We start from the raw sequence: 70,324 nt of genomic DNA, 5'->3' as shown, positions 1-70,324 counted from the left end.
ATCGTGCTGCCGCTGCGGCGTTCTGCAGCCGGTCCTCCCTGCTGCACCAGCCTTGCACCAATAGGTGGAGCTGTGTACACAAAGCACATGGAGACGAGGGGACACGGGATGGAGGACACCGTCCAGGGCATTAAAAACGTTCTTTAACGACATTAAAATGGTTAAGATGAGATGATAAGATTTCGTAGGTTTCTACGTCAGTAGGGATCAATATAAACAAGACCGGAACGTCAGGATTTTTCTCGCTTTCTTTTCTGTTCCCTCTTGTTCAGAGACTAAAGAGAGGTGACCGGCGCCGGATCCCATTTCCTGCTGCACGGTTAACGCCGCGGTGCCCTTGGAAGTTTCCTAGTAAATGGGCCATTTAGGTGTTTCTAATCAGCGGGAGCGGAAAGGCCGACGTGCACAAATGAGCCGGGGAGCCAATTTACGCCGGCCGGTTGCCGGGGGAGAAGGCCGGTGTAAAAAGTGCCCCGGGGTGAGCGAGAGAAGGACAAAATCTCCGGATCACTGGATGTTGGGGGGGGGGGGGGCTGTCCAAAATGGGCTGTGTTTTACCGTAATGTGTTGGCCCGTTATGTAATTAAATACAATGCGGTTCTTTCATCATCGTTCCGCGTTCGAGCCACTGTTAGAAGATGGAAGGCGGGTTCGTAACCAGCCCAGGTGTGTCGAGATATGCGTCCTCCACCCAAAATGTACTTTTGGGGTCCAATTACAGATGAAAGGCGTGAGTCAGTGGGACGGGCCCTGCGCCTGGGGCGGCGCTGCGTGGGAACCTGCTTCGTCTGGGGGGTGGGGTCCTGGTGTGTCCTGACGAGGTGGCGAAGACACGAACGTACCTGTTCCATCACGGAGACCTCACAGGACGATTGTTCCGGAACAGTCTCTACCGCGCCGCGGTATCTACAGATCGGGTCCAATCGAACTAAACGAGGCTTTTCAATGATGGACATTTGAAGCACTTATGTAAGTTGCTCTGGATAAGAGCGTCTGCCAAGTGCTGTAAATGTGAATGTTCTAGAAGATTCCTCTGATTTCCAAGGACGCGCCCACACATGCTGTCTGCAAGCACACACACACACACACACACACACACCGCAGGCCGGCGTTCAGACACGTTTACATCAGCAAAAGCAGCGAGTCGATGGAAAGGGCCCTGGACTCGTCCCAGGAGGGACATTCATCGTGCTGCTGACTGGCAGGCCTGTCGATGGCAGCCGGTGTGGCACTGCTCTGGCATTAGAGGACAGAAGCCTGATCAACCTGATCAGCCTGCCTTCTGAACAATACATTCGGGCGGAATTCCATCCATTCCGGGTGCGTCCTCCTCGAGTTTTACCACAGTAATGTTTGTGTGTGTGTGTGTGTCTGTGTGTGTGTGCTGCACATGTATCCTGTACATAGCTTCAGAATGAAAGCGCTGAATGTACAGTACGTACGGCCGGGCTGTCAGGGGCACTACATCATGCAGGTATAATTTCCCCGGTGCACAGTCAGTGGTAGTGGGGAGGGGCCGCGTCCCGTATGGATCCGTATCCCCGCGACTTTGCCGCTCGCGCCCGCTCGTCCCAGGGTCAGCGTACCAGAGCCGACGCCGGCCGGCCATCGATTCTCGCCTCGACTCCCGGTCCTCCCAATTACCCGCAGTCAGGCCCGTTACTCCCCGCGCTGTCATGCGGGTGCAGGCCTCGCCGCGCCGTTTGTTTACTCTGCTAATTGCTCCTGTTGTTTCCTTTCATTAGTCGAGGTTGAGCTATAGGGCTCCCGCCTCCTGGCACTAATGGATTACATGCACACCGATGTAAACCCTACACACAGCGACCAAATAAACAGGTATTATGTTAAACGGGCACAAAAAGTCGAATGAATCGATATTGCAAAGTGTACAATGCCAAATATAAAGAGTCTAAAGAGATTTTATGTTTGCGTGACGTGGCATTTCAGGCAAATTTAGCCAACATGCATATTTTGATCGTATTGCTTTAGTTTTGTGCAACTCTGTTGTGTTCCAGTCAGTCCAACTGTTTGCAGTGTGTGTGTGTGTGTGTGTGTTTGTTAGAGGGTTGTGTATCGAGGCGAGACTCTACATCTGCAGTCCCCCCCCCCAGCGTGCCGCTTCCTGCACAGAGGAGAAGAGGGAAGGGAACGGAGCACCAGCCGCGGCTCCTTAATGACTTCCATCCCTCTCTGTGCCACGTTATTAATTAGCCCAATGATCCTTACCAACGGGAGCGGCGCTGCGGATTAGAGCCCCTCTGGCACCAGCGCCGCCCGCCCCCCTTCACCCATCCCTGGGAAGGTGGTGGGGGACCCCGGGGAGGTGGTCAGCGTCCCCGCGGGCGCGACTGCGGCGTGACCAGGGTGCCGTCGTGGACCCTCCCCTCGCTCTTCCTCCACGTTCTCACTGTCCGTCCCCAAGGGACTCGGACAGTTTATCAGAGACCCAAGCACCGTGGCGAGAGAATTTACATGAATACGGCGGCCCTGAGAAACGGGGGGAAATGGCTCCTCCAGATGCTTGACAGTGGCGGCGCAAAAAATAAACATAAATGTGACTGTCACCGGGAGAGAGATGAAGAAAAAGCGCGGCAGCTGTGCGGCTGTCTGAGGACAACAAGACATGATTTTCATATGAAAGAGGTGAATCAAGGAGACCGAGCGAGCGAGAGAGTGTGTGTGTGTGTGTGTGTTTGTAATGGCCTCCAGGTGCGCAGTGAACCCTGAACACCGGGTAGACACCGCCGTGCCACGCCCCGCGAGCCGCTCCTCAGGTCAAACGCTTCCGGCGGGTCAAGGAGAGACACCACGGGTACAGTCATCGACTCGGCCGCCAACTCATCGGTCATCGGTCGTTCTACATCTAACTGGAACTCGCACACACACACACACACAAACACACACACACTATACTGAATACATGGGCGGACCAAAATTAGTCCGGAGTTGATGCGACTCCCGAGGCCAGAAGATAAAAGTTTGCAGGCCGACCCCATTCCACCGCGCTGCGGCGAGGTGATGCTCCGCCGATCGCCACGTCTTAGCATGTCGGCAGCTCCACGGTGACCGAGGTGCGGCGTGTGCACGTGTGTGACTATTGACTGGGTGACCTCGCGGTGACCCCGGCAGCGTGCGAGCAAAGGGCGCGGAGTTAGTGTACGCCGCACCGGCCGTCTCGCGCATCGACGCCGTGATGAATGGGAGCGCTGGTTATTAACGCGGAATTAGAGTTGGTGGGGGGGATAAATGATGGCGCAAATGGCTCTGCAGTGGAGGACCAGGCAGCCGGATGGCACAGCGCCGGCGTCATCAGTCTTTATTATCCTCCGGGGAGAGGAGAGGGTGAGCGAACGCGAGCGAGGGCGAGGCGGAGAGATCAGAGTCCCGCTCCTCTCCACCGCGCCTCGCCCGGCTCTGCCCGCTTCCTCCTCATCTCCTCTCCTCCGACTGTTTTTCTCCCCCTCCATTTCTTCCGCACAGAGGGAGGGGATGAGCCCCCCTGCCTCCATTAATCATGCTGAAGCCTCAGAGCCCAGCGGTGTGTGTGTGTGTGTGTGTGTGTGTGAGTGTGTGTCTGTACACACATACACATGCTCGCAGAGTGATGAGGAAGCTGAGGGTTCACAGAGCAGTCACTGAGTGGAGGGAAGGCGGGCGATTGGTGGAGTGGCCGCGGCTGGCCCCGCCCCCAGCAGGCACGCTGGCTCTCTGCAGATCGGCGAGGAACGATGCCACCATTGGTATTCCGCCTGCGTCCCGCGCCAGAGCCGCAGTCCCTTTTTTTTCTAATTAGCACTTTATTTATTGATATCGCAGTTAATGTCGTCTAATTTTGGGCCTTGGCCGCCGCTGCCGCACCACTGGGTTTTATGCGGCATCGCATCAGCACGTCACGGCCTAAAAAAAACTGCCCCCCCGCCCTGCTGGCCCGTGGTGCAGCCGACTGCTCTCCGCTCGGAAAGACAACACCCGTTCCGGCCAATCAGATGGATGCAGATCCTGCAAATACCAGGACTCATTACACAACCGTCTCATTATTTCTGAGGGTCAGAGAGTCTGGGCTTTCGGTGTCAAATCCAGTTTCCTGCTCCTGGTAAAAAGGTCAAACTTTCTTGAGAAATGAGACCCATTCATGTCAAGGTGCCCACTCAGGGTGATGGGTTAAATGCAGAGGACAAATTTCACTGTGTGCACCATGTGCTGCAGTGTATCACAATGACAATGGTGGTAGTAGCCTAGTGTGTGTGTAACACACTCGCATATGAACCAGAAGACCCAGGTTCAAATCCCACTTACTACCATTGTGTCCCTGAGCAAGACACTTAACCCTGAGTGTCTCCAGTAGGGGACTGTCCCTGTAACTACTGATTGTAAGTCGCTCTGGATAAGGGCGTCTGGTAAATGTAAATGACAATCACGTCACTCCACTTCACTTTTTAGTGTAAAGAGTATGCCAGGCCAGTAGGTGGCAACACATTTACCCCCATTCAACAGAAGACCTGCACACACACACTTTCTTCTCCGGCACCCTGTAATTGGATGTAATTAATGCGCCGCCGCCGATCATTGCGCAAACAGCAGAGTTCCACATTTAGCTGCAGGAGGGGGAATAAAGCGAGCAGAGACTGCAGCACGAGATCAGCTCGGGTCTTCCCTTTACCAGTGAGTAACCAATACATGTAACCGTGTTACATAAAACAAGATCGGGCCAATCAGAATGTGGTTACATCGGTGGAAACCAGAAGATATCTCCATTCAGAAAAAAATGCAAAAATGTATGGTCAGACCAAGAGGGGTTTAACTACACCAGCAGAATCCATTTCAGGGATCATTTTACATTCAAAAAACCATCACCCTGAGTGAGCAGTGGGCACCATGACAGGCGCCCGGGGAGCAGTGTGTGGGGACGGTGCTTTGCTCAGTGGCTCCTCAGTGGCACCTTGGCAGATCGGGATTCGAACCGGCAACCTTCTGATTACGGGGCCGCTTCCTTAACCACTAGGCCACCACTGCCCCTCAGAAGGCAAAGGTAGGAATAAAAAGTGCTTTTCGGGTCCAAGGAATTGGGTCCAATAAGGTGAGTTTGATTTGGGGTTGAATTGTCAAGCTAACAGCATTCTAGCTGAATTGATACCCTAGAGGGGTCAACATAAATACCGCAATGCTGCAATGGGAGTTATGCACACCGGACGTGATGGACACTGTGTTCATGCATCAAAGATCTCATATTGCATGTAATATTTGACATATGAACATATGTGGCCACTATCCGTTACATTAACTCATCACAGTGAATAATGCTGCTCGTTAGGCATTAATACGCGTGTTCTAGCGTACGTACAGTAACAAGCCTCGTTTCCATTGACCCGTAACTTCCATTGTGACTCTTGCATTCATGTTGTGGCTTAAACGTGAAAGTGATTAGTGTTCACGTGTGACACACAGTGAAATGTGTCCTCTGCATTGAACCCAATTCCTGAGGGAGCAGTGGGGAAACCATTACATTTGTGCCCGGGGACCAGTGTGTGGGGATGGTGCTTTGCTCAGTGGCACCTTGGCGAAGCGGGATTTGAACCGGCAACCACTGCTCCCCGGGCTCCTGTCATGGCTGCCCACAGCTCACTCAGGGTGATGGGTTAAATGCAGAGGACAAATTTCACTGTGTGTACCGTGTGCTGTGCTGCTGTGTATCACAATCACTTCACTTTCACTTTCACCTTAGGTGTGGCTATTCCGAAGTACTTACGCTACTTTACTTAGAATACTGACTTTGAGTAGTATTCTGGAATCTGTAATGCTCCATACATGCCTTACACTCCCAACCGGAGCCCTGTTTAGGCTGCTGTCATGTGAACTGTACTGCTCATCCCACGGCACAGACGAGATTTTAAATCAGGAGGCAGCAGCATCGCGCTAATTTAGCGGCACTAGTGGTCGCATTAAGAGACGATCATCCAAATGGGTCAAATGAGCCCTGGTACACGAGGCGGTGGCACCAAACGGGTTAACTAATTACAGCATTAACGCCTCTGCCTCTCGGGGTGATCCGTCAGTGCCGCGTTGCACCCCAAGGCCCACGCCGCAGCCGCTATCTCCTGTGAACACCTGCAGCCCGACGAGTAGCGCCACGCCCCTCCTCCCCCGGCGGGCGAAAGGCCTGCCCGTCACTTCAGACCGCCGCCGTCATACTTCATATTTATGTACAGGAGAGCCAGACGGATGGTAGCGCTAAAAATAAAAACGCCGGGGTTTATGGGCCGGGCATTAAATGGACATAATCCGGCGACGCGGCAGTTATTTACGAGGCTCGGCGAGGGAGGACCGAGTTATGTGTGACCAACGCCTGGCAGCACAGCGCTGCATTACACAGGCCGACGCTGCCGCACGTTTGTACGCCTTTACAGCGCTGTGCATATTCGGACGCCGCACACGGGCCTCAGGAGCGAGAGCGAACGAGCACGGCCCGACGAGTCTTACTAAGCCTACACGATAAAAAAAGTGAAGTGATTGTCACATGTGATACACAGCAGCACAGCACACGGTGCACACAATGAAATTTGTCCTCTGCATTTAACCCATCACCCTGAGTGAGCAGTGGGCGGCCATGACATGCGCCTTTGCTCAGTGGCACCTCAGTGGCACCTTGGCGGATCGGGATTCGAACCGGCAACCTTCTGATTGCGGGGCCGTTCCTGCGTACGGTGAGCTTACGGCGCCCTTGACGGTTGCAGCTGGGTGAACGACGGCACAGTTGTCAGCGTGAGGCAGCTTATTCCTAATTAAAAAGAGAACAGATCGATCGAGGCTGAGATCATTAACGAGCATTCACGAGCAGAAATCGATCAATAACGTCAATCAGATTCACAAGTTTTACCGCTTTTGGGACAGGTCTCGTATTTGTAGGCGAGGTGGCGGCCTTACGAATATTGGTAGCCAACCCAATGAGGGACGGACGGGTGATCTGGGACAAATCAATTGTTTGAAATATTGGGGGATCTATCTATTCTAATTAATATTGTACTTAAGGGCCATGTTGGGTCGATCGGCGTGCACGCGACTGCGGAATTCCTTATTAAAGGAGCTTCCAGAATTCCATCGACTGACTGCATTTACGCCTCCAGTCTCCCTGTAAGGTGAAGGTCTGATTTCATTTGGGATTTTTTTGGACTCGTCGCAGTGTTATTCTAATTACTGCAGATAGGTGAAAACAACCAGGGGTCGTCGGGGGTTAATTACGTCCATTAACTGACGCGTCCTGCTTTCGGGGGGGGGACGAGACGCCACAGCCAGCGTTCGGTTTCATCGTCACGTCCACGTCCGCCACGGCCCGCTGAGTGGGTGCAGATGTTCCATCCAGACTGCATCTGCAGCGGAAAACGAAGTACCTGTTACGAAAGGCCAGAAATGAGCTGTTTAAAATTCTGCTCGCGACCCTCGACCTTTGGCACATCCAACACAAAGCAAAGTAAACGGTTGTTCCGGGAATGGTGTCGGTGTTTGGGTATCCGGTTATTTTCGGTGCCGGACAGTGACGGTTAGTCCCCCGGGCGGGACGCTGGCTTCGGTTTATCCGGCATCGGCGTGAAATACTGCCCAGAACGGGCAGTAACGGACGTGAACGCGGGAAATCCGGCACGTCCGAATCCTAAGTCACTCGGAGGTAATCACTGCGCGAAGGCTCACAACCCCCGTAATAAAAACCCAGACGTCTCTCATCCTCTAAAAAACAGTCGCCCCTCTCTTGTCACCTGCACCCCCGTGGCACTCACTCTTTCCCGAACACACACACACACACACACGCACACACACACACGCCTTTCCCTGCAGTAAACCAGGTCGACAAACAAAAAGCAATTATGTTGGGCAGCTGCCGCCTGGGAGCAGGTAATTACAGTGCAGCGCGGACAGCTTCATTCTAAACAGGTACTAAAAGCGCCATTAATCATCCCGGTTCTGACGCCGGCCGGTCACGTGACTCTCCGCCGGAGAGGAAGGGGAGGGGGAACGCGCCATTGGCTGCCGGCCGGAGCCCTGGGCCGGGGTGACCCGCCGGTGACCTTGTACCACTTGACCCCCGGGGGCCTGGAGGGCCGAGAGGAGAGAAAGGGGGCCGAGCGAGGAGATGAATGGCGGCGGAGAAGAAAGGCCCGGCTGGCGTAAGAGTGGCTAAAGCAAACGTCGGGGAGGTAACGTGAAAGGGGGTCAAGATGAGAAATAATCTGCCGGGTGGGCGGGGCGATTGAGCGTCCAATGAGAATGGGCGTTACCATTTCGTTTGGTTCCCGCCCACCAAGCTCAGCTCAGGCCTGAGACATTTTCACCGGCTCCACCATCACCATTTCCCTGCGTATGGGGTCGGCTGATTCAGAATTTCCCTCCAGACCCTGTTAAACGACGGGGACTGAACCTTCGGCCGCCGGGCCGCGGCGCCAGTTCATGAATCAAGGTTTCCGCCGGAGCCAGGGGCGCTGACTGACAGATGGGGAAACGGCGTCCTCCGAATTCTTCTCCTCTCCTCTCCTCTCCTCCATATGTCTAAGAGGCTGTCACTATGGCAACCTTACCCAGGGCAGCCGCGGAGAGGGCGTGGCTTCGACTCTACCAGCCTAATTTATTCCTTTTCGGGGGGAAAACGTAACAATGAGCGCCGTGCAAGTGACTCGGAACTGCCGCTCTTCTGCATCTGTCATATTGCTGATTTCCGAATAAAAACCATGATATAAAAATAAAGAGGTCTGCTTGTGCTCGCCTGCAACATCTCGACGGGCCGCCCGGACCCGGGCCGAGGCTCAGCTGGCCGGGCGGGCGGTGGCGGCGGACCACGACGCCGCAGAATTCGAATGGGGGGGACAGTGGAAATGTGACCTTGACACAGTTTCACCTCCGCAGGCTTCATCCCCCCTTCACTGCTGCACGGCACGACTCCCATTTCTCTTTCTCTCTCCCATGTTGTATGTACGTGTGTGTGTGTGTGTGTGTGTGTGTGCATGCCCCTCCCCCCCCCCCCTTTCCACACGAGCATATTTCCCTCCGCAGCCAGAACTGCTGAGTGCTGCTGTTTGCTCCTCTGCACGCAGGAATTCGCTGAGGCTGTAAGCTGTCCCCAAACATCTGTTCTCAGGAGAAGAGGAAGAAGGGTGTGTGTGTGTGTGTGTGTGTGTGTGTGTGTGTGCATCTTTATCTCTCGGCTTTTGTGTGCCTCGGCGTCTACCTGCTACCTTCTCCAGCGCTCGGCTGTCAGGCGAACAAACGAGCATCAATTCCTCACGCCGCTCCCGCCCGGGCTTTGTTGGGAGCGGCCGAAAGCGGATTTGAATGTCGGTGGGAGAGGAGAAAGGGACCGAGGGGGCGAGGGGAGAAGAATGAGGGCGGCTCTCAATGCGCCCCCATTATTTACCTTGAAAACGATCCGCCCATTCTTCAGCCCTCCTCTCGTACCACCGGTGGGATGGATTTCCCATCCCGCTTTTCCAATCTCGCTATGTGTACTTATTAAAAAAAAGTGTCCAAGTTCTCTGGGGGCGGAGCACCTGCGCCGCATTCATCAGCGCCGGCCATTATCGATATTAATTGTTATCAGGCTGCTAATTGGTCCTCCTGCCTCGGCGCCGGTGTTTGTGTGTAATCGTGAGGACGAATGCCCCTCTGCCCCTCGGGCCCATGGGTGACGTGCATGCGTGGTCCCGCCGAAGGACTTTGTCACTGCGCCACATCGGCAGGTGGGACGAGGCGAGGTCGGTTATCTGATGGGTGGCACTGCGGTGACGGTCGGCCTGACAGCAGCAGTGCGGAGGCAACAAAGGAAAACGCCACTTCCACCATTTAAAGGATTTCAGGCGCAACACACACATTTACACACACTGCACGAGCAACAGCCCACTTCCTGTCACTTCACAGCTTCCTGGCTTACTGAGATTCCTAAATTACGGCCGGAAAAAGGATAAGATGAAAACTGGGAAACTTTTTTTTATCAAGATAACCAAATTCACCAGAACACAAAGTAAAAATTCACACTCGTAAAGCAATTTTATACATTTTTATTCATGAGTTATCATACAGTAAACAAAGCAGCACGTCCGTGTTTCCTCATCAGGTTCTGACTGAAGTGCTTCAGTTTCATGGTGAAGAAATATTTTTTGCAGCCCCATAATCTGCTGTGGACATAATTTACGAGCTGCAGGGGAGTTTGATTTTGATATGATTTTTCTTATTTTATTTTACAGTTTACAGAACGCCGTGAAATTCGGTTGGTCACAGGAATTACACGTATTTTAATATAAATATATGATATACATTTTCATATAAATCCCTAGCATGTACCAACAATCCCAATCCGAAATATTTGCTTGAACAGAATACATATATTTTTGGAAACGTCGTGATCTATATGATCACTATATGAAGCAGAATCATAATGCATTTAATACTCCGGTTATAATATGAATTTTTAGTTCTTAGGCTGTCTGTTTGGCCTGCGTTAAAATGAGAATTATTGGCCTTTAATATCCAGTAATGTTTTATACCAGACGGCGGTTTCTCTTTAACGAAATAAAGAAATTCGCTCAGGTCTGAAGCCGCATTTTATTCCCCTTGGTCCATTTATTTGTCGGAGCAATATTCTAATTTACACCTATTCACTTTATTTGTCATGTTTAATGTTTCATTTATTTTTATGTGTTGCATTATCCCTTTAATGTGATAGAGAATTTTTCATTGCAATATACTTACTTCCTCTACTGGAATTCGATTATTTAACAAAATTGCATTAAGCAAAAACAAAGCAAATAAAAGTAGGAAAATATTGTGGGAAATTATAATTATTATTTTATAGCGGAAGCCCATAAATTAACTTCTGCGCAACTTTCAACAGATTTTTTTTCAGTTTTCACGACGTATTTTTACGATGAACAGAACGGGTGAAAAAAAGAAACGAGAGAAGTGCAGGCTGCGTGAAAAAATTAATAATGTATTTTTATAGCCACTGACCGGGTCACTGCTGTCCCGAGGCGGCAGAGGGGTCAAGAGGTGAAAGGTGAACTCTGGTGTAAGCGCATACATTAGCAGGCTTGTCGGCAGAAACGCGAGAAATCCATTCAGATTTTACTTAATTTTTTTTTTGCCCAAAAATGCTTCTATAAATTTCTTCGGATGTTTTATTAAAACTTTAAAATAATTTTCACGCCATCCAGTCCGACTTGGAGACCATTTACTGCCGTCTATATATTTTAAAATGGTCTATTTATATTATACCTTTTTATGTCGTATATTACATTAAATGTCATTTTATTTTCTGTAGAAAAATGGCTGATTTATGAAGCACAAAAGCTCTGCTTCTTTGCGCTCGTCCGGCGCGGTTTATTGAATATCAATATTTCGGGGACAGGCGTTAGATTTAGCGCGGGAAATGATGCAGGTGCTGCGAAGTTTACTGAAATTATTATTCATTCTAACGAGACCGATCAATTTCAACCAATAGCCAAAAGCCGCCCGTCGATACGCGGCTGCAATTCCTGCGCGTCCCAAAAGACGCAGAATGGAAATAAAACGTTTAACACGCAGCGATGCCGCGTTTTACTTCCAGCATCAAATAATAATTCTGCAGAGTATTAGATTATGAGCAGGATCTCCCGTCTTGAGAAATAGGTGTCAGTAGAACACGCCGTCGTTTGCTGCCGAGTTGTGGGGTCTCCGTGGGGACCCCGTATTCTTCTCCGGCGCCATCCGCCGGTTCTGGAACCGGATCGCGTCCTGGGCCTCGCGCATGCGCAGACCGCCGGCGACGGCTCGGGTACCTGTTGGTTCCGGCCCGCCTCGCACCCGGGATCCGCGGCTGGCTTCACTCATAAGTCACCACGTCCGAATGGAATCACGGAAATGGAGAAGCACAACTTGGATGGTGTTATCAGAGCAGTCTGAGCAGATATTACATCTTACAGAAGTGTGTGTGTGTGTGTGTGTGTGTGTGAGGGTGGGTTGTTGGGGGGGGTGGACAGTATGAAGGGGTGAGAACCATTTCACCCAAACCAAAAATCCCTTTAGTTAAAAACAGAAAAGAAAGACGAATCTGGACTTATTACATCAGTGTAATAAGTGGTGAGTAACGTTATTATAAAGATGGAAGGTGGTAAAGATTACGGGCTCAAGGTCAAGGCCTCACAATAATCAGACGAAGCGAATATGGCAGAAATGTGGGAGAAAATTCCTCGTTTTGGAACGAGCAGACTTCCTCGCTGATGAATGGCGCCGGCGATAATAGAGGTTACAGTCGCCGAAAGGCAAGGAAAGGGCAATCAAACGGAATATTTGAGGGATGAGTGGCTCTCTGGGAGGGAGGGGGGGGTTCTGACGGGCCCGGTTTAGCCGAGGCGAGGGAGGGGGGATCGATACGCGCCGCCTCGCTCGTCTGGAGACCCGGCCGCAGTAATTCGGGCGCTGTCGGGCCCTGATTGCGGCGGGAACGCGGAACGTGGGTTCCGGGGCGAGAGGAGCGGTGGCGCCGGGCCGGGAATTCCTGTGCTAGAATCCAGTGACCTCCTGCTCACCTCCGGCCAGGGCGTCCAAACCAGCAGAAAAACCTGCAGGCCCACAGCAGACCTCCAACGTCCACAAATCGTGCTGGGAAGAAGGGGGGGTCGGAAAGATGCCAACAGTGATGTCTTTCTGGGGACGTTTGGGGGGACCTCAGGCTGAGCTGGACAGCATCCCTGAAATGCTGTATTTCTCGGGGAGAAGCACGTCATAAATCCGCGACTCACCGGCGTGGCCCCGGGTTCCTCGTCACTCTCATCCTGTCCGGGGCTCCCGCGGTCCGGTCTCGGGGTGCAGGGTGGGGTCCAGGAACTCGTCCTCCCGCCATCGGCGTCGCGCTTCTGGATCGCGGCTGAACCCTCCAGGAAGGCTGGACGCGTGATTGATGGGGATGACGTGCCCCCTCGGTCCTGGCCAATAGCCGGACTTCTGCAGCGGGTTCTCCTCCCTGGAATAAATATACAACACACACACACACACACACACACGCACACACACACGCTGACCATCGCCGGTTTAATAATCGATAATTCGATAATCCCAGAATGTGCGTGGAGCAGTGCTGAAGTTGCGTGTTTTACATCCGGGTATCAAATCTAATAAAAGTCGGTCCGGGCGCTCCTGACAGCTGCTGCGGGTTCACCGGCGGGTCAAACCCCGAAACAGAGAGTCAGTGTGTTTGTGTGTGTGTGTGTGTGTGTGTGTGTGAAGCTCCGCTGTGAAAAAGGAAACTTTCCCATCGTGGCGATAAAATAAAAACAACCAAAAAAAAGTGTTTTTAATCGTTCAGAATCATAATTTATAGTTCTAGCCGTAATTTTAGAGAAATTTCTTTCCAACTTCGAATCGGAATACTTTTTTCAGCGGAAATTAAAAGTGTGTTTCGCAGATCTATCGGCATAATTCAGAGTAATTGCATGATGTAAATACGTGTGCGTTTTTATTTTTATTTTTTTCATTTTAAAACGCGGCCCGGACGGGGGCATGACGGGATTCTACAGGCGGCGCTGGGCGCACGATTTGCATCTCGGCCCGATCCATCTTGGTGTCAGGATCCGGGGTGACTCGGGGTTCACTCCTCCCCGCTCGATAAATAAAACCCCTGCAAGCTCCCCGCTCGCCGCCCGAATGTAAATTTGTTTGCAGTCGATGTGTGACTGTGGGGAGGGAGGAGGGAACTTGGTCCGAAATCTCATCTCCAGAATAAAAATGAAAAAGAATCCATTTTAACAGCACCGCAGGATCCCTGCAGTTCACCTCGGGGGACTCGAACTTTAATTAGTGAACTGATGCTGCCCTTATTAAGTGTCAGATTAATTCAAACGTAATGTAAATATAATATTGAGGATCTTTTACGATTTTTTTGTTTTTTTTTTAACCCTTTGCTTACACAGTATTGACCTTTTCAGAAATTTGATGTCTCTTTTTTTCTTTGAATGATCCATCAGCTATCAAACAAAAAAAATGAACGTTTTGAGCATATATGATACTTATATAATGTGATGAATGGAGACGTGTCATATTCAAGTTCTTCAAAGTGCTGAACTTCAACTTATTCCAGCTACCCAGGATGTTCAAGTGCTGAAAAGTAAGCGCTTGTCTCCGGGCGTAATTCATATTATCCGGGATAAATGGTCCCTCCATTCCGTCTGGAGGAGGCGGAGTCGGCGCTGTCGGCTTTTCTCCGCCTCCTCCTCCTCACCCTCTCGCCCGTGTTCGGAAGGCCGTGTGTGATGGTTGTCTGCAGGTCTGGTCGGTGTGTGCATGTTTGCGTTGACCCCTGACCTCTGCGGCAGATCTCTGAAACGAGGCTCCCAGTGATGACATGTGGCCCTTGTTAAACCTTCTTTAAGTGGCTGTCGGGCCTCATAATTCACCGTGGGGCCTGACCGGCAGTGACCGGCAGTGACGCCACGCCGACAGATGACGGCGAAGACGCGAAGACCTCTCGGCAAGCTCCGCCTCCCCTGTCCAGATAAAACAGGGGAAAAAAACTGTTTGTCTTGGCCCTCGCCACCACGTCACCAGCCTGCTCCGCCAACACCGGCGCTGGGCTCAGCGGGCGCCGTCCCCAACACGGTGACAATGTGCCATCTGTCATGTGCCCACGAGTGGCGCCGAACACTTGCTGGCACACGGGACTTCCTTACTGCGGGAAATTAGCGGGGTTAAAAGTGCCGCAGGACGAAGTGCACTGCCAGGAGCGCGGAACGCGGTTCTACTCCTGTCTCCTTCTGGACCGGCGCTGGTGTCCTGCTGTCACCTCCTGGGACGTCGCCGATCGTGATGAAGAGCTGCTGGACGTCCAGGCGGGTGAAGCCTCTCAGGTGACACACGATCCGTCCAGCTGAGTGACGCTAATGCCGCGCTCCACGCGACCAGCATGACAAATGCCACGCCGGGAGGACTGAGGTTCTGGTGGTGCTGGAGACCAACGTTCTCGGTTCAGCAGCCATTTCAAGATTCAAGATTAACGATTGGTTTATTGTCAAAACTATAACGTGTATTGTAATAATGTTCCACACAGACCCCCCCATAGTGAAATCATAAAAGTAAAATATACACGTATATACACACTAAACTAAACTATACTAACGAAATCTAAAACGTAAATACTCTACAGGTTTCTATACAGGAGAAAAGTAGAACTTTTCTGTACAACGAACAGGACATAACTGGACAACATCATGTAGGACGCTCGTAACTGGACACGTTGGATATTTCGAACAGGACACACAAGACAAGACAAACAGGTGCCAAACGTGCAGGAATGTGCAATGTTCCAAATGTCCTAAATGTTCCAAAGCTCTGGGTTTAGCTACGCCAGCCTGGACATTGTTTCCGTGTCGCCTGAGGCATCCTGGAGAAGAAGGACTCCGTTCTGCTCCACGTCTGAATGGGCTGAAGAGACCAGAAGAAACTCTGGGAGACAGTGGGTTGGAACGAGGGCGTGGCCCTGATTTTACTCTACTTTACTTTACTTTACTTGCCTGTAGAGCTTCGTGAAGACGCTGCGGATTCTCAACAACAACAACAGTACATAGAACTCCAATACAGTCCAGCACGTTCACGTTCGGACACTCTGGACTCTTTGCACAAAATCCCTTTTTCCCGCTTTTTCAATCTTTATACATTGACTTTCACTCATTTGCACACCTTCACCCTACCAGTTACACATATTTTATGTTAAAGATATAAAAGTGTAATATTTGGTTATCTTTGCATTATTTGCATATTGGTTCACTGTATCCTTGCAACATTTGCAATAATGTGGTCTGTACAGTCGCTAAAAGCATTTCACTGCATGTCGTACCGTGTACAAATAAAATTAGAATTAGAATTTGATTGGTGCAGGGTGTGAATCTCCACCCTCGTCCGATTACCAGCCCACTTCCTTTTCAATTCCCAGGTCCTTTTTCAGGAGACCCAGCCTCTGGTGCGCGGGTGGCGTTCCGCTTGGCTCCGGTTCCACTTCCAGTTCGCTGTAACTGGTCATGTGCTGATTTTTATTTAAAAAATTATCCACATTTTGGGGACACGACGTACGCTTCAGTACAATCGTCATACAGACAATAAGCAGTTGGAGGTTAAATCGGCCGCGGGTTTTCGCGCCATGAGGACCCGCAGGTCACCCTCTAAAATTAGCCGCTTTTTTTTTGCTGTGGGCCGCTGGCATCTCTGATCTTTGGCCGGGTCTCACGTAATGTCCCTTAATGGGCTCATAAATCACGGCGGCCGGCCAGGGAGCGCGGGAACGTAAAGAATCCACGCAGACATCTGCAGCAATGCAGAGAATCCGGCACCCTGGCATCCGGACCGGGCCTTTTTCAGACCTGCTCACAGTTAATGGGCCCGGCACCCGTGGGGTCATTTCCCGCGGCACGTGGCACCGGCGCTAATGAACGCCGCCTCGAACTTTGGGCGAAATGCATTAAACGTGAGGCCAGAATTCCGCTCTGTCCGCTTAAAAATGTTAATATCCAGCAGGAATCTGCATTTGTGCGGCGCGGCGGGGCCACCGGGAGGGCAGCTCCTGCTTTGCATGAGGGACGAGGCGCCATGATGGATGACGGGAGGCTGAATACAGCAGTGAACCGGTGACCACAACAGCCGGCGAGAAAAATGAGGGCGGCCTGTCGTCCGATCACAGGCTACCTGGACCCGACACACACACACACACAAACACACACACACACACTTCTCTCTTCCCCGTTAACTGGATCAGGGAGCTTTACAACAGGATCCAGTTGTAGGATCGTGCACCACAAACTGGCCTTTACATGCAGTCAGAAGTGATCTCAGAAACGTACCGTTTCTGTGAATTGGAGCTCTCAGGAACGCCTGCCCTACAATCGCACACAGTAATCAATAGCGATTAGTCCTCGTTTAATTGGCCGGTGACCTCCTCTCCGTACACATCATTAATTAATTAGATAGTTTAAATGAATAGGAATTTCAAAGTTTTCAAAGGGGGTGGGGGGGGGGGGGGGGCTTTCTCTTGACGGTTTGACGGGTTAATTAAAGAGAATTAATCTGAATTAATCATTGCCAGAGAACGACCCTCGGATCCCCCAGGTCCAGATTTGCGTCCTGGTTCTGCATATTGGGTAGGATTTTATCCATTTTGCTCCTTTATTTCAGCCACTTAACAAAAATCAAGGCAGAATTAAAAAAAAAAAAGCCATTCCCGACCCACGGATCCGGGTCCGGGTCTTCCAGGTCGCCATCTTCTAATTAACAACTTGCAGGGAATTCTGAACCCCCCCCCAAAAAAATGTAAGAGGTGCGCAGAAGCAGTGGGAAGGGAGGCCTGGCAGGGAGAGAGGAGAGAGGAGAGAGGAGGAGGAGGAGGAGGAGAAGCTGCGACTGTCCTGTCCTGATGATTAATGTAATGTGTGAAGTGCGGAGGGGGGCGGGCGGGAGGCGCGTGTTCCTGGAATCCGAAATTCCAGCCGACCAGCAGCAATATTTCAAATACAATGAAGTGGAACGACGACGGTTACTGGGGGTTAAAAAGCCTTTATTGTACAATCTGCTCGTCCTTCAAGAATATTTGAGACAATAAATAAAAAAAAAAACGACAGTGACAACAATGCGGCTTCTTCCAATAAAGAAATAAAACGAAGTAAAAGCAACGCTGCGGGGTTCATTTTTACAGAACACGTTCACTCTGCTTTTCATAAGACGTGACAAAATACGCTCTCTCTCTCTCTCTCTCTCTCTCTCTCTCTCTCGGACGCATGAGGCCACGCCCACAGCCGGCGGGCGCCTGCAGTTCCCGGCGCGGCCTGCAGGGGCAGAAGACGACGTCCCCCAGACCCCGAGCTCCTGAACTTCTGAAGAGGTCACCCTCCCCTCGGGCCTGGCTCAGTGTGGCCTGCAGGTTCCATTGGTCAGCCGTCAATCCCAGGTCCTGCTGCAGGTGGTCCAGCGGCCAGGTCCGTCTCTGGGGGACAGGTGACCGCCATCCGGAAGGAAGTGGGGGGGCTCCGCCCCGTCGATCTGCGGGGGTTCGGCTGGGACGCGACCGGGGTCCCTTGCCGTCACCCTCTTGTGCTTCATGCGTCGGTTCTGGAACCAGATCTTGACCTGGCGGTCGGTGAGCTTCAGCAGCGAGGCCATCTCCAGGCGCCGAGGGCGGCGCAGGTAGGCGCTGAAGTGGAACTCCTTCTCCAGCTCCAGCAGCTGGGTGCTGGTGAACGTGGTGCGTCCGCGTCTGCCGTCCGACCCGCCACCTGCTTCACCTGCGGAACGAGGAGACAGAACATCAGAACCCTGGAGACCCTCCCAGCTCTGGAACGGGATGCTTCCAGATGTGAATGGTGTAAACGCCGCGGCTCCACTAATCAAAGTCCGTCCCTGTGCAGGGGACGATTTGTTCAGCATCATTTTAATTATTCCGGGGGTCCGCGGGTCGCGCATCTCCCGGGCTTCCCCACCAACTTCATCTCACGCTAATTGCTCTTTAATTCCTACAGATATATCACGGAGCCACCGAGTGGGGTTTGGTGGCGTGGACCTGGTCCGACTGCGGCGTGTCCTCCGTGTCCGGCTGTCATCCAGGGGAAGAGCTGCGGCTCGGCGGCCCACCGGGCGTGGATCTGGCCCGGCGGCTCCGGGCCGCGGGGCTGTTGCGGGGGGGCGGAGTGGAGAGGCTGGCGAAGCTGGGGCTCCATCGGAAGTTGGCGTCGCCGGGAAAAAGTCGCCGCCTTTCGACGCTTAAATCCGCCCGACGGGGCCACGGCGGGTCACGTGGTCGCCTCCTCCAATGGCGGCGGGACGCGGCGGCTCCGTGCGCGCTGCCGAGCCGTAACCTGCAGACACATGAAGAAGATGAGAGGAGGCGTGAGGAGCGAGACGGAGGAGGAGGATGAGGAAGATGGCGCGTAATTCCGTCAACCGCGCTAGTCCGCAGCTTTTATAGGTTCCGTTATTATTATTATTACTATTATTCTCCTTATTAATAATGTTGATTATTGGAGTCAATTTATAATATTCATTATAATATTGATTAGAGTTCGGAGAGCGGGAAGTTTGAAAAGTGTCCCGTCCGCGGTACCGTGGTACCGAAATATTCCCCGAATAATAAAATGATAACTTCACAAATCGTCAAATGTCATTTCAGAATAAATCATCGTGGCAGTTTGAATTTTCCGAGTAGCTTCTGTGATTTAAAAGCGCGTTTCTTAATTCAACTTTTCCCCCATTAGAACGCGTCGTGCGTCGGCCGCTTTGTTTGTTCCCTGTCACCCCCCGAATATTGAAATGAATAAAATCATCTTTAAAACACGCACGGAGTGGAAACGCGTGTCATTTCCCGGCGACGCGACGCGACGCGCCGTGACGCGCGGGTGGGAGGTGTCGCTCCATTTCACCTGGAGGGACCCGACTCGGTTGGGAGGGGGTCGAACAAAGGGGCGTTTGGCGATCGTCGCCACACAAAGGCGGCCGCCGCGTCCGCGTCGCGCCCCGGACCCCCCCAAAACAATTCGCGCCGCTCGCCGCGCACCCCGAAATCTCGCGGCGTGCCAAGGGTTCCCGACGCGAATCGTCGAATCGCGACGAGTAGAACAATGGCCGGACGAACAAAGACGGGGGACTGTAGTACAGGGCGGCCCTACGTCACTATTTCATACAGAAACTTGTTGCCTTCGGCGCGCCGAGGACGATTTGCTCGCTTTTTACGTTCCAATTCGCTGCGGCCTCTTTTACGTCGCGAACTTGGTGACCACGATGTCCCGCCGACCACCGTCACACCGCCCAGAATAATAATTAAAAAAAAAAAAAAACACGCCGCGGCAGCGATGGGTGCTGCCCGGGAGCGCGCACGCCGATGACGCACGGTGCCGCGCGGCGCGCGCCCGTTCTCCGGGACCCGATTCACGTAACGACACGGGGGACACCGAACCAAACCCCCACACCGTCGTCAAATGTGGATTTAATACGAAGCGTTTATTACAGGACGGCCTTCTTTTCATCACGACACTGGTCTCCATCTGCAGACCTTCTAGAACATCTCCTACATTCCAACGCCGATATTATTCACACCCACAGTTTCACTTTACACATTTATACGGTCCCTTCCTGAACAACTAATACGTTGGAAAGATTCGTTTCCCTACAGTATTCTATGTAAATGATGATGATTAATAATACTAGTAATAATAATAGTCATCCCGTATATCTCTACCACCTCTACTCCTGCGAGCAGGAGACCCTTCTGTGTGTGGAGCTGAACATGACATCATCTCCGCGTCCAGGTTGGACCTTCATAAGCCGGACGTTTGGCCATTTTTTTTACCGTGACGTGACGTGAATGTCCCGCTTTCAGGGTATTTATGGCTCGTCTGTGTATTTAATATACAGAATTACGCGACGTTCTCTGCTGCGGGAACAGAGTCGATTTATTTCGGGGTAGAGGACGAAGTGATTATTTCAGGTCCGGTGTCGGCCGGTCATAACCGGAGGAGTATTGTTGGGGGTCAAATGTTTATTTATTTGCATTGCACCAATCTGCCTAGTATTAAAAATTAATATATCAGACACACGTATAGTCTTTTTTCTGATAAAGCAAACATTTACACTAGCGTGCGAGGAAGCGGACCCGTCAACGGAAGGTTGTGGGTTCGAACCCCGAACCGCCGAGGTCCCCACACACTGCTCCCCGGGCGCCTGTCATGGTGCCCACTGCTCACCAAGGGTGATGGTTAAATACAGTGTGTGCACCGTGTGACAATCACGTCACCTTCGAATGTTTTAGTCAGTAATGAAACGAATAAAACGCTTTTAATTCTTCCCAACAAGAGACAGTGGAGGAAGGGACGATCTAAAAGTGTAATTACAGAGTGAAAGTGCGAATAATATCGGTGTTGATATATTCTATAAATGTTCTAGAAGAACTCTGCAAAATAGTGGAATGTGACTGTAATACAGATGGAGAAACGTCTCTTTCTCTACACACGTCACGTTGCTTCTTCTGTCCTGTAATAATCGGCAAATCCAGGTTTGGTGCATGGTGGGCTTGTTACGTGAATACTGTTCTTTACTGTTCTTTACTGTTCTTTACACAGTTCTGAATTTCCGGACGTGCCGCATGCGCCTAATCAGCAAGACTGGTCTTTATAGTTATTTTGGTAAACATCTGAAATATGAAAATATTAACTGTAAATGGTGCTAAAGATTCCTACAGAAACCCATTGTGATTACGAAAAGATCCAAAGAGTCAAAAATTTGTCCGTCGTGACTATCAAACAAATTTTTAATCATCATATTTATTAAAATTCGCTCCCAAATTACTGCAAAATAATTGACAGACAGATATGATGTATATGAGCAGATAACAGACCCGAGTACATAATAAAGCCCCGGAGCTGGGGTGTTTTAGGACCCGTTTTGCGTTGTTTTGATATTTGCTGATATCGATCCACTGCGCAGAATCGGAGCCGCGCGCCACGCCCCGATTCTCCCTGAACTCTGTTTGAACCGCGTTCGCGGCAATAAATCACCCCTTCCTGCAGCTCGCTTTTATATTCCCTCCTCACCTCCTGCGTGTCGATAAAGCTCCTGCCCGCCTAGGTTCCTGCCTGCCTGCCTGCCTGTCTGCCTTCCTTCCTGCCCACCTGTCTGTCTGTCTGCCCACCTGCCTGCCTTCCTGCCCGCCTGCCTGCCTTCCTGCCCACCTGTCTGTCTGTCTGCCCACCTGCCTGCCTTCCTGCCCACCTGTCTGTCTGTCTGCCCACCTGCCTGCCCGCCTGCCTTCCTGCCTCTCTGCCCACCTGCCTGCCTTCCTGCCCACCTGTCTGTCTGTCTGCCCACCTGCCTGCCTTCCTGCCCGCCTGCCTTCCTGCCTGCCTGCCTCTCTGCCCACCTGTCTGTCTGTCTGCCCACCTGCCTGCCTTCCTGCCAGCCTGCCTTCCTGCCTGCCCGCCTCTCTGCCCACCTGCCTGCCTTCCTGCCCGCCTGCCTGCCTGCCTCTCTGCCCACCTGTCTGTCTGTCTGCCTTCCTGCCCACCTTCCTTCCTGCGCTCTGGAACCCGGGACCGGGGGGGCGGGGTCACGAAGCCGGAACCAGAGCCTTCGAGCGGCCTGGATACCGGTGACCGCGCGGTCCCGGGCCCGTCCAGTCAATCAGGACGCGCAGACAAACAGGACATGTGGACACGTGGCGTCACCGACGTCAGCAGGCGAGCCGGATAGCGGGAGCTAATGGAGAGGAGACGTTGTCGCCTGTGAAGATGCGTACAAATGGGACTGTCGCGCAGGGGCGGCGCGGAGATTTATGGCGGCGGCGGCCGGTATCGCTGTAAACAACGCGGAGTTAAACAGAAATAAATAAATACTAATTATTACAGCAAAAAAAAACCGAGTTTTCACCAGGGCGCGTCGCACGTCGCCCACGTCCCACATCCACACGCACACGATTATTCCCCAATTAATAACCAATCCAATAAATCGAAAACCGGGAACCGAATTACAACAATGCAACTCATTTATTAAATCGTATACTGTAAAAATGTGTTCGATTTATACTATTGAAAATTAGGAAAAGGCGGCGCGATTTAACGGCAAATGTTATTTTATTTATGTATGTATTTATTTATTTATTATTTATTCATGCGATTTTCTTTTATAGTTGTTTGTTTTTTGTTATTTTATTTTCATATATTAACACACCCGTATGATACGAAAAAAAAAGCCATTTGAAGTGAATAAGAAAATATCGGACGAACACATCAAACAATCACGATTTTTTTTAAATATAAAAGGGTTTGTTTCAATGAAGTGTCAGAAGTTCACATTATTCCCGTCTTTACGCGGCAGTGCAGAGTTGAATTAAAGTGTTTTGTTGGAGCATCAGGCTTTGTGACCTCTGCGTGACCTCGCATTGGCTCAGACGCCATGGAGGAGAAGAAGAATGCCATTTATCTGGGTTTATCCCCTCTTTCTTCCAGGTGGGATCTGCTCTGCATGGCAGCACGCTGGCCAGATGGAAGACCTGATGAAGTCCTCCGCTTGCTGGGGGGGACGGGGATCTGAACCCTATTTACTCCGGAGCCGCGGGATTATTTTGTCCAGATGAGCCGAAAAATACAAATAAAACGGGAGGATGCTGGGATGGAAGGAACCTAAAGCCGTCCAGCAGTTCCACACGGCCAAACTGCATGCTGGGAGGTGTGAAGGACCTGCTCAGGACCTGGGGCTGGGTCTCAGACCAGAGCGAAATAAATACACAAAGTAAAAAGCGGGAGTTGAGCCCCTAATGAGTGTCTCTCAATGACGGTTTTCACTAAAAAGGGGAAAAAGAATAAATGTATGAATATAATCATAGAGAATAAAGCACAGTGGCTGGGAATCAGCGTGATTTACTCGAGGCGAAGCAGGATTAATAAATACGAGATTCGGAAGTCCTCACCGCTGCTCTTCTTAAAACCGATTTGTACAAAATAACGTGCAAATTGGACGAGTCCTGAGAAACGTGGCGTGCAGGAGGCCCTGGGGACGAGGGTCCTACCGTCCAGGGGACATTTGTCACCCATCGTTCCCACCTAGGGCCCTATTCAGCTGTCGCCAAGGAGACGGTGCGGCGTGGACGGTGGGGTCAGTCCAAGTGTAAGGGTGACGGGGTGACATCGAGAACAAAAGCTATGGAGATGGGGCGAGCGAGTGTTTCCCTCGAGTTCCACCATGTTGACACTTTCACACACACGTACGTACGTTTACATGCTAACACACACGATCAGGTGACGTGGAGATGGAACATCTGCCGCTGCAGGTTTACTGGGCATCGCTGGGAGCGGTGACCCCTGCTTCAACTCCGCAGTTCACACAACACGCTTCTATATGCAGAAATATGACAAGGGAAACTTCACTCTCCTGGTGACCATAAATCAGGAGCTTTTTCCCCCGGAACGAGACTGGGAAAAAAATTCAGTAGAAAAACAAACCAAAAAAAAAAAAACGTACAATATTCACCGTTGTTTTTATGTCGAATTTTTCTGATATTTTCATCCTGGGGGTTGAAATGACGTTCCTGATGCTTCTCAGCAGTTTCTGCACGTTTTCTGACGCCTTCGTATTTTCATACAATTTTCACTTCCAAGGCGCCAAGAAAAGGAAATATTGCATTTTGGCTGAAGATGTGAAAAAAAATTTCATGGCGGCTTTAATATTTTCATAGAAATTCGGATTCCGACCAATCAAAACCAAGACAGATAAACTCAGATTTTATATATATATATAAACCTAACTGTATAAGCATGCGTTCTGTTTTTTGTATAAACACGTATAAATTGTGTTGTTTTTTTTTTAGATTATGGCCGATCGTAAATTAAATCAAGCTGTGAGAGAGAGAGAGAAACACGTAACTTTATCTCCATCCCAGTAAAAAAAGCTGATCTTCAGGTTCTGTGTTTCGCGCCACGTTATTACCCGCCACAACCAGCAATATTAATAACATGCGCGGCATTGCAAGAACGAACCACTTCTGTTTTTTTTTTTTTTATTATTAAATTCTTTTAAAGCCGCTTTAATGAACAACGAGTCTGTTTTAAATTGAATTTAAACGGGAGGATTAAGGAGCTTCGAGAATATTCATTTTGGCAGAAATAGTTCTGAGGAAGCGGCGTTTAAATCACAAACTTAAATGTCTACAACCCCAAAAAATAAATATGATTTATACAATAAACGCATTCTTATGATTCTTCTCTCCGAGATTTGTTTACTTTAAAGGCAGCTGTCAATCATTTGGCTTTTTTATATTTATAAAGAACCCGAACATTTTTACCCAATAAATAATGTTCAATTGGAGCATTTAAAAGGTGAAGGCGGATAAAAGCGTCACGACGTTGGTAGAACCGGGCGGACCGGGCTGGTACTCACGTGCTGGGCCCGAGGGCCGCGCAGCGGGGTCACGGGGTGTCAAAGGTCGCCCGTCCTGGTTGGAACGGGCCCTAATGGGACAGAACACGTGGCCCCGCGGTGAACTCGGCCCAAACTCGCCACGAAGCGACACGGAGGCGCCCAACGTCACGGCCACGTCGGGCCCGAACCGGGCTCTGTGCTGGAGACCAGGTCCGGTCCGGGCGCGGCGTGGCGTGGCGTGGCGTGGCGTGGCGCGGCGCGGCGCGGCGTGATGGATGGCGCGGAATATCTGCGGCCTTTGTGCGCCGCAGCCCCCCACCTCGTCGGCCGTTGTATCATCGTCATTCAAGTCACCCCGATTTTCGATTCATCACCCCGCTTTTGTTCGTTTGCTGTAGCTGCGTCTTCAGGTCACGGCGCGGCCATTTTGGACTTTTTTTTTTTATTTTTATTTTGTTTTATATAAAACACTTCGGGCCGAGGGAGGGAACGGATCTTTATCTCGACGTGGGGGTGCAGAGGTCCGCGTTTCCATGTGCGCCATCATCCAGCCTTTCTTTGTGGGCCGCGCCACCCTATGGGTGCTGTAGAGGCGGTGACGTCACATCGTAACATTACTGAGCGCCACTTTTTAAAAGAGAGACCTTCATTGTCTCCTGCCTGCCACAAACGAGCAGCAGCGCGGGAATAAATCGATAAGAAGCGCGCGGAAATTCGGAGTTTTTTTAAATATATATTATGTGAAGGGAGGGTTCCACAGAAATAATAATCCTCATCATCCTCATCATCATAATCGGCACTTTGCATACGGCTGCCCTGAAAGTCCGCTCGTCGTCCGACACTCTTCACAACGTGTGACCTTGGCCAAAGGCGACAACAAGGCGACGATTATTTTATCGATTATTTTTCGCTCTGGCCGAAAAGAAAGCCTGACGGAGGCGCGGGCAGATTTTATTCACCAGGGATTTAATATTATATTCCATTTATGAAAGTCGTAGTGATGTGCAGGGAAGGAATTCTCCGAATTCCAAGCATCAGAAATATTCATAAAATGCAATAATAATAATAACAATAATAATAATGAAGATGATAAACCGCCGGTGCTGAAGAGCGGATCGCGGTCCCGAATGAAGTCAAACATGGTGTAAACCAAAAGACACGCACATTTTTATTCACCAATATGATTATCACAAATACACTAAACTGGATTTATTGCATCTCACAACGAACTGCTTCGAACAGGCTAAAAACACAACGTCATCACAGAAAAGCAGAAGAAAAAAATAACCCTGCAGCCTCCTTCACACGCCGATTTATATATCTTTTTTTTCCAGTTTCGACGTCAGCGCCCCGAAATTTACCCCGAAGTCCCGAAATACAAAACGTTCGTGTATTTTTTTTTTTTTTTACACCGACCCTGCATGGCGAGAAATAAATAGAAGAATTGTGCACTCCGCCTCGGCTCGTAGGCCAATAAATAAAAACCCTGTTGTGTGTCGCGGCGAAACGAGCCAGCGGTCCCGCAGAATTCCATGCTGCACGACATGCGTCTTCTAGAACTGTGGACGGAACGGAAAACCATTTTTTACGCACAAGAGAACTACGGGACGGGGGGAGGCGGGGAATTAAAATATATTATATTCTATAAATAACCAGTCTGTTGTTCTCCTCGGCGAAACAGTCTTTTGTGTGTGTGTGTGTGTGTGTGTGTTTTATAAGCGGGTTATATCCTCGCCGCGATCGGCCCCGGACAGTTCCTCCGACGCGGAGCCCGCGGTCGATCCGCCGCCGCCGCCCGCCGTCGCCGACCGGACCTTGGTGTTGGGCAGCCGGTGGTCCTTCTTCCACTTCATCCTGCGGTTCTGGAACCAGATCTTGATCTGGCGCTCGGACAGCACCAGCGAGTGCGCGATCTCGATGCGCCGCCGCCGCGTCAGGTAGCGGTTGTAGTGGAACTCCTTCTCCAGCTCCAGCACCTGCTGGCGGGTGTACGCGGTCCGGGACCGCTTGGGCTCCGCGCCGCTGTAGCTCGAGTTCACTGGAAGGGAGGAAGGGAGGGAGGAAGCGGCGTGAATTATTGAAGAAGCGGCTTTTGACGTCGCGGTCCCCCGCTCCTCCGAGCTATAAAAATTTATGGCGGGGCGTAATTACCGGCGCCGCGTCGTAAATCCGCCATCTCGGAGGCGGAGAGGATGAGGAAGAGGGCGCGCGCTCACCTGTGCTGACGTGGATCTTCTTCATCCACGGATACACCACGGGCGGCTGCTGCTGCTGCTGATGCTGCTGCTGATGCTGCTGCTGCTGCTTGGACGACGCGCTGCTGCTCGGGTGCTCCGGCGTGGCCGCCGGCGGCGTGGCGGGGGACACGGGCAGCTGGGGGGTCTCGCAGGCGGCGGCCTGGCCCTTCCCCGCCAGCAGGTGCCCGGAGTGGGCCAGTCCATGGCCCGGGTGCGGCTCGGGCTCGGGGATGCCGCCGGGGCAGTTATACTGGCGCTCCTGGTAGGCGGCCGGTACCCGGGGAGGGTACAGGTCCTGGTGGTGGTGCTGCTGGTAGCCGGCGTCCCTGGCGCGGCTGTAGAACTCGGGGCTGTGCTCGGGGATGTAACTGTTCTGCGAGTATTCCTCGCATGGAGGAAATTTCGGATCGATGTAGTTAGAGTCCATCAAATACGAGCTCATGATCATTAATTTCTGGAGTGGAAAATAAATTTTCTAGCTTTGTCGTTTTTCTGCTCCATAAAGCCCTCCTACTAGCGAGCAGCCCTGTAAAGTTTCCCGCACCACGTGACGCGGCGGCCCAATCGCGGGGTGAGAGGGAGTCCCCGGATAAGGAACCCAACGCTGATTCCGTCCCTGCATCCGAGTGTCGCCATTGTGGGCGCGCGTCCTCTCCCTCCCTCCCTCCCTCCCTCTCCCAGTGTGTGTGTGTGTGTTTTGGACCTTTTCTCTCTTGAACCTCCAACTCAGGCCTCCAGATGCTCCCAAGATCTTTCAAACGCACCATGCTTCCCTTATAACGTGTAACAAGCCCACGTGTGTGTGCTAGTGTGTGTGTGTGTGTTAGTGTAATTGCGTGAGTGTGTGTTAGTGTGTGTGTGTGTGTGTGTGTGTGTGTGTGTGTGTGTGTTAATGTAATTGTGTGTTAGTGTGAGTGTATTCGTGTGTGTTAGTGTTATTGTCTGTGTGTTATTGTGAGTGTGTTCATGTGTGTTAGTGTAATTGTGTGTATTAGTGTAATTGTGTGTGTTAGTGTAATTGTGTGTGTGTGTTCGTGTGTATTAATGTAATTGTGTGTGTTAGTGTAATTGTGTGTGTGTGTTCGTGTGTATTAATGTAATTGTGTGTGTTAGTGTAATTGTGTGTACTTGTGTGTGTTAGATTGTGTGTGTTAGTGTGTGTATGCTAGTGTAATTGTGTGTGAGTGTGTGTTAGTGTGTGTATGTTAGTGTAATTGTGCGTGTGTGTTAGTGTAATTGTGTGTAAGTGTGAGTGTGTTTTAGTGTGTGTATGTTAGTGTAATTGTGTGTGAGTATGTGTTAGTGTGTGTGTATTAGTGTAATTGTGTCTAAGTGTGTGAATGTTAGTGTAATTGTGTGTGTTAGTGTAATTGTGTGTGTGTTAGTGTAATTGTGTTAGTGTGTGTTCGAGTGTGTATGTTAGTGTAGTTGTGTGTGTTAGTGTAATTGTGTGTGTGTTTTAGTGTGTGTATGTTAGTGTAATTGTGTGTGAGTATGTGTTAGTGTGTGTGTATTAGTGTAATTGTGTCTAAGTGTGTGAATGTTAGTGTAATTGTGTGTGTGTTAGTGTAATTATGTTAGTGTGAGTGTGTTCGAGTGTGTATGTTAGTGTAATTGTGTGTGTTAGTGTAGTTGTGTATGTTAGTGTAATTGTGTGTGTGTGTGTGTTAGTGTGGGTATGTTAGTGTAATTGTGTGTGAGTGTGTGTTAGTGTGTGTATGTTAGTGTAATTGTGTGTTCGTGTGTGTATGTTAGTGTAATTGTGTGTTCGTGTGTGTATGTTAGTGTAATTGTGTGTGAGTGTGTTAGTGTGTGTACTCGCGGAGCTGTTCGGTTCTGAAGTGGAGATAATAAACTCGGCGCCGTGTTCATATTTCAGCGCGTTGTTGTAAAAGCGATGTGTTCCATGAACGTTTATAGTTTGTTTATGACCCTGACGGACCTGCTCGAGCTGCCAGGAGGATTCTGGGAATTTTATTGGCCCATAAAAGTGAAAATAAAACATGAATCAGGCGCGTTTAATCCGATATCAAGATCCTTGTTCAGGGTTTCCAGAACCTCCCAGAACCAACAGCACGAATGTGAGAAAGTTATGAAGATACCTGGTACGTGAGGAGGATTCTGCTCTTCATCTACCAGGATCTGCTGGACATGTCTCACGCGAATAAAAACGAATAAACGCCGCAGTGGGATTTATAATCCAGAGAGCTGTTTTATATAAAAAAAGACAGACAGAGAGACACAGACAGAGAGACAGACAGAGAGAGACATACAGAGAGAGAGAGAGAGAGAGAGAGAGAGAGAGAGAGGCAGACAGAGAGAGAGAGAGAGAGAGACAGACAGACAGACAGAGAGAGAGACAGAGACAGACCGAGAGAGAGACATACAGAGAGAGACAGACAGAGAGAGAGCGAGACAGACAGAGAGACAGAGAGAGAGACAGACAGACAGAGAGACAGAGACAGAGAGAGAGACAGACAGAGACAGACAGAGAGAGAGACAGACAGAGACAAAGAGAGAGAGACAGAGAGAGAGACAGACAAAGAGAGACAGAGAGAGAGAGAGACAGACTGAGAGAGAGACAGAGAGAGACAGACAGAGAAAGAGTGAGACAGACAGAGAGAGACAGAGCGACAAAGAGAGAGACAGACAGAGACAAAGAGAGAGACAGAGAGAGAGAGAGAAACTGATAGAGAGAGAGACAGAGAGAGACAGACAGATAGACAGAGAGACAGACAGAGAGAGAGACAGAGAGACAAAGAGAGAGACTGAGAGAGAGACAGAGAGAGAGACAGAAAGAGACAGACAGAGAGAGAGACAGACAGGATTCTTTGCTCCATTAGGTGCCACTCTCACCATGAATGTTCTGGATACAAAGCGCGTGCGTGACAGTGCAGATGAAAAATAAGTTTCCATTGTTCCCCGCGGTTTTATTGTTCTGCTCATTACCATTTGACCGCTCGGTAACCTGCGGCCTTTTTGTGCATCATTCTGGTGAAGAAAACCACGTCAAGTGGGTGCAGGCTTCTTTCTGGCTTTTATTCCACCCTGTCCAGCAGGAAGAAGGAAGATTGCTCCCCTCTACATGCCAGGGGGTGTGGACCCCCAAAACCCCGTCACCGCCGCTCCCCGCCGGGACACATTTTAATACCGCGGAGACAAGCTGACCCGCGCTTCACCTCCCGCGCTGCCGCACCCATTCCAGCGCGACACTGGAGGTTAATGATGAAGAAGCAGCGGCGGCCAGATCCTGCTCGACACTATATATATACTCACTATATATATACACAATATATACTCGTATATATACACTCACTATATACTCACTATATAAATACACAATATATACTCGTATATATACACTCACTATATACTCACTATATATATACACAATATATACTCGTGTATATATACACTCACTATATACTCACTATATATATACACAATATATACTCGTGGGATAGAGACACTGCACTAGATACTGCACGATAGAGTAGACACAAGAGTATACTCGGTAGTATATAGACGCACGATAGAGAGACACAAGAGAGACGCAGAGAGAGACACTCACGAGAGACGCACGAGAGAGACACAAGAGAGACGCGTAGAGAGACACGCACGACAGACCCACGAGAGAGAGAGACACACACACAGGATAGGAGCACGAGAGGACGCACGACAAGCAAGACGCACGAGAGACGCAACGAAGAGGCACACAAGACACACACACACACAAAGAGAGTAGAGACGCACGAGAGACGCACGACAGAGGCACACAAGAGAGACACACGCACGAGAGACGCACGACAGCAAGACGCACGAGAGAGACACGCACGACAGACGCACGACAGAAGGACGACAGATCTACGCACGAGTATAGAGATATATATACACACACACACACACACACACACACACACACACACACACACATACACACAATATATATTCACTCACTACATACACTCACAAACAACACAATTTACTCACTATATATACACTCACTATATATATACTCACTATATACATACAAAATTACACAAGAAAATAGACATATAAAAAACACCCCTACACACAATAGACAAACACAAACAACGCTATAAACTCACGAAATAACAAGACACACACAAACAACACAATACACAATGCACGCACACAAAAAACAAGATGGCTGGAGATCCAGCAGCAGAGGGGCAATGAAAGTGAAAGTAAAGTGACTGTCATTATGATACACTGCAGCACAGCACACAGTGACGCAATGAAATGTGTCCTTAACTGCTTGGCCACCACATGGCATCAGCAGAATACACACACAACCCAAATCCTCCTCAATACAAGATGGCTGGAGATCAAGCAGCACAATATACAATACACATACATACATACAAAATTACACAAAACTCACAAACAACACAAAGAACATACCACACCCATTTAGAACATACCAATACACATATAAACAACACACTTACATAGACAATATATATATATATACACAAACAAAGAATACATTACACACTTACAACACACAAAACGCACACACATTCATCATAAACAAACAACACTCACAAGTAAACACACAAAACCAGCAGACAATGCACACAAACAAACAACACATTACACTTACAACACATCACACATACAACATAAACAAACAACATACACAAACAAATACACAATGCACACAAACAACACATTACACTTTCAACACACATCACACGCAAAACACACACACGTACAACATAAACAAACAACACACAAAAGTAAACACACAATACTGCGTTCACAAACAAACAACATACACAAACAAACACACAATGCACACAAACAACACATTACACTTTCAACACACATCACACGCAAAACACACACACGTACAACATAAACAAACAACACACACAAGTAAACACACAAAACCGCGTTCACAAACAAACAACATACACAAACAAACACACAATGCACACAAACACACACAACATAAAAAAGAAAGCGTACACGTGATACACACAACCTACACAGTCACCATACGACATTATACTCTCAAAACCGCGGTGAGGGAAACACACACACCCGGAACCACCATACATGTGGATTCTCACACCGAAACACACACTGTCCACATTCCTGGTTTTCAGCGTCTCGGAAGTGAAGATTATTATTCAGACTGCAGCTCACGACTCCACTGCTGCTTTATTAAACGTCACACATGAATATGGGCCAAGTGAACAGATCGATGTGCTAAAGGTCTGATGAGCGATGGTGTTCAAATTATTAAGTAATCCATAAATTCATTTCGACAACAAGATCACTAAATGAAAGATTCGACGACGGCCACGTTAAGAATAAAGACAGCAAAAGCATATTATAATACAAAAATTAATGACAGATATTAATGACGTCTCGAAATATTAATAACATCTAAGATTTTATGAAAAACGCACTTCCGGTTCTGGATAACAGAAAAGAGATTTATAGATTATACATAATCACTATTGAACACAAAGTATAAAAATCTCTCGATAATTTCAATCTGATTAAAATCCTTCTTGTTGGGGAGCTTCACTTCACATCTTTATTTCCTCTTCACCCAGAATGCCATTTCCACCCCTCTCCTTTCCACTAAATCGATTCCACGCAGAATCGCGAGAAGGACGCGCTCGATTAGTTATCCGAGTTAATTTCCACCCGGGTTGTAGTTTAACTAGAAATAAATTAAGGAAAAAACACAATTAACAAAATCAACTAAACCGATTTTAACAAAAAAAAATAATGTAGCAGTAATTTTAATGCCAACTGTCCTAACAAAAATTAACAAAAACCCGTCATAATCGATTCAAATTTCCCAAATAAGACTAGTTTAAATCGAACAAATTGTATTCTTTCCAAGAGAATAACGGGGTTTGGTATGAAACGCGGATCTGGTTAAATACAGAAGAAATATTAATTTGATAAAATACAGGATTTAAACGGTAAGCGTCCTTTAGAAAAAGGACATTCAAGAAGGTTTGCGTTTATTTTTTATTTTCTCAATTTTCTCATTTCAGCGCACATTTACCTGCTCGCTGTGGGAATTACTGCGTGGAAATAGATTCTCGTTTTTTTCCTCCTACATGACCACACAGAAGACCCGACTGGACTCGGCACTTTCGGGGTGAAGGGTGTGGAGCAGCACCCCCTGTCGGCGTCTCTCGCCTACAACGCAGAAGTGCTCAAACTCCTAAAAATGTCCTTCCCTTCTCTCAGAACGCTAAAAGTCAAACCCCGAACTGAACACCGAAACTATTTTAATTCAAATCCAGCCAAAACCAAGACACGATAAAAACACTGCTCGGCAATCTTTATTAAGGACATTTGAACATTCCTGTAAAGTGTAAAGTGAAGTGATTGTCACATGTGATACACAGCAGCACAGCACACGGTGCACACAGTGAAATGTGTCCTCTGCATTTAACCCATCACCCTGAGTGAGCAGTGGGCAGCCATGACAGGCGCCTTTGCTCAGTGGCACCTCAGTGGCACCTTGGCGGATCGGGATTCGAACCGGCAACCTTCTGATTACGGGGCCGCTTTCTTAACCGCTAGGCCACCACTGCCCCCTGTAATTATGAAAGCTTATATACACCCAAACAAAGAATTCTGTGGCAAAATATTTTTCCGTCCCTCTGCCACATCATTATCTGGCCTCTGCATCGGCAGTGCTGTAGGTGGGGATTTCGTATACTTCCCACCGCCTCTAATGGGAGAGTATGAAATACTTATTTATGAAATACCGGCCACTTCCATAACGGCACATCCATCCAAGTCCAAAAATTCTCTATAGATGAAAAAAGGACCAAGTCTCTCTGAAAATCGATTTTCACTTTCAGAGTTCTACTCAAACGATGCTCTGTATTGAGCCAATGGTTGAATTATTCCAATTGATATTGATTTTGCCAACTGTGGGGCTGATCTGATGAAGGAGATTTGTGGAAATTCAGAAAAACTGTTAAATACAAAAGAGAGTCTGTAAAGTACAATCAGCTAATATCAATGATATTTGGAACATTTCTTTATTTTACAAACTTTTCACTATTTTTACATACGAAGTGACGTGAAACCACGTGAAAAGACTCACAATTTGCGTAAAAATCCATGGGAACTGTTAAACTTTTCAACAGCTCCAACAAAGAAAGGTTGGGAAACTCTTCACCACCAGAGGAAGACGGAGAGTGGAACTCCAGACACCTTGTCTCCATCCCCTTCACATCATAACTGATGTTCACGTCGCACCAATCAGAACAAGGAATGACCTCAGAATTTAAATGAACTCAGGATCAGACAACAAACCACTCTTCCGTGGGAAGAAGATTCCTGCCCTTCCTGCTGATGACATCTTCAGGAAGCCACGAGCTTTCATTATAAAAGAAAGACATGGGTGGGGTCTGTAAATTCAGCAATAATGGTCCCTGGAGGAGGAGACCGGTGTGTCCAGAACAGAGTGGCTTTCTGCATGAACAGAAGCTGTGGTCGGGTCTTCAACCATGAGATGATGACGATGATGTGAAATGAACCTGTGGGATCTTCTGTCTGTCAGAAGATGTAGACTAAGCCTATACAGGTGTGAGGTGTGCCACGCCCAGTTTACTCCTATCTACTAGCGTGGTCCGTATAAACACGTCCAGCACCCGAAACCATCTCCACGCTTCACCACAAGCTTCCAGCCGTGACGGGTCCATGGTGTCCTGGCTGGAGACGCTCAGCTGTATGAACGTTCTTCTCTACTCCACTCTACTCCACACTTCACCACAAGCTTCCAGCCGAGACAGGTCCATGGTGTCCTGCTTGGAGATGCTCCACTATATAAACCTTCTCTCGTCGAGGACGAGTTACCTACACCAACCCGGCGTCACTCCACTCTACTCCACACTTCACCACAAGCTTCCAGTAGAGACGGGTCCATGGTGTCCTGGCTGGAGACGCTCAGCTGTATGAACGTCCTTCTCTACTCCACTCTACTCCACACTTCACCACAAGCTTCCAGCTGAGATGGGTCCATGGTGTCCTGGCTGGAGACGCTCAGCTGTATGAACATCCTTCTCTACTCCACTCTACTCCACACTTCACCACAAGCTTCCAGTAGAGACAGGTCCATGGTGTCCTGCCTGGAGATGCTCCACTATATAAACCTTCTCTCGTCGAGGACGAGTTACCTACACCAACCCGGCGTCACTCCACTCTACTCCACACTTCACCACAAGCTTCCAGTAGAGACAGGTCCATGGTGTCCTGCTTGGAGATGCTCCACTATATAAACCTTCTCTCGTCGAGGACGAGTTACCTACACCAACCCGGCGTCACTCCACTCTACTCCACACTTCACCACAAGCTTCCAGTAGAGACGGGTCCATGGTGTCCTGGCTGGAGACGCTCAGCTGTATGAACGTCCTTCTCTACTCCACTCTACTCCACACTTCACCACAAGCTTCCAGCTGAGATGGGTCCATGGTGTCCTGGCTGGAGACGCTCAGCTGTATGAACATCCTTCTCTACTCCACTCTACTCCACACTTCACCACAAGCTTCCAGCTGAGATGGGTCCATGGTGTCCTGGCTGGAGACGCTCAGCTGTATGAACATCCTTCTCTACTCCACTCTACTCCACACTTCACCACAAGCTTCCAGCCGAGACAGGTCCATGGTGTCCTGCCTGGAGATGCTCCACTATATGAACATCCTTCTCTACTCCACTCTACTCCACACTTCCAAATCACTTGAATCTGATTGCTTGCATTCAGCACTGGCTGATGGACTCGAGCTCGTGTTTCTGGGCTCTTCTTATGCTCTTTGTATAAAGTACAAACTGACACCATAAACCTGGTGTAGCCCGGTGAGCGATGAAATATCACACTTGTCCCCCGGGGGCCCGGTTCTCCACACCCACCATGGACAATCATAATCCACAAATCACAACCACATCACCATGGTGACCGACCCAGAGCACTTCCGGCAAATTCAAATTCCAACATCGATTCCCTGACAGGACCAGGACCCTTCTGCACTCTGACCCCTGCGTGACCTGCACGTCTCAGGAAGTGAGATCAGCTGCAGTGCAGTACTTTCACCCGCTCATCGAGACAGGAAACTCACCGACAGCCATGAATAAAACGCGCGTAATCCCTCACGTTAGAACGCGTTCCATTTGGAGCAGGAAGCGGCGCGGGGAAGTGGGAGGAAGTGCAGTGCAGTTTTAGGGCGCTCGTAAGGCGTTACGAGCGGCTGTAAATACGTCGCTCCGCTAATTGTTCTTTACGCGCGACATCCTCCCCACGGACCCCACTGTGGGGAGAAGAGCGCGTTTCTGGACCCACTGTGGGGGGGGGGGGACCCCACTCGGGAGTCCGTGATGCAGAAGCTTTTTTTACTAAAAAAGGAGCCCGGTCCTGCGTGGCTTTTCATCAACATGTCCGCGACAATAATCCGGATTTAAGGTATTTATGGGTTGTGAGCTTCGTGGAAAGGGTGTGGCGCCGACTCCTCCCAAGTCCCAGATTCCCGGACATGATGCGTCCTCCTTACACTTCATCCTGGGGTAATGGAACCAGATCTGAAGTGGACCTCCTTCTCCAGCACCAGGGTCTGGTAGCGGGTGTAGCTCCACTTTCTGGAGAGAGAGAGAGAGAGAGAGGGACGTGACCTCTCCTGAGACCGTTTTTCTTTATCGATTACCAATAATTAGTATTAGTGTGGTGTGGATTGGTCCACGGTACCTGCCCGTCCTGTGCGGCCAGGTCTCGCTTTACTTCACTTCCCTTCTTCTGTCTAATTACGGAGCCATAAATTGGCCGCGGTCCCGGTCTGCGCAGTAACGCGACAGCTTTACGAGCGGTACACGTCCCCGTCGTAAAATTTACGAGCGCGACTTTTATTATTTCCTGCGACGGCGCGTATTTACCGCGGCTGGTGTGCAGCTTGGTCGTCTTCCGGCGTCGTGTCCAGTCTGCGCGTCCCGCGTCGGATGGTGAGACGAGCCTGGGACGTCGGATTTTTCTCCCATCAGCCTCGGCGCGGTGTTTCTTTCTTTCTTTCTTTCTCTCTTTCTCTCTTCTTCTCTCCTCCCGGTTTTACGTGTGATGCCCAAGTATGGAGAACCCAAAACGGAATCACGTGTAAATGTGGACCAGTCGTTGGGTCACGGCGGGACAAGAGCGTCACCTGCTGCCGGCCACGGGCCAAAGCGCCTGACTCGCCACGGCCACGCCCACGGACGAAATGCAGTAGTGCGCAGACGGGGGTCAACTGGATTTATTTCTAAGGTCCAGATTAATAAATAGAAAGTCGTTTCCTCGTGGACGCTCCGGTTTGGGTAGTTTTGTTGTCGTTTTTTGTTTTTTTTTTAATCCTCCTCTTCCTCCGCCGTGGCGCTCAGGCTGCTCTCCTTCATCTTCATCCTGCGGTTCTGGAACCAGATCTTGACCTGGCGAGCAGGTAGCGGCTGAAGTGGAGCTTCCCTCTCCAGCTCCATTATTTATATTCCAAAAATGTTAATTTGTGGTTCTTTACCCCATTTTAACATCTTGTTAATTGTAATACAACGAGTCATCCACAGAAAAATATGGACCTCAACAGCAAAAAAAATACTCCACCGCGTGTATGTGGTCGTGAAAAGTCGGTGTGTGTGTTTTAGTGGTGGGGGGGGGGGGGGGGTGTGAAGAAGGGAGCCAGACGTGCTTTATGGGGCCATAAAACGCCGCAAGTCACCCGCCTGCGAGTCCATCCTCCTCGTCCAGGGGATCCCCAGCACCCCCTTATCGCGGAGGAGCGCAGGAGAAGACATGAGAATTCCTGCCTTCTGTCTGCCCCCCCCCCCTTTTCCTCCTTTCTCCTGTCGCGCCTCACTCACTTCCTGCGATTCCTTTTTTTCCCGCGTTTACGCCGCGTAATTGAAGGCCAGAAACCTCAGTTCTAATAAAAAGCGAGCTCCAAACTCTCCTCTTATTTCATTTTATTCCATTTACCTGTTCACTGAATCATATGACCGTCAAGCCATAAAATGCAGTAAATAACAGAGCACGTACTTCCTTTTAATGCGCCCGTCATAATTAAAGTTTTGTCAGAGTGGAACTGACCGTGGGCGACGTGACAAAACGCGAAGATCACATAAGACTAGGTAAAACAACATTAAAATAATAATATTACATTTATATTAAACACTATAATACAAAATCATGCTATAAAATATATTAATTAAAATACGACATACGTATAAATAAAAATGTAAAAAATCTGTCTCCAGACACTCGCACAAAAAAAAAAAAAAGGTTGTGTGTCGTTGTGTGAAATCGAAGGAAATAAAATCGTGCACGAGCCAGAAAGCTGTACTGAAACCACTCTGAAGGATCATTAGAACATGGTGGTTTAATTTAGAATGCTAATTTAGAGTGCTAATATTCACCATCCTTTTACTGGCTAAACAAAATATACAACGCATGCCGTACGAATAATTTATTGAATTAAATTAGGACTTAGAAATAAAATTCAATCTAAAAAAAAAAAAAAAAAAGAACCAGCTGGTGTATTTGACAGAATTATTTTCTCCCGTCCCTCTTTAAAACGTACATGGTGTAAAACGCGCCCGTTCGGCTTCTTTTCCCTCCTCGACGTTTCCTCCACAAATCAAACCGGTTTTACTGCCGCCAGGGAGGCCTGCTCGCTTTTCATCTCTTCCAGTCTTTCTTCCCCTCTTTCCAGATCTCCACTTCACCGGCAATTATCCAGCAGATCACAGCAAGACCTTTATCACTGTTATTAATATTATTAATGCTGTTAGAATTAGTGTTACTTTTATTCTAATAAACTGTTGTGCTTCGTGGTGTTGAGATTTTTTTTTTCTTGGAAACACGCTCTCGAGTATCAGGGACGATTTATTAAATTCATACAGAAGTTCAGAGAAAGTCTATGAACTGCCGACCAACCATATAACTCCCATCTGACCCCCCCCCCCCCCCACACACACACACACACACACACCCATAATAAAAAGTGACGTAGCCGAGTGAGTAGAATGATGGTCTGATGTTCATAGTCTGAGTCCCGGTGAGCCAGAACTGATGATAAAAGCGCGTTATAAGTCGCCACAAACCGTGAAAGTGAGAATGTAAACGTAGCAGCCGCGTTCCTTCCTGGATCCGGACGCCAGGGGGCGCTGTTAGACACGCACACACTATACACAATTTTCACCCCGAAATCTTTTCTGTATGGACCAACATGGACCTCCAGCTCTCCATCCAGAACCACGTTTAGTCCCGGACTGGTTTTAACAGCCCAGCAGTGTCAGACCTCCAGTGACCCCCTGCTGGGACCTTTAACCCGGGGCGCCGGGCAGCAGCGGCCATCTTGGCGTGAACCCCCAAACCCGAGCCGCACCGAGTCACGTTACCGACGTAAAGACTCACCGCCGCAGGAGGTGGAATATCTGCGCCGAGAGAAGTGGAGCAGACGAGAGAAGGTCCGAGGAGGAGAAGGACGAGGGCGTAAAGTCCACGTGTCCCCGCGCAGCCAATGGCGGCGCGCCACCGCTCGTCAACTTTATTACTGCGCGCAATCATTCCCCGCGAATCACGCAGAGATGATATTCATAACCGCCGGACGCCACACACGAACGATGACCCATTCGATGTGACATGTTTCCACAGATTTAAACTGAATTTATCTCAATAGTTGGACAAAAATTACGAGTTTGATAATAATCGCATGAAATATTTCTGCGGTCTTCTGCATTTTACAACAACAACAAAAAAACTCGTAATTTAGGTAGTCTTAAATCTATTCATGATGATATTACAATTATTTTATAGATAGAATTATCTGTCACCCAACTATTGTATTAATTAAACCTGATTATAAAACCTGAAATATTATTTAGATCATTTCAAGAGTTAGAATAATTTTTAACTGAAAAGTGAAAATTATTCAAATCCAAAACGCGTTTCGATATAATAATTGAATGTATAAATGGAGTAAAAAATGTTTTTTATACACACACATACACACACACACACACACACACATATATACATAATTTTTTGGAAATAATTTTCCGGAAAGATTGCAGAAATGATTATTCGGTTCCGCGCACAGTTCCTCTCCCCCGCAGGCGGACGCGGGTTATTTACGGCCCACAATCCTCCGGAAACGGCGGCGTTTACAGCCGCAATAAAGTTTACAGCAGGTACAGTAAAGCGCCGATAAGCAGGACGGCGGGGGGAGAAAATACTCGACTTACTATTTAAATATATTTAGAAAAAAGCAGTCGTAGAATTAAACCGATGTTTCATTTTACATTTTACTGTTACTGTTAATATAATAAAAACCTTTAAAAATGGGAATACATTTAGTTGGTAATCCTCGGCTGTGTATATCAGAGGCCGTTATTGGATATAAAAAATAAATAATTTGTTTCCTGTCTCGTCCCACGTCACGAAGAACCGAGACTCGGAACAGCATTTAGAGAAGAGAGAGAGACATTCTTTATTATTTTCAATATCAACACGTACATGTCCATCTTTTCACATGTAAAACAGCATCAAAACGAGCATAATAATCATCATCATCAACAGCAAGATATTACAACACACACAGGAAGATTATATTCAGTGCAACTGGAAACTACGCTAAATCACCAGCACGTTCGTTTTATTTGATTTCATTTTTTCTTTTGTTGAATAAAGTAGAACGGAGTTGTAGCAGGGAGCGGGCATGGAACTGTGCGTCTCCTCTAGGCAGTTAGAAGTTGTTGGGCTCTTTCGTCGCTCGGTCCGGTAGGTAGTGCCACTTCCTCCGCCTCCCGCCTTCTCAAGACGAGGAGGGAGGAGGATTTCTTGCATTACTGGCTAAATAGAATAAATTAAGTGTGGAGAGCGGCGTATTGCAGAGACCCCGGGTTTAGGTAGCATCTTCAGGTCCACGATGGAGCGTCATGATTGGTGAAGGTCAGTTCAATGCGATGGTGTGTGCGAGATATTGCCCATTATTCCACGTATCAGTGACCAACACTGCAGTACAAGTGCACTAATTGTCCAATAATTAAAAAAGATTGTGAGAATGCACGAGTCTATGAGAACCGGCGACCAGGTGACGTCAGGACCCGTGCGGGATGGCGACTGGTTCCAGGGCCGGTGTTTCACACCCGATTCGCGCCACTTTCACGTTTTACGTAAAAAGGACGAGGGGGGAAGATGAAGCTGGTCGTGGTTGTCGAGACCCCCACTCCGCCATAAAGCCATAAAAAGCGCCGTAAAACTCTTCAGTCTTTAGTCTCCTCTTTCTCTTCCAGTTCCTTGTCCTCCGCTTCTACTTCACCGTCCTCGTTGGCCTCCTCCTCGGCCTCGGCCTCGCCCTTCTGACCCGGAAACTTGTCTTTGTTGTTCTCCTTCTTCCACTTCATCCTGCGGTTCTGGAACCAGATCTTCACCTGGCGCTCGGTGAGGCTCAGCGCGTGGGACACCTCGATGCGCCGTTTCCGGGTCAGGTAGGGGTTGAAGAGGAACTCCTTCTCCAGCTCCAGCGTCTGGTAGCGGCTGTACGTCTGTCTGCCGTTACGGCGGCCGGGGGCTTCAAACGAAAACGGACACAAGCGTCATGGCTTCACCTCGTATTCATACTTGGGACACAAACATATTCACTCCAAATTCACCTCGTATTCAAACTAAAAACATATTCACTCCAAATTCACTCCAAATTCACCTCGTATTCATAATTCAAACATATTCACTCCAAATTCACCTCGTATTCATAATTCAAACATATTCACTCCAAATTCACCTCGTATTCATACCTCAAACATATTCACTCCAAATTCAATCCAAATTCACTTCATATTTATACTTCAAACATAATCTCTCCAAATTCACCTCGTATTCAAACATATTCACTCCAAATTCACCTTGTATTCATACTTCAAACATATTCACTCCAAATTCAATCCAAATTCACTTCGTATTTATTCTTCAAACATATTCACTCCAAATTCACCTCGTATTCATACTACAAACATATTTACTCCAAATTCAATCCAAATTCACCTCGTATTCATACTACAAACATATTTACTCCAAATTCAATCCAAATTCACCTCGTATTCATACTTCAAACATATTCACTCCAAATTCACATTGTATTCATAATTCAAACATATTTGCTCAAAATTCACTTCGCATTCATACTACAAACATATTTATTACGAATTCACTCCAAATCACCTCGTATTCATACTTCAAACATATTTATTCCAAATTCACATCGTATTCACTGTCCTGGAGTTGGTGTAGAATAATTAACGTTTGAGGTCACGTGCTTATCCGTTTACGTGATTCAGATGATTTTTGTGAAGAAGGAAAATAGCTGTTCGGGTTTTGCGGAATGTGTTCAGGCCGACAACTGCTCAGCTGAGTTTTACCGCTCACACACACACACACACACACACACATACACACTATCGACTAAATGTCAGTGAATTTGGAGTGAATTTTGAATAGGAATATTTACCAAACAATTCTAAAAAAAATTCTTCTTGTCGTCTTGGTGCAACTGAGGGATTTTACGTAACTTTGATTTAACATTATAGGGACCTCTAACACACACACGCGGTCGCCAGCGTGCCATAAACTAATTGCGGGGTTTTATGGGGTGGAGGTGTGTCTTTATTCCGATCATAACGAGCCGTCGATTAAAGCGAATTTCGTGTCATGCACTCGGCCTGTTACTCGATAAATCCTGCCGCCTTATTGGCTGTAACCGCCTCCCGTTTGATTCATTTCGCTCGCAAACAGGTTACAGCGCGCACCGGACGCGCACCGCCGTTTTATTACGATGTGCCTTATATATTTTTTTACCCACAATGCCCCGGTGTGCGTCTCCCTCAACGCCAGGTCGCCAAAACGCGTCTAATTACCAACAACACACACACGCAAACACACGCACGCACGCACGCACGGCGTGGGACTGACCGTGGGGTCTCATCCACGGGAACATGAGGCTGGGAGCAGAGTTGGGGTGCAGGTGGCCCTGTCCCTCCGCGGGGTTGGCGCCGCCGGCCGCCTTGCAGTCCGGGTACTGCGACAGGCTCGCCGCGTCCTGCTGCGCCCCGTACAGCGGCGACCTGGGCAGCGCGTCGTACCCGTACAGCGCGCAGGGGCTCTGCTGGTATCCGGGCCCGGGGACGGCGGGGTGGAAGAAGTCCTGGACGTGGTGCGGCGGGGGCTGGAAGCCGGGCGCCGCGGCTCCGGTCCCGGCCCCGGCCCCGTACACCAGCGTGTGGCTGCGCGCAACGCCCTGCGGGAACCGGCAGTCGTAGTACGCGGGCTCCAGCGCCTCGCCGCCTTTGTACTTGGAGAAGAGCGGGTTGACGAAGTAGGAGCTCATGGCCGCGGCGCGCTGTCCTCCGGGCGGAGAGGGAAGGTTCCCCGGTGCGCGTCCCTCCGCAGCGCAGCGCAGCGCCGCGGGGAGCGGCGAACCGGAACTGGACGGAGGAGCGGAGTCGGGCGGAGTCGGGCGGAGTCGGGCGGCGGGCATGTACGGTGCACGTGTGTTCAGGTTAAACTGGCGAGGAGCTCCGGCGCAATTTTTAAGCTTCCAGCCACCCGGCCACCCCCACCTCTCCACCAGCACCCCCGCCCCTTCCTCACCGTCCGCCGACCGCGGTGATGCTCGCCGTTCACTCGCTCGTTCCAAATCGGCAGGAAAACGCGGCTGCTGTTGGGGACAGTTTGGTGGCTGCTGGGAAAGCCGAGGACAGAGAGCCCACCGAACACACACACACACACACACACACACACACACCGCGCACAGGCCTCCGCAGCCGAGCCAGTTGACCCCTCGGCGAGGAGCCGTAAATCCCCAGAGAGCGGCGCGTCACAATTTTTTATTTTCATTTTATCGCCCTGGCGGGAACTGGAGATAATAACCAGGTCGCCAACGTGCTCACAAATGTGGTCTTAATGTGGTCTTTTTTACATTTATCTGATTGGCGCGTGCACGCTATTATAGACTTTAAAAACACGTGTGTGTGTGTGTGTGTGTGTGTGTGTGTGTGTGTGTGTGTGTGTGTGTGTGTGTACGTACGTTCGTGTATAAAACAGATAGATCGAGTTACATTAGCGACGAGACATTTCTGATCTGTACATGTCTGTCGGGTGGTAGTAGCCTAGCGGGTAACACACTCGCCTATGAACCAGAAGACCCGGGTTCAAACCCCACTTACTACCATCGTGTCCCTGAGCAGGACACTTAACCCTGAGTGTCTCCAGGGGGGGACTGTCCCTGTAACTACTGATTGTAAGTCGCTCTGGATAAGGGCGTCTGGTAAATGCTTTAACTGTAAATATAAATCACACAATTATGGGAATTTTTTCCGTTCTGCTACGTGAATCGAATTTTTACGAATAAAACTCGAAACCTAACCGTGTTCCAGTCGCGGCACCGCATATCGCACAATTTCACGTTAATTATTATAATGCGTGAACGGGAGAAGTCTGCGTTTTTCTGGAAGATCTGGGTGTTCGTTTCCTGGTGGTGAGCGTCACCCGCAAGCCAACAGCGTCACCTAGCGGCCGTCCGACCTCCACCAAACGCCTGACGATCCTCCGCATGGCGACCGGTCCACGTTTGGTCGCGGGAGTTGGGGACGCAGGCGCCAGGCCACATGGTCCCCACTTCCCCTTTTGAACTGGTCCTCCAGCGGCCTCCGTTACGGCCATAAAGTCATTTCGGCCGTGACGTCCAGCTGCAGCCCGGGCTGTAAACGTCGCCGCCGATAAAGCCACCAACAAACGACGGGCCACAACGCGCAAAAACGTTTTAACGTTTCTCCTCCAGCCAAGAAAAGAGATTAGGGGGGACGTGACTTTATTAATGTTCCTAAATTAATAACGTGTCTGTACATGCCCTTTATACTATATATATACGTGTGTGTGTGTGTGTGTGTGTGTGTGTGTGTGTGTGTGTGTGTGTGTGTGTGTGTGTGTGTAAAACCACAATGGCCTGCATTGTTCATGTCGACATTTCACTCAGTTTTCTTTTTATCAAAATGTTTGTTGGTTGAAACGTTTGAATTAAAATCCATGACTGTTTCCAGGGTTTCAGCTAAAAACCTGGCAGGAATCACAGATCATTTTATCGAACTGGACATTTCTGTCGTTCTGTGATCACCAAATGATATAAATGAAAAAGCTGTCCTTGTATAATAAATTAAACTGCATAAACCTGCTGTCCTTGGTTTTACTATTAAAACTATTTTTAAAATTATAACTATTAACATTTTTACGAACGTTTGAACGAAACTCGCTCTGGGTCGTTTTTAGTGGGATCGTTTCTTTTGGACGCAGGGTAAACGTTTTTTAACGCCCCTGCACGTCGGTAACGTCACCTCCACTTTATTTTATTATCGGTGATTATAAAGCGCGGGCGCACAACCAGAAACGTCGTTTACAACGTCACCACGCAAAAAAATATATATGTATATATTTAAAATTCTGTATTATCGCCACCGAAAATGTACAATTTAAAGCAGGTTCGCGTGGATGTTTCCACAGACGCAGAATTTTAACCAGCTAGAAAATAAATTAGTTTTTTTTCCCCGCCCGATTATTAATCTTCATATTCCTCGTGTTTTTCCCGCGTTTGTAATTTATTTCGCGACGCTTTACGCGCTGCTCTGCGATCGTCTGGAATCATTGCAAAATGCATTTTGAATATTCGCCAGCGCCCCGACTAACCACACAAAATAAACCCCTTATATTTATAACTGCAATTTATAGGCAGATAATAACCATGATTTTTACAAGCCAAAAAAATGAATGTGTAAAGAATGAGCGCGTCTACGTTGTAAACTGCAACATGGCAACATCTGGGCCTACAAACGTGGAATATCTGTACAAAATTTTTCATCCGTACACTTGTATACCTCACACACACACACACACACACACACACACACACACAGAGAATCTGAGGCCGACTGTCGAGGTCATAAATTAAGAGGAAATAAATGGAAAAAGTTCAAGTATTGGCGGGGTTGGAGCTTCGTGGTCACTGCTCCTTGCCGTCGCCCCTCTCCCTGCTCATCTTCTTCATCTTCATCCTGCGGTTCTGGAACCAGATCTTGACCTGGCGCTCCGTCAGGCCGAGCAGGCGGGCCACCTCGTAGCGCCGGTCCCGGGTCAGGTACATGCTGAAGAGGAACTCCTTCTCCAGCTCCAGGGTCTGGTGCTTGGTGTAGGGACAGCGCTTCTTCCGCGTGGACCGCGCGTGGATCCAGTGGGCCACCGGGTTATCTGGAAAAGGCACAAGCGGTCAGCTCGGTCCCGTAAAAAAAAAAAACGGGCCTTTACGAGCTCCGTCCGGCGCCGCGTCCCGATAATAACCACATTAACAACGCGAGGTGGAGTAACAACGCGGCTTCCCGGTCCTTACTGGGGTCCAAGTCCGCCTTGTCGTCCCTGTGCTTGGCGGCCGGGGGGGACGGCGGCCGCGGCTTGTCGCGCTGCTCCGGCGGGGAGCAGTAGAGGAACTCCGCGCAGTCCCCGCTCCGCGGGTCGGGCTTCAGGCCGAGGTGGCCGCTGAAGGACACGGTCCCGGGGATCGGCTCCAGCCAGGCGCCCAGGGGGTGCTGGTGGGTGTAGGGGTGGTAGACGACCGGGGACTGGGGGTGGACGGGGGTCCAGGAGGTGGTGAAGCTGCAGGACGGATAGTCCCCGCGCTCCGGCACCAGGGGCGGAGGGAAGCGCGTCGCCTGCAGCGCGTCGTCGCCGTCGTGGCCGATCAGGGTGTCCACGTAATAATTAGTTATGGTCCCCGAGGTGGACATGACGGCGCGTCCCGGCTCTTTTACATGCGTCCGATTATTGTACTTTTTTTATCTGCCTCCAGAACCATCAAGCCAGGGAATTATTCCTCGGCGCTTCGGCGGCCGCCATTGGTCGACTCTGAAACACGTGACGATGTTTAGCCCCGCACGTCGGATCAATGCGCGGCGCGTCCCGGGACGGCGGCGCTCTTCGGACCCGCGGATTCCGCACATTTTTTTATTTTATTATATTTTTGTATTCCAAGCGACAATGAAACCTGCACAGGCGCAGAAGTTCCGCCGCGTCTCCTTCCCGTCGTGCCTCGCTCTGCGGGTCGCGGCGCTGCGCGTGCACGCTCCCGCGCAGGGGACTACTTGCTGATGTCATCGATCCGTGTCGCCCGCGGCGCGTCTCCGCCACCCCCCCCCCCGCCGCATCCATCTCCGCTCCGTCTTCTGTGAGACGCGCTTGGAACGCGGCCGCGCTTTTTACGCGCGTCAGTAAATTTTTTACGAGGGCAATTTGATTGTTCGTAAACGCGTCGTTAATAATAAGGTCCGTGAAACCCAGACGCACAGGAACAAACAGAGAACGAGAACCGAAATGAAACTATTCACGAGAAACAATATGCAGATTAAAAAAGCGCAAAATGTTACAAATGTCTCCAATGTCCAATGTCTCCATGTCAGCATCCCGTCACGCTCGGTTTTTAAATAAACGTCGTAAAGTTCTGCTGCTGGACCCACCCACGGGATCCTGACGAGCCCACGAGTGTCGCGAACCTGAGCAGGCCCGACACGACACGGCCACGTCCTCACGTCACCAGACGTCACGTCGACACGCGTCGTGTCCAGAATTATCGGGTCCGTTTCACAATTAATCCGGACATGAGGCTCGTCACGGCCGAGTCTTTTAATTCCAGCAGGGATTTGACTCGCAAGTTCGGATATTAATTAGCTGCAATATTAATTTTATTGCGGTCCTCGTTCAGCGGCACGATGAGCGATAATTAGCGTGTTGGCGCGCGCGCCGTGCTAATTATTCACGGTGTAAATGCGGCTGGTGAAGCGCAGCGCGGATTTCGACTCACGTCGAAATGCATTAAAGTTCGCGACGGCGAAACGAATTTTAATAAAAGAATCCAGAGAGCCCAGGCTTCATTTCTCCAAATGTTCATTGGCAAAAATTCACAGGCATTTATTAATCCCAACCAGGCCTACTATATCCAACTCTAATAATCATATCATAACTTTACTAACCATAACCCACTCTATTAATCATAAATACAATTACCAACCAACAAAAAGTCATGTATTAATCCCAACCAGGCCTACTATAACCAACTCTAATAATCATATCATAACTTTACTAACCATAACCCACTCTATTAATCATAAATACGATTACCAATCATCAAAAAGTCATGTATTAATCCCAACCAGGCCTACTATATCCAACTCTAATAATCATATCATAACTTTACTAACCATAACCCACTCTATTAATCATAAATACAATTACCAACCAACAAAAAGTCATGTATTAATCCCAACCAGGCCTACTATAACCAACTCTAATAATCATATCATAACTTTACTAACCATAACCCACTCTATTAATCATAAATACGATTACCAATCATCAAAAAGTCATGTATTAATCCCAACCAGGCCTACTATAACCAACTCTAATAATCATATCATAACTTTACTAACCATAACCCACTCTATTAATCATAAATACGATTACAAATCATCAAAAAGTCATGTATTAATCCCAACCAGGCCTACTATAACCAACTCTAATAATCATATCATAACTTTACTAACCATAACCCACTCTATTAATCATAAATACGATTACCAATCATCAAAAAGTCATGTATTAATCCCAACCAGGCCTACTATAACCAACTCTAATAATCATATCATAACTTTACTAACCATAACCCACTCTATTAATCATAAATACGATTACCAATCATCAAAAAGTCATGTATTAATCCCAACCAGGCCTACTATAACCAACTCTAATAATCATATCATTCACAGGCAAACCGAAAAGTGGCATATTGTACCTTTCTAAACATAATTTAAATAACTGCAACTTTTCTTCTGTGTCGTGTGTGTGTTTTCTACGTATTTTCACAAATCAACGCTACATAAAATACAGAGTTCAGCCTGGACGACCCAAACTTTTATTAACCACGAATTGTGTAGATTTGTTAGTCACCGGAGTCAAAATGCCTGATGTCGCCAGTCCACGTGATTGTATTTGAAGTCGTTTTGTAACGAGTACATTTCCGTGCTAGTAAATTGACGTTAATATTTACCGTATTTCAATTTCCGTTTTTTTTTTTTTGTTACTGGGTGGGAATAAAAGATCCGGGTTTATTTCCCGCGTCCGGTTTCCATTCGCCACGTGCGAAAACGGTGGAAAGCCGCACTTCCCGTCCGCAGTGTGGAAGTGGCAGGAAATGAAGCTTCTTTTACGGCGCGCTGTAAACTCTTTGTTCGGGACACATTCCGAGGAGACTCCCATTCAGGAACCTGAATGAAAATGACTTTGGATTCCAGACTGTCTCCCTCCGCGGGGGGTTTACGACGCAGAATTGGCCCAATAGAAGCGCGCAGGAGACTTGACTCCACCTGGCCCGTCCGAGGACCCACAACTAAAACATTCAATTCACCATTCATTGTCCCTTTCAAGGTATCTGCCAAGAGCTCCGGTGCCCGATCAATTACAGGCTGAGCTTGTCCCATAACCCACTCTATTAATCATAAGTACAATTACCAATCCTCAAAAATACATTTATTAATCCCAACCAGGTCTATAATCAACTCTAATGATCATATCATAACTTTACTAACCATAACCAACTCTATTAATCATAAATACAATTACCAATCATCAAAAATTCATGTATTAATCCAAACCAGGCTTACTATAACCAACTCTAATAATCATATTGTAGCTTTACTAACCATAACCCACTCTATTTATAATAAATACAATTACCAATCATCAAAAATACATGTATTAATCCCAAACAGGCCTACTATAACCAACTCTAATAATCATATCATAACTTTACTAACCATAACCCACTCTATTAATAATAAATACAATTACCAATCATCAAAAATACATGTATTAATCCCAAACAGGCCTTTAACCAACTATAATAATCATATCATAACTTTACTAACCATAACCCACTCTATTAATAATAAATACAATTACCAATCATCAAAAAATCATGTATTAATCCCAACAGGCCTACTATAACCAACTATAATAATCATATCATAACTTTACTAACCATAATCCACTCTATTAATCATAAATACAATTACCAATCATCAAAAACATTTACATTTACATTTAAGGCATTTGGCAGACACCCTTATCCAGAGTGACTTACAACCAGGCCTACTATAACCAACTCTAATCATCATATCATATCTTTACTAACCATAATCCACTCTAATGATTATAACCAACTTTACTAATCATAAATACATTTATTAATCTCAACCAGGTCTGTATAATCAACTTTAATCAACTCTAATAATTATATCATAACTTAACTAAACATTATCAACTCTAAAGTTTATAACCAATTTCACTTTTCATAAATAATTTTTATTAATCCTTTATTAATCCTAATCAGGTCTACTATAACAAACATTAATATTCATATTTACTTTACTACCCACTACCAACTCTAATAATCAGAACCAAATTTACTACCACAGCAAACTCTAATAAGAATATATTATTATATCCAACTGTACTAACCCATAACCAACTCTAATAATAACAATTCTATCATTAATTTCCAACTATACTAAGTATTAATATATGTATGAATCATATAAGTCCAGTGTTGGGGAGTAACAAAATACATGTAATGGCGTTACATATTTAGAATACAAAATATGAGTAACTGTATTTTCTTACAGTTCCGTTTAAATGAGTGTTATGGGTGGTAGTAGCCTAGCGGGTAACACACTCGCCTATGAACCAGAAGACCCAGGTTCAAACCCCACTTACTACCATTGTGTCCTGAGCAGGACACTTAACCCCGAGTGTCTCCAGGGGGGACTGTCCCTGTAACTACTGATTGTAAGTCGCTCTGGATAAGGGCGTCTGGTAAATGCCGTAAATGTAAATGGAGTGATAATCAGAATACAGTTACTTTTTTTAAATAAATGGATTACATGGCGGTCTTTATCTGTTTCATATGTTAGGCTATCCCCTCTCTGTCTCCTCTCTAATTTTGGTAATTCCACGCTGCGTGGGCCACGCATAACACAGGTGTTCTGTCGAAAATGCTGCCTATCGAGTTGTGCTACCTAGCGGATCTGCGCATGCGCAGTCTCTCAAGTTTGCACTCTGTTTCAGCGCCCATAAATTCATGCTACCCCTGAAATTGTAAATAAATATGATTGAATTCACTATTATACCATGATCTTTATACTCTTACAGTGCACATGGACTGAGTATCGGTGCCATTTAAAGTGATTTGTACCGTTATCAGAAATGAACAAATTTAAATGGAACCCTATACTTATTGTCATATGTGATACACAGCAGCACAGCACACGGTGCACACAGTGAAATGTGTCCTCTGCATTTAACCCATCACTCTTGGTGAGCAGTGGGCAGCCATGACAGGCGCCCGGGGAGCAGTGTGTGGGGACGGTGCTTTGCTCGGTGGCACCTCTGCGGATCGGGAATCGAACCGACAACCTTCTGATTACGGGGCCGCTTCCTTTACCGCTAGGCCACCACTGCCCCAAGATGAATATGAAATGCTTCACGAATTTGCGTGTCATCCTTGCGCAGGGGCCATGCTAATCTTCTCTGTATCGTTCCAATTTTAGTATATGTGCTGCCGAAGCGGTAGCGCCGACAAAGCAGCATAAACCGTCAGAACACCGGAAACCCAAACAAAACACGCAATAAGCGGCTCTAACGTGCGCGTCCTGTTAACGTCGGTGGACCCGGAGCAGCACAACAGAGCCAGCAGTGGCCGGGCAGGAATGCATTTCTCACTTGGAAATTCCGACACCACTTCATGTTTAAAGAAGAAAGGGATGAGCGGATCTGACCATGCGATGCAAACTCTGTTTACCAGCAACCAAGCTGCTCTCAGCGTCAAAAGACTCCACATCCAACCTATAGAAACATCTGGAAGTCAGTTCTTTAAAATAAAGTCCTAATCAGGAAGACGGTCATTGAAAAAGCTGCTTTTTTCCTCTTGTGCAAGGCTACTTTTTTAACTAAGTGATGGAATATGTTGGTGACCATAACAGTAAATACTTTTCAATGGCATATTTTATGTTTGTCTAATACTCTTCCACATTTCAGCTTTATAAATAAAGAAATGGTTAAGGAAAAATGGGGCTTTTTTATTATTATCTGTGATTGCTTCTTTCATGTAGTTGTAAAAAGCATGACAATATATTAAGTAATCCAAAGTATTACTTATACTTATAAATCAAACGTCACCAGTTTTATTTACAAGCTTTTTCATAACCAGCTTCGCATATGTGGTGGTAGTAGCCTAGTGGGTAACACACTCGCCTATGAATCAGAAGACCAAGGTTCAAACCCCACTTACTACCATCGAGTCCCTGAGCAAGACACTTAACCCGGAGTGTCTCCAGGGGGGGACTGTCCCTGTAACTACTGAATGTTAATGTAAATGTACCAGCTTTTCATAACCAGCTTCACAAGTCACCAACTTCTATTTACCAGCGTTTCATAACCAGCTTCACACGTCACCAGCTTTTATTTACCAGCTTTTCATAACCAGCTTTACACTTCACCAGCTTTTCATAACCAGCTTTACACTTCACCAGCTTTTATTTACCAGCTTTTCATAACCAGCTTCACACGTCACCAGCTTTTCATAACCAGCTTCACACGTCACCAGCTTTTATTTACCAGCTTTTCATAACCAGCTTTACACGTCACCAGCTTTTATTTACCAGCTTTTCATAACCAGCTTCACACATCACCAGCTTTTATTTACCAGCTTTTCATAACCAGCTTTACACTTCACCAGCTTTTCTTAACCAGCTTCACACGTCACCAGCTTTTATTTACCAGCTTTTCATAACCAGCTTTACACTTCACCAGCTTTTCTTAACCAGCTTCACACATCACCAGCTTTTATTTACCAGCTTTTCATAACCAGCTTTACACGTCACCAGCTTTTATTTACCAGCTTTTCATAACCAGCTTTACACTTCACCAGCTTTTCATAACCAGCTTTTCATAACCAGCTTTACACGTCACCAGCTTTTATTTACCAGCTTTTCATAACCAGCTTCACACATCACCAGCTTTTATTTACCAGCTTTTCATAACCAGCTTTACACGTCATGTCCCGGCCTGGTGATGAGGACGAACTGACGTAATCCAGGCAGTTTCTTGTTGCAGAGCCAGGATGCCAAATCCCAACAACATGAGACTACCTAAACCACGCACCAGCCGCGGGGTCACCTCACGACGGAGGACAGAAAAAGAGGAGCTTGGGTCCTACCGTGCTGCGTGGGGCCGGAGTCCAACGTTAGTTCCACGTTCGGCGGAGTCTCTGCGTGTGGAGGAAGCCCTTCTCCTCCTCTTCCTCTTCCTCCTCCTCCTCTTCACGCCTTTTACTGCAGCCGATCATAAAATCCACCCCCGCCCTGACGTTACAGTTTATGACCTTGACTCACCGTGGTCATCGGGATGAAATTTAACCCTCCCCAACCCCCTCCTGCACCACTGTCCTCCTCTCGCACCTTCTCACGAGGCAGAGATCCAGAGAACTTGAAATGTCTTCTTCTTTTAAAGTACATGCCAGATAGATAGATAGATAGATAGATAGATAGATAGATAGATAGATAGATAGATAGATAGATAGATAGATAGATAGATAGATAGATAGATAGATAGATAGATAGATAGATAGATAGATAGATAGATAGATATTCCCCCTGAAGTCTTTAGCAGAAATGAAATCCCGGCAGTTCGCGGACGCGGCTCTCCCTGCTCAGCTTTTTCAGCTTCATCCTGCGGTTCTGGAACCAGATCTTGACCTGCCTGTCGGTCAGGTTGATGTTCCTGCTGATCTCCAGGCGGCGCTCGCGAGTCAGGTACATGTTGAAGAGGAACTCCTTCTCCAGCTCCAGAGTCTGGTGTTTGGTGTAGGGGCAGCGCTTCTTCCGGCCGCTCGTCGCGTTGAGCCAGTTTCCCGCGGTCTTGTCCAGACGAGCCCCGCCTACAACGTAATAAATACCATCAAATAAAACTATTTATACTGCAGCGCCTCGAGTTAATACTGCTAATTTCTGACTTTTCACTCATTTTACATGAATTCTATGTCGGCCTGTCTGTCGAAGGATCCGCGAAAAGCAGAAAATTCACTAAATCAAATGAACCAAAATGGAAGAAAAACGCGAAACTGGAAAAATTATAAACGATTTGGAATCCAGAAATCCAAATTAAAAACGAGAAATTACGATCTCCTTGCTCCCAGATATTTTGAAAAAAAACAACAAAACGTCGGTTTAGCTTGATTATTAAAAAGCGTGTATGTATATATATATATATATATATATATATATATATATATATATATATATATATATATATATATATATATATATATATATATATATATATATATATATATATATATATATATATAAGCGTGTGTGTGTGTGTGTGTGTGTGTATATATATTTATTTTATTTTTTTCGAAATCGTCAGTGTAAATGTGATATTAGAAATATATGTTTAAATCGTGTATAATATGAATATAATCCGTGGAGCAGTTTATATTAAATATGAAATGAATACTAAAATGAGTTCGATATGCTGGGTGAAAACAGCTTCAAAATGCTGTCTTTAATAATAAAAAAAAGTTTTTTCGTGTTAATAATAGAATAAAAAAGATCCACTTTTAAAAATGGTTTCCCGTGAACGTCACCTCTCAGATCGGCGTCCGACTCGTCGTCCGAGCCGCTGTCGCTCCGCCGCGGGGCTCCCGGGTCCCCGTCGTAGTCCCGGGTCGGCGGGTAGAACCCGGGCTCCGAGCTGCAGGGCGCCGCCTCCTCCTTCACGCCGCCGGTGGCGGGAAAGCAGCAGGGTCGCAGGGGCTGCTGGACAACAGGTTGGCCGCCGTGCGGCCAGTACTGCTGCCGGTGGTAGGGGTCCGCGGGGGGGGGCATCCCGCCGGTGGAGCAGGGCGCGTCGCTCCGGTACGCGTCGGCTAGGAACGGGTCCGCCGCGTCGCTCCGGTGCGACATGTCGCTGTCACGGGTTCCTCCGCGCAGCTGGAGGACAGTGGGACGCTGACATCTTTTTTTTTCTGGGGAGGGGGGCGTGAAAACATCAGCAGCGTAATCATGGATGCGCGACACCGCCATCACGTGATTCGCAGACCAATCAGCTGCTGGAAGTGGCCTTGGCGCTTCAGACAGCGCTGACGTCACAGGGGTCAAGTTGGCGCGTCGGCGGGCGGAGGATGGAACGCGGGCGCCACCTAGTGGCCGTGGGCGGGAGCCTCGGACCCGCCGTTTCTTGGTTTTATTCATCTCCCGCTTAATAACTACCATTTCACAACGAGGTTTAACCGGCCTCTGCACCAATTACATTCCCGTTAATTATTCATATTAATTCAAATTATTCGTAACATTTCTGCCACGCCAAAATTCAACAAATTTGGGTGAATTTATAACGCAATTCTGCCAACAATGTAATACTGTAGTCGCGTCGTGATAATTATTCAAAATTAAATACGAAGGTACAGGCACGTATTGCACCCAGTGCCCCTCTGGAATAATTTTCTGAATCTTAGTTGGTTTTTGCAAACCTCGTCGAGCCGGAAATAAAAGAAGAGGTCGCGGCGCCGCGTGGAAATATACTTTATTTAAAGCAGAAGATCGTTCCTGCAGGCCAGCTGCCACGGACAGGGGTCACCGTCATGCAGGGTCCTCCTCCGCAAATTCTACCCGAGTTCCCCACTGGTGTAAAATACATATTTACATAAGTATATAACATATGTACATAATTGTATAATTTTTTTCTCTTCTTTCTTTTTGAGCGGATAGAAAATTAAAAAATAATCTTTTCTGTCAGCTTTGATTCGGAAAGACCTTAAGTTCTAATTCTTATCTGTAAATGTAAATACTTCTGGCCTCATAAAACGGGAAGAATGCAGGAGCATAAAACGTTTTACTGCTTCAGCGTGTTGCTGTAAATTAATAAAAACCTTCGTTGTGCACAAAACGGTTTTTTTCTTACTCAGATTTGTGTTTTTCGGTTTTTTGGTTCAAATTACGACGCATCTAACATCGTACGCAGCAGTGAATGAGTGTGTGTGTGTGTGTGTGAGAGAGAGAGAGAGAGAGAGAATTCAGAGTCCTGCTGTGCTGGTTTTGTATAATTTGATAAATGTGGTTTAAATGTCTAAAATAAAATCCACAATTTAACAATATTCACATAATTAAAGTTAAAAGTAGAATATGTGATTTATATATATATACATACACACACACACACACACACATACATACATACATACATACATACACTATAATTATATAAAAACACTATAATTCACACACATGTATATATATAATTCGCCGCAAACAGCAATTCTGTTCTGGAATTAAAAAAAGAAGTGTAAATACTTTTTATTCCTTTTAACAACTGGAACACATAGTTGGGAAATAAATGCATGCAGAGAATAATAAATCGCACGTGCTCGTTTTAAGTAATACATCGATTTAGATCAAGTGCACAATAACTAATAAATTAGTTAGCTAGATGATATTTTATGTCGTTTATTACAGTCTGTCCTACTGGAGGGTTCGAACGGAGACCCGCCATTTTCTCACGAGGCGCCGCGCCGAGCCGATTTGGCCGGAAATCGAAAGCGTCGCCGCGCCATCTTTCCTTTCTTCTCCCCCGGCGCCTTCCTCCAATCAAAACGTCCGCCTCGCCTCAGGACGCCCGTGCGTGACGTCACGGGGACTTCAGTGAACCAGGGCCAAGGTTGATGGGCGTGGCGCCTTGAGTGTCCTGCAGCCTTGATCCCTGACTGTGAGCTTCCCCCGCCTGACCCCGCCCACTCCGACAAAGAAAGCAGTGCCGCATTCTTCCTCTTTTTCTTCTTCTGGTTCTTCCTCTCCTCTCTCTCAGCAACAAGCGCGGACACGCACATTAACAAGATGTTCGAATAGGAATATACACGTTAATACAGTAAAAATCCAAGTCGTAAAACGTCCAGAATATTGCGGTTTAACGCACAGAAACGCAAAGAGTTTTTTTTGTTCCGCCATAAAGCGCCTGGCGTTACGCGGCGGCGCGCATGCTTGCACGCTGTAAATGTGCCCACGCGTGAAAATATTACATTTTACAAGGACAATAAAAGGTATTTACTGGCCCGCTAGAGCCGGCAAAGTTACCTGCTGCAGATTAATGCCGGGGGTCAAAGTTCCTTCTTCCCGCCACGTGATTGGCGGAGAAGCGGGAGGCGGGTTAAAGGCGCAGGGCCTTGACGTCACCTGAAGTTCAAAGACATCTTTTTAATTACGTCTAAATAACCCAAAAATATTGTAGCTAAAAAAACACCAACATGCGCAAAAGCAAATGGCGGCAACAGTTACGCACGACTTTACGCGGCCGCTGATGGGGGGTGGGACCCCCGGGGACCCTGGGGTGCAGCCCTGCTCTGTTTACTGCGGAAGTGAGCGCCATTCCCTCCGAACAGACGGGCAATTAAGAGGGAAAAAGTCGCCGTTTAGTGCCTCTGCCTTTATGACAGTGTCTAGACTGCGAGAGTGGCGATTGCATTTAGGGGGGCACTAAAGGAGGGGGGGGCGCACCCCATACAGCCGAACTAACCCCCGCAGCTACAATTTCAATGTCGTGCCTTTGTGCCCGACCTAACGGGCCCTGGTCCTGACCGAGAATCGTTCCGTTTACCTCTCCTCTACTTTTCCCTCTCTCTCGTTTTTTAAAATTTTATTACAGTTATAATGCACGAGTCTCATCTCTCCACTTCCGCCTAAGAAGAAGACGTCGAGAAAAGCACACAGCGAATTATTTAGGTGTAAACAAAGGAATAGCAGCACGGAGGAAGGAAAAGAAATTCCAAATAAATTTATATTTACAGCCGCGAATACACATCGCATATTCTCTGTACAGGGAATACATTATTACAGACTGTACACGTCCTTATTTTACATATTTACAGCCACAGATACGCACAGGCGGAGAATAAAGGGTTCAAATAAAGTTTATAGCAGGGGGTTTCCGGAGAAGTACTGTAGCCGGTCCCTGCTCAGCTTCTTCTCCTTCATCCTGCGGTTCTGGAACCAGATCTTGACCTGCCTGTCGGTCAGGTTTAGCATCCTGGACAGCTGCAGCCGCTTCTCCTTGTTGATGTAGACGTTGAAGAAGAATTCCCGCTCCAGCTCTCGGATCTGGAATTTGGAGTAAGGACAGCGCTTCTTCCTGGTGCGGGGGGTACCTGGGAGGGGACATACACATTTTTTTTTTTAATATATATTAAAAATGCAATTCAACAGGCTAATCGCGGAAGCGTTGTTTTTTTCACCCAACACGAGTTTATTGTAATAAAAGGGTTCGCGCGCACACTATATTCTTTAAAAAATGGAATTTTTAGTTCTTGCTAGCCGCCAGACGCCGCTACGTGGCCTGTGCGTCTGTAAACGGGAATCACGACTTGTGGTGGGATGGAAAAAAATTCCAATATACACTTTACCAAATTACAGCAATTTATAAATGAACATTTGGAGGCTACAGGCAAATAGAAAAAAAAAACGGAAATTGCACGACGCGATATGCGATGTATAGAATAGTATAGGATACTTTAGAATGTTATAGAAATACACTATGGTAAATTTACTATAGTATAGAGTAGTTTAGATATTCTAATAAAATTTGTATAGTACACAATACAGAGCAGTATAGACGCTACAATATAATTACTATAATATATATATTCTAATAAAATTATCATAGTACACAGGGGTGTAATAGAATTAGGACAACACAGAGCCGTATAGATGCTATAGTAGAATTAGTATAGTATACAGCAGTATAGTTATAAACTATGATATATTTACTATAGTATAGGGTTGTATGGATATAAACTATGATATAATTACTATAGTATAGAGTAGTATAGATGTTCTAATAAAACTAGTATAGCACACAATACAGAGCGGAATAGACGTTATAATAGAATTAGTGTAGTATAGATATAAATTGTGATATAATTTCTATAGTATAGAGTAGTATGGATATAAACTATAATGTAATTTCTGTAGTAGATATTCTAATAAAATTATTATAGTACACAGGTGTGCAATAGAATTATGACAATACTGCGCTGTATAGTTATAAACTATTATATATTTACTATAGTATAGAGAATTATGGATATAAACTATGATATAATTTCTACAGTATAGCGTAGTATGGGTATAAACTATGATATAATTTCTATAGTATAGAGTAGTATGGGTATAAACTATAATGTAATTTCTGTAGTAGATATTCTAATAAAATTATTATAGTACACAGGGGTGTAATAGAATTAGGACAATACAGAGCCTTGTAGTTATAAACTATGATATATTTACTATAGTATAGAGCAGTATGCATATAAACTATGATATAATTACTATAGTATAGAGTAGCATGGATATAAACTATGATATAATTATTATAGTATAGAGTAGTATGGATATAAACTATGATATGATTAGTATAGTATAGATATTCTAATAAAAGTATTATAATACACAGGGGTGTAATATAATTAGTATAGAGCAGTACACAGCAGTATAATAGAATTAGTGTAGCATAGATATTATGACATTATTATTATAGTTTAGATCAGTATATTTCTAAATTGTAAAAAGGTTGTTCCGTTTTGCGGAGGGGCTCTGACGTCGCCGCACCTCGCAGGATGGTAAAAAGGTGGGTAAAAAAAACCCAGTAACGTTCTGCCCACTTGGTTTTTACTCGCGGCGGCCCGACGCGAAAATCTCTTAAAATTCCCGGCGCAAGTTCACGATCAAAGTTAGCATTTGTCACAATGGCGCGCAGTTAAAATTTCACAGACTGCAGGACGGCCGCGTCCGTCGTAAAAATTCTTCCCGGTGGAAGAAGGCGCTTTGTAGGTTATAATAAACTCCGGCGAGCGCTTATAAAACGGCCACATAAAAAGCGGCGCTCGGCACCTACTCGAGTGGCCGCTCTTGGCCGCGTCCTTCCCGGCGCGCTGCTCCTCCGCATCCTCGGCGTCCTTGTGGAGCTCCGGGCCGCCGGCAGCCTCCTCCTCCGTCTCCGCCTGGTCCGCCTGGTCCGCCTCCGCCTCCGGCTTGTCCGCGCCGCAGTACGCCGTGTCGAAGAAGCGGTCGAAGCCCTGCGGGAGCACGCTGTTCTTGGCCAGGCCGGAGTAGAAGCCGGCGGGCGGGTGGTTGGATCCGGGCTGGTGGTGCTGGTGGTGCTGGTGGTGGTGCTGGCTCAGCATTTCCGTCACGGTGGACGGCGGGAGGCAGTCCCTGTGCACCAGCTCCTCTCCCGAGTAGCACGACGCGTAGCTGCTCCGGTGGTGCCATTTGGCGGCCGGCTCCAGGCCGTAGGGCACGTCGCGCACCGGCTGCACCGGGGACAGGTTGGCGGGGTAGGGGTAGGAGATCTGGCGCGACGGGGCCTGCGGCAGGAAGGGGGGGAACTCGGGCACGTAGTAGGTGCAGCTGGGGAGGTAGAGGCCGCTGCGCTCCGCGAACTCGGCCGGCCGCTCCTTGCGCGTCTGGGCGCACAAGTTGAACATCTTCCGTCGTTTGGGTCGGAGCTGCGGGAGGAGACGGGAGTGTAAGCCGCCCGGGACACGTGATCGAGGGCAGATATTGTCATATATCAGCTCGGAGCGCGTGGGTGCGTGGGAGTGGCCGGCTCGCGTTCCAGACCGCGTCGGGGGCGCGCACCGCGGGAGCGCGCCTCATCCCGGCGACGGCGGCGTGTCCGCGCTGCGCCGGGCGCGACGTATTTATGCGCCTTTCGCCTCGTTTCTTGGGGACGTCGGCACATGGCTGGAGCTCCACCCCACGCAGCTTGTGGCTTTTTTTTTATTCGCGTCCGGCCGTCGTCGTAAAGAAATGACGCTTCTAATTAAACTTTTCTGTCTTTAATCCCCCGCCAGCTCCGCGAGTTCTTTTTTTTAATGTCACTGCTCGTCACACTAGATTTTTATTTTAAAATCAGACTCTCCTTCCCCTCCATCGCAGAAGAGTTCGAATCTAACAGATCAGGGCACAATTTCATATGTTCTTGCACGGACGTTCTCCCATGATGACGATAATTCATTAAAGCGCTTAAGCTGGGGTTCATTTTTAATAATCGTACTGCGCCGTGTGGCCGTGACATCACATGCTTTCGAGCCCCTTTAAACAGATAAAATGTCCAGAAAGAGAACAGACAGCCGGCCGGACGCAGCACTTGAATTTGACCACTAAGACGGACCATTAAACGCCGGGGGAGAAGGACGGGGTAAAAATGGGGTAAAAGCCGCACGAATCGGGCGGATTTCGGCCGACTGGTGGGCCCGGTGACAGGAGGCCACGTTCTTTCTTCCAGCCTGGAGCTCCTCTCGCAGTAGGACCCTGCGCTCCAGCCCGGCGCCTTTCTCTCCGGATCCGGGCCGCGGGCCTCAGGCCGCCGCGACGCGACGCGTCCAGCGCCGCAGCGCACGTTTAATAACGTGTAAAAGAGGGGAAAATCCCCGGCAGCATGCAGCCGATGAAAGGCTTCCCACAATATCGGCGTCCCCTCGTGGCCCAGAGAAATTATATTGGATGTAAGTCGGGCTGTTAAACAGGCCGCAGCGGCCCCTGGTTTTACTGAGGTCCCCCAGTAAAAGCCACCGGGCCACCGCCACCGTGCCGCGGGTCCCAGGATCTCGGTCGTTTTGTTCATGTTGTGTCTTCTTGTGTCTTTTTTTCCCAGCTCCACCGTACAGGACATCTTTTAAATGACCGTCGCCAACATGGCGACGCACAGAGACCTTCATCAACGTGAGAATAAAGAAAAAAAAATGCGCAGTGGCGTCGTGGGTCGATTTCATTTCAATTTCTGCTGAATTTCCTCCTGACGGTCATTTTCAAACACAATGCGTTTTATAACGACAGTAATACTAGTAATATTAGTAATAATGGCGGGAAGAAGAGGTGGGTGTGAAACCTCGATTAGAATCATACGGTAAAAAACAAAAATGAACTGCCGATAATTAATAACTAAAATTTCAAGATACAGATTTTATATAAAGACGCAAAATTCATCGCAAATCGGGACACTTGGGAATAAAACAGGGCGCGTCCTGGAGGATCGTGTCGCGGCCAAGTGCACCCAGTGTTCCCAGTGTTTCCCGAGTTCCAAGTTTTCCGTGTGCGCGATTCCGGCCCGGAATTATATCGCAATCAAACATTTTTTTTATTAATTTCACAACCTGCGCTGCACCTCTCCAAATTTAAATATCACCAAGAGTAGCAGACACGAGTAAAATCCACACGAAACACGAAACTGTTTCAAATTAGAGCCAAAACAAGACTTCACTTGTCTTATAACACACACACACACACACACACACACACAAATAAACATATAATTCATGCACACACGATTATATACATATATACACACCTAGATCGATACATCGAGACATGTGGATTTTTATATATGTAAAATATATATAAGTGTGATGTAATTAAAGGGAGTTGAAAAGAAAAGCTTCGTTCCTCCCTGGAGACGAGCTACGCGTCACCGACCTGTTCCAGCTCCCCGATAAAACGCGGAGCTGCTCCGCGAATAAATTCGCTTTATTTCTCGCGTCCGAGCTCCTGCGGCGACAAACTAACTTGACCTTCAATTTGCGCGGAGCTCCCGCCCCCAACAGACAGCGCGGGACATGGGTGTGGCCGCCAGTCCAGGCCCCGGCGCGGGGAGAAAAGCCGATGGCGGGAAAATATCATCATTTTACCCCTTTTAACCAACTACAGCCTGGTACGGATCTTTACTGTAAGATGCGCCTGGGCGTGGCCCTCTAGTATCTGCAGGTCCGGCGCCACAAACACACCCGGCCGGGCTCCTTCTCACCCCCGAGGGAGGACAAGAAAACGAAAACGTCCCCATTCCTCCTTCATCTCATTCGCTTTTACTTCTTTAGTGGGTTTTTTTTTTAAGGAGCGTTCAGATTTCCGGTCGCGTGCACGCGCTTTAATGATCGTTCTCTAAAGGCCCAGTAACGATGCACACACACACACACACACACACACACACACACGATTAGAAAATAACACCAATTCACAGAATTTAATAGAATTTACAGCAGTATTCTCCTAATTAGTCAGATTCATGTCAATTAATGACTAACGACTTACTAATAATTTAGTGAGCTTCGGAAAAAAATGGCTCCAAGTTTCTATACGTTTCGAGATGCGCGGATTAAAACTAAAAAATAAACCCCGAGATGCAAGAAAAAGATCCAAAACGCGGACAGATTCGTAGAATTTATTTATCCGAAAACATGGAGATATACATTCATAACTGATAACACTTTGAAGAAGCGCGCGTTACAGAGGACCGTGATGCGACATGTCACCACCGCCACTCGCGATGGCGACTGCGCGTTAAAACCGTTTTTAGTCCAGAAAACATCGCATGCGCAGCCATAACTCTGGGAAATGTATGCATGTATTTATTTCGCTTTATTCCGCTGTGTCGTCATCATGCAACCATGAAACGCGTCCTTTACACGCTCTTTACGTCCACGGGCCGAACCTGGCGCGGCAGGAAGTGGGTGGGTGGGTGGGTGGGTGGGTGAGGGTGACGCGGTGCCCGTGACCGTGAACGTGCCCACGTGGCGATGGGCACTGGCTGGGGGCCACGGAGGGACCCGGACTTGGATCTGCTGAGGGGCTGAGGAACATCTAAGACGGGCTTCTGTGCAACACGTTGGGAAATAAATAACCTGCTCGCGGGAGTCCAGCAGAATTGCGCCACGGCGCTAGAAGAAGGACAGCGCCTGCTCCCGCAGCAGCAGCCTCTTCTTCTTCATCCTGCGGTTCTGGAACCAGATCTTGACCTGCTGGTCGCTCAGGCTCAGGCGCTCGGACAGTTCCCGCCGCCGCTGGCGGGTGACGAACTCGCTGAGCAGGAACTCGCCCTCCAGCTCGGCCAGCTGCAGCTTGGTGTAGGGCTTCCGCTTCTTGCGCGCCCGGGCGTGCGTCGGGTACCACGGGGCACCCGGGGGGGGCAGAAAGCCAGAGCGGGGGGTCAGCGCCGGAGAGCCAGGGTCGCCGCACATGCCCGCGGCCGCCGGGGTCCCCTGCGCGTCCCCGGCCAGCAGCGACGAGCCGGAGTCGGACTCCAGCGACTGGCACGACGGCGGGTCCTGGGCGCCGAACTCCTCCTCCCGCTTCAGGCCGTAGTAGCACTTGCTGTCCTCCGGCCGGCTGTAGGTGGGGTGGGCGGACGCGGGCCCGCTGAGGTAGGACTGGGGGTACCCCGCGCCGCACGGCTCCGACGGGGTCCACGGCCTCGGGTAGGGGAGCGACGAGGCGCGGAAGTTGGGGAAGTAGAAGGCGTCCCCGGTGTGGAGGTTCACCAGCGGCCCCACGAAGCCCGGATTAAGGAGGTTATGCTCGCCCATTTCCGCGGGGCCCGACCAGCAGCTTCTACTTTATCGCAATCTGACATTTAACGTAGTTAAACCCGGGCCCGCCGCCGATTGGCCGCCCGGGCGGTCACGTGGCCGCGGGAGGCCCCGCCCACCTGGCCCGCTCCACACAAAACAAAACACTCACTCCTGTATTACGGCTTTATGTGCTGTTTAAAAATACTATAAAATTTCACATTAAAAACGAAAAATCTTGTTTTTTTTTATTTTATTTTATTCTCTCTCCCGCCAGGACCCGCAGGTACCAAACCGCGTCTCTCTTCGGGGCGGAATAAGGTGCAGAAGAGTCCCGAGCCTTAAAATCTCGCGTGTCCTCTTCCCGTCTCCAGGAACCGTTACGCATCGCGCATAAAATTCTTTTATGTGAACTTTACAGGGTGGTCGGGGTCCAATTAAAACGCGGCGTCTGTAATTACCGAGAATTTCCGATTCATTTAGCAAAGGGAGCGCAATAATAATAATAATAATAATAACGTAATAATAAAGAGATGCCGAGGTTAAAATAGTTCCACAGCCCGTATCAGGATCTGTTTATGTATTTTAATACATAAGGGCTCAGTGTGTGTGTTTGTGTGCGTGTGATACACACGTATCACATGTAATACGTGTGTATCACACACACACACACGCACACACACACACACACACACACACACACACACACACACACACACACACACACTAAATTAGGTAGAATCTTGTATGTTACTGCTCGGAAGTCGGATTCTTTTCCAGCCCTGGGCTATATAAATATCCACTTCCTGCTTTTCGCGGAGGTTTAATATGACCGAACCCGTTAAATGCGCCTAATTTCAGTCCGGATATTAAGATATTAATATCTCGACAATATTAATATTAATAACGGAGAGCGGCGTGGGCCGCGCAGACGGACGTGTGGAGTCCCTCGGGCCTTCCACCCCGAAATCCTCGCCACGGTACCCCCGGAGAACGCGATCCCCCAGAAAAGAGAGCAGAGGAGCGAACCCGTACGCACCAGTCAGAGGCTTGTGGGCTCAAGGTCAGTGTCTAGTGCGCCGCCTGGTCCGTGTCCGGGTCCCCACGTCCCACGTCCCACGTCCCGCTCAGACAAAAGGAGAGAGAATTACGCACGAATGGGGAGATGTGAGGAGGCTGTCCATTCCGAAAAGAGGGAGGTGAAAATGTGGTGAGAATAAAAAAATTGCGTTTAAGGTTTATTATTTAAAGTATTTAAAAGTACGAGCCCTACTTTTCTCCCCGTTCTCGTCACTCGAATTATAAAAAATATTACTACGGGAAAAGAAAACCTAGAGACCTTTTACTTTTATTTTAACTTCTGTTTTATGTCATTTGTGAGTCTCTTCATCCATCCAGTTTTATAATTGTATATTATTGATATTATACTTTTCTTTCGTGCATCTTGTATCAAAATACAAAATGTAACTTTAACTTAATAAATATAGATCATTTGAAAATATTCTACCTTCATCTGTGCGTGTGTGACGCGGGATTTGAAGTTTGCTTCTCATATTATTACGACTCAGACATATTACATTTATTTTTACATCTTACCAAAAATGTGCCTCCTGTGGTCTGTTTTCCCTCCACGCGTGGAGATCTTGAAAACATTTCACTTCTGGATGGTTTGCGTCTCCCTCTTCCTGACGTTCCCCACGCCGCCAGCAGAGGTTATCAGCCCCCTGCCTCATGAGTTCTCGAGACTCTGGGGAACCGGGCTGGTCAGGGAGAGAGAGGGAGAGAGAGAGAGAGAGGGGGGGGGGGGGGGGGGTTCATGTACTGAAATTAAAACTCGTTTATATATAAAAAAAAAAAACCCGAGACGGGAGCAGGTTTTAAAAACTAATTTTAAAAAATTTCCTGTTTTTAAAAATTATATATAATGAACAGAATATTCGAACACACGCATATATAAAATAATAGAGCTTCAGGTTTTCATCATAAAATGCTGCATCTTGGAAAGAAAATTCCAGACAAATTGAAATTCGCTAATGAAATATTGCACAATATTAAAATGAGTGGAAATATGAGGTTGTCGCATGTGAGCGCGGGGTTCAATTTTTAATGTCTGCATTGCATTAATGAATTTAATCTATAGCGTTAAATATTTAGAAATTATTCCCGAAAATGTTCCAACCTTCATAAAAAAAAATCCGGTCCGTTGTCTTCACTTTATCTCCGTTAACGGTGGTTGAATCGCACAAATTAAAAATAAAACGAAACAACAGGAGCCGAGAAAGTCTGTAATCCCACGTCGAGGTGAAGATGCTGCTGCTGCTCCTGCTGCTGGAATAAAAAGGGTGAATAAAGTTCTACCTTCTGCTGCCGCTCTGGTGAAGACACACACACTCGCGCACACACACACACACACACACACACACTCCGAACCCGGGAAAATGTTTACGACGGTCCGGGATGTCGGGGTGTTTCCTCCTTTTATCTGTTTATTGCACGCCATTACGGCCCCGGCGTCTAGACGGCGGAATAACACCCCGATTTCCCGCCAACCCCGCTCTGCATTCAGCAGCTTCACTCGAGTCAAGGTCAAAGCGACGACATAGTCACGGTCAAGGGTGCTGCGCGACACAGGCCCGTTGCAAATAGGAATATTCTCGTTATTTGTGGTTAATAATAATAATAATAATAATAACTAGGCAAATGCTTGTCATTTGTATTCTTCTCAGTGAGCGACGCAGATTTTTGTGTTTGTGTAGATATTTGTGGGTGTGGCCTGCGAATTAATTCCATTTTTATCACGTGATCATCGGAGCGTTTCATAAAGAGACGAATAAAGGAACATTCAGACGCTGATTTCCCGCCAGTCGGGCTGGGTGGAGCCGAACTCATTTACAGCTTCACTTAAAGAAAAGGATTTTTCAAAATGGACACAAGTGGACGGTATTTTAAAATATGTAAAAAATAGAATATTTTTTTTTATTATTCAGTTTTATGTATTAATCAAATAAAAATCCAGGTGGTCTTTCTGATGAATTGCGCGCGTTTCGGGTCCGTGGACGTTTATTAAATACATATTTTGTACAAATAAATGTGAATTTTCCCACCGTTATAATGAAAAATGCGAGCGCGGGTTTACCCGCATACCGGAAGTGCGCGTCCCTCATTGCGGCCTCTATAAAGAGGGATAAAAATATCTATATATAGAATATATATATATATATATATATAGAATACATATAATATATTTTAGATAGAATATATATTCTATTTCAACGAGAAAACATCGTTTACTTTCCTAAATTTGTAAAAACAAAGAACACAAAGCGAAGTTTCCGATCTGCATCTGCTCACATCCGAACAACTTGAACTTGAAGTAAAATTTGAGGAAGCCCGACATTTATAACATTTTACATTTATTATTGCAGATCCCAACAGTCAGGACCCGACTGACATACAAATATGCAAAAGGGGAATTAAAAAATGTATAAACCGTGACTGCGATCCTGCCGTCATGCAGACATTATTACTAATACCAATAAAACACTGCTCATATTTCCCCAGAAATATTCCAAAACCGTTTTATAAATATGTTTTCCGAAACGATCGGCTGCCCACAACATGAAAGTCACACACAGGCCTCACGGTCGATCTTTAAAGTCTTTAGACATGAAATTTCATCCTCTGGATTTGTTTTCATTCATCACGAAGCAACGAGCATAAAGGAACGAACACACACAAAGGAACGAACGATATAGATACATTCATATATTTCTATATTTATATTTATTCACAAAAACAGACTTGTCCGTCCGCGGAGCGGCGCAGCGGCCGTGAAATAATCACGGCGCGGCGCTGCACGTGTCTCCTCCGGGTTTATTCCACGGGCGCAGATTTTAAATATTTATACAGCTTTACGTATTTACATTCATAGAAAAGGAGTCACGTGCCCGTGCGGACTTCCGGTGAGCGTCTCGTCCGATCGAAAGTGAGGGACGGGCGTGTCGTGACGTGACGTGACGTCGCGTGCTCAGGTCGCGCGCGCGTGGCCCGGCGTCTTGGACTTGCCGGCGAACTTCTTCTCCTTCACCCGCCGGTTCTGGAACCAGATGGTGACCTGGCGCTCGGACAGGCCGGTGGCGGCGGAGATGCGTCGCCGCTTGTCCTTGGTGATGAACCTGCTGGCCGCGTACTCCTTCTCCAGCTCCTTCAGCTGCATCTTGGTGTAGGGGACGCGCTTCTTCCTCCCGCGGCGGTAGCTGGGGACCTCGGGCTGCAGGGGGACCACGTCTGCGGGACACACACACACACACACACACACACACACACAGGAAAATGTCATCTCCAAAGCTCCCATCACGAAAAAACGACAAACCAATGTCGCATCCAGATATATAATATACACACAGTATAATATACATAAAAACCTCTAGCATCCATCCTCAACATGGGACTCATGGGACACGTGACATCATCTGCATATTTTACTGTTATTATCTGGGTTCTAACTGTATGGTGTGATGATATCTTCCTGCTGCTGAAGGTCTGGGACGCGGGTGTGGTCCCGCAGGTGCGCGTGGCGACCCCCATGTCACATGAGACATGTCCCACCTGAGCTGTCACACCATTTACATGTACAGCATTTACCAGACGCCCTTCTCCAGAGCGCCTTACAATCAGCAGTGACAGGGACTCCCGGTTAAATATTACTACGATGGTAGTAAGTGGGGCTCGAACCTGGGTCTTCTGGTTCATAGGCGAGTGTGTTACCCCACTAGGCACCCCAACACCTGTAACCCCGGCGGCGCGGCTCACCGGGAAAAGGAGACTTCCAGAGGTGGGCGGGCTGCGTCTGCTCCTTGGAGCAGTACACCTGACCCTCCCAGCCGCTGGAGAGCGCCCAGTGCTGGTAGCCCTCCACGGGGATGAGCGCGTCGTGCCGGGGCTCGGGGTGCGCGCTGACGCCGGGCACGACGGACACGTCCAGGTACCCCGGCACCGCCTGGTAGGAGCCGGGGAAGCCGGGGTAGAAGGCGAACTCCTTGGCCCTGGCGGGGAGCTCCTCGGCGGGCTCCGCGTACTTGTCCGGCGCGGCGTGGGGGTGCGACAGCCTGCAGCCGTAGTACGGGCCGCCGAACGGGTATCCGTAGCCGGAGGTCTGCGGCGCGTCCGGGTACGCGGGTCCCTGGTGGGTCGCCACGGGGCCGGAGTGGCGGCCCAGCGCGGCGTGGGACATCGCCGGGCAGCTCCCGCTCAGCGGCTCCATGCCCTGGCTGTCGCTCGGGCTCTTCTCGTACATGAACATGAAGGCGTGGGTGCAGCAGCGTGGGCGCAGCAGCAGCGAAGTCGTCATATCCCGCGCTGCCGGTGCGTCCGCGACGGACCCCTCATTTCCGCGGCCCCGGCGCCCAGGTCATCAAGGGCCGGACGCGAGATTATGCTAACGAGTCCGAGCGCTCTGGACCCGTCCGGGCGCAGCAGAATCCCTTTAAACGGCGAGCGGCGTCGCCATTGGCCGGATTCGCCACGAGCGGCGACCTTAAAGGGGACGCGCCCCAAACGCGCATTTCCCATTTACACCTTCTGGGTGCTGTAACGCAAAAGATGACGTCACGCACTTTCATTGGACTCCACAAATGTCATTAAATTAAAATT

At 48.1% G+C, this 70,324-nt stretch overlaps 8 protein-coding genes and 1 non-coding gene across 9 annotated transcripts; all 9 read right to left on the bottom strand.

The window, feature by feature from the left end:
* Positions 1-17,756: 17,756 nt before the first annotated feature.
* On the bottom strand, positions 17,757-53,555 carry LOC114797717 (homeobox protein Hox-B2-like). Its single transcript, XM_028992738.1, has 3 exons — positions 53,501-53,555; positions 18,548-18,842; positions 17,757-18,272 (listed from the first exon to the last, which is right to left on the bottom strand). Exons 2-3 carry the CDS (start codon positions 18,702-18,704, stop codon positions 17,929-17,931), a joined length of 501 nt encoding a protein of 166 aa, XP_028848571.1. The 5' UTR covers positions 18,705-18,842; positions 53,501-53,555; the 3' UTR covers positions 17,757-17,928.
* LOC114797715 (homeobox protein Hox-C4a-like) lies at positions 26,017-27,759 on the bottom strand. Its single transcript, XM_028992736.1, has 2 exons — positions 27,105-27,759; positions 26,017-26,926 (listed from the first exon to the last, which is right to left on the bottom strand). The coding sequence occupies exons 1-2, from the start codon at positions 27,571-27,573 to the stop codon at positions 26,601-26,603; spliced, it is 795 nt and encodes a 264-aa protein (XP_028848569.1). The 5' UTR covers positions 27,574-27,759; the 3' UTR covers positions 26,017-26,600.
* LOC114797714 (homeobox protein Hox-C8a-like) lies at positions 40,860-43,682 on the bottom strand. The gene is made up of 2 exons (XM_028992735.1): positions 43,108-43,682; positions 40,860-41,713 (listed from the first exon to the last, which is right to left on the bottom strand). The coding sequence occupies exons 1-2, from the start codon at positions 43,670-43,672 to the stop codon at positions 41,406-41,408; spliced, it is 873 nt and encodes a 290-aa protein (XP_028848568.1). The 5' UTR covers positions 43,673-43,682; the 3' UTR covers positions 40,860-41,405.
* On the bottom strand, positions 45,891-47,076 carry LOC114797716 (homeobox protein Hox-C9a-like). The gene is made up of 2 exons (XM_028992737.1): positions 46,571-47,076; positions 45,891-46,431 (listed from the first exon to the last, which is right to left on the bottom strand). The coding sequence occupies exons 1-2, from the start codon at positions 46,962-46,964 to the stop codon at positions 46,187-46,189; spliced, it is 639 nt and encodes a 212-aa protein (XP_028848570.1). The 5' UTR covers positions 46,965-47,076; the 3' UTR covers positions 45,891-46,186.
* On the bottom strand, positions 51,751-51,859 carry LOC114798907 (U6 spliceosomal RNA). Its single transcript, XR_003751142.1, has one exon. It is a non-coding gene; the product is annotated as a U6 spliceosomal RNA (small nuclear RNA).
* A 390-nt stretch (positions 53,556-53,945) lies between the features above and the next one.
* LOC114797991 (homeobox protein Hox-C10-like) lies at positions 53,946-55,250 on the bottom strand. The gene is made up of 2 exons (XM_028993347.1): positions 54,932-55,250; positions 53,946-54,220 (listed from the first exon to the last, which is right to left on the bottom strand). The coding sequence occupies exons 1-2, from the start codon at positions 55,248-55,250 to the stop codon at positions 53,946-53,948; spliced, it is 594 nt and encodes a 197-aa protein (XP_028849180.1).
* Positions 55,251-58,247: 2,997 nt separating this feature from the next.
* LOC114797990 (homeobox protein Hox-C11a-like) lies at positions 58,248-60,989 on the bottom strand. Its single transcript, XM_028993346.1, has 3 exons — positions 60,954-60,989; positions 60,226-60,838; positions 58,248-58,480 (listed from the first exon to the last, which is right to left on the bottom strand). Exons 1-3 carry the CDS (start codon positions 60,987-60,989, stop codon positions 58,248-58,250), a joined length of 882 nt encoding a protein of 293 aa, XP_028849179.1.
* A 3,056-nt stretch (positions 60,990-64,045) lies between these two features.
* On the bottom strand, positions 64,046-64,690 carry LOC114797989 (homeobox protein Hox-C12-like). Its single transcript, XM_028993344.1, has one exon. It carries the CDS (start codon positions 64,688-64,690, stop codon positions 64,046-64,048), a length of 645 nt encoding a protein of 214 aa, XP_028849177.1.
* Positions 64,691-68,699: 4,009 nt separating this feature from the next.
* Positions 68,700-70,103, bottom strand: LOC114798405 (homeobox protein Hox-C13a-like). Its single transcript, XM_028994088.1, has 2 exons — positions 69,485-70,103; positions 68,700-68,959 (listed from the first exon to the last, which is right to left on the bottom strand). Exons 1-2 carry the CDS (start codon positions 70,020-70,022, stop codon positions 68,700-68,702), a joined length of 798 nt encoding a protein of 265 aa, XP_028849921.1. The 5' UTR covers positions 70,023-70,103.
* Positions 70,104-70,324: the final 221 nt, after the last annotated feature.

Source organism: Denticeps clupeoides, chromosome 10 (assembly GCF_900700375.1).
Source record: "Denticeps clupeoides chromosome 10, fDenClu1.1, whole genome shotgun sequence".
Classification (NCBI taxonomy): Eukaryota; Metazoa; Chordata; class Actinopteri; order Clupeiformes; family Denticipitidae; genus Denticeps; species Denticeps clupeoides.
Note: the sequence above shows the minus strand (reverse complement) of the source record. Positions and strands in the feature narration are given on the sequence as shown.

Bases quoted from the DNA above. Each gene is read 5' to 3' on its own strand.
- LOC114797990 (XM_028993346.1), bottom strand. From the start codon at position 60,989: ATGAGGCGCGCTCCCGCGGTGCGCGCCCCCGACGCG. The intron at 60,839-60,953 runs GTCTGGAACGCG...CTCCTCCCGCAG, and splicing joins CGGTGCGCGCCCCCGACGCG to CTCCGACCCAAACGACGGAA. The intron at 58,481-60,225 runs GTAGGTGCCGAG...GTCCCCTCCCAG, and splicing joins GGCCAAGAGCGGCCACTCGA to GTACCCCCCGCACCAGGAAG.
- LOC114797717 (XM_028992738.1), bottom strand. From the start codon at position 18,704: ATGGAGCCCCAGCTTCGCCAGCCTCTCCACTCCGCCCCCCCGCAACAG. The intron at 18,273-18,547 runs GTCCACGCCACC...CTCGTTCCGCAG, and splicing joins ACACGCCGCAGTCGGACCAG to GTGAAGCAGGTGGCGGGTCG.
- LOC114797714 (XM_028992735.1), bottom strand. From the start codon at position 43,672: ATGCCCGCCGCCCGACTCCGCCCGACTCCGCCCGACTCCGCTCCTCCG. The intron at 41,714-43,107 runs GTCAGTCCCACG...TTTCGTTTGAAG, and splicing joins CCCGTGGATGAGACCCCACG to CCCCCGGCCGCCGTAACGGC.
- LOC114797716 (XM_028992737.1), bottom strand. From the start codon at position 46,964: ATGTCCACCTCGGGGACCATAACTAATTATTACGTGGACACCCTGATC. The intron at 46,432-46,570 runs GTAAGGACCGGG...TGCCTTTTCCAG, and splicing joins CAAGGCGGACTTGGACCCCA to ATAACCCGGTGGCCCACTGG.
- LOC114797715 (XM_028992736.1), bottom strand. From the start codon at position 27,573: ATGATCATGAGCTCGTATTTGATGGACTCTAACTACATCGATCCGAAA. The intron at 26,927-27,104 runs GTGAGCGCGCGC...CCTCCCTTCCAG, and splicing joins GAAGATCCACGTCAGCACAG to TGAACTCGAGCTACAGCGGC.
- LOC114797991 (XM_028993347.1), bottom strand. From the start codon at position 55,250: ATGTCGCACCGGAGCGACGCGGCGGACCCGTTCCTAGCCGACGCGTAC. The intron at 54,221-54,931 runs GTGACGTTCACG...ATTACGTTGTAG, and splicing joins GTCGGACGCCGATCTGAGAG to GCGGGGCTCGTCTGGACAAG.
- LOC114798405 (XM_028994088.1), bottom strand. From the start codon at position 70,022: ATGACGACTTCGCTGCTGCTGCGCCCACGCTGCTGCACCCACGCCTTC. The intron at 68,960-69,484 runs GTGAGCCGCGCC...TGTGTCCCGCAG, and splicing joins CTGGAAGTCTCCTTTTCCCG to ACGTGGTCCCCCTGCAGCCC.
- LOC114797989 (XM_028993344.1), bottom strand. From the start codon at position 64,690: ATGGGCGAGCATAACCTCCTTAATCCGGGCTTCGTGGGGCCGCTGGTG.